Below are 71,426 nucleotides of genomic sequence, written 5' to 3'. Positions count from 1 at the left end.
TTAAAAAAAATTCTTTCCTGAGTGCCCCTGATATAGCACTCGGCAATTTTTTTTTAATTTTTTAAAAATATTTGTCGAGTGCCAACCGGGCTAGCACTCGGTAAAGAGGGGTTTTTTAAAAATTTAAAAAAAAATCTTTACCGAGTGCCAACTATCCTGGCACTCGGCAAAGAGCCTTTTTACCGAGTGTCTTCTCCTGACACTTGGCAAACTATATATTTTTTTCACTTTTGACCTTCAAACTTTTTCTGCGGTCTTCATACAATATCTGGTACTCCATGTTCCAATGTGGCACATTCCTCGGACTTTTTATATATTTCTTTAATTTATTTCATTTAATTGAATTTTCTTGTATAATTCAAATTATAACAGCTAGTCATTCGAATAATGAAAAAAATGAATGAAAAAATGATATTCATGTTATTTAGTGTAATGTGAGGCCGTATCCAGGAACAGACCACCAATTTTGAACATCTTGTTCACGAAACATGACCACGAACTTGCGGTCGAGTTGTTTTTAAATTCTATAAAAAGCAAACGAAGTCCGAAAATTATGAAACTTGTCAAGATGTCATGATATCATATGTGTAGGCTGTGATAAAAATTTGAGAATGTTTCGCGCAAGTTGTCACGTACGATGCTTACCACATCGTCGGTCTCCTCCACGAAATCACGAAACTTCTTCATAGATTCTTCGGTTTGTAAGCATCGTACGCGACAACGTACACCAAATCTTCTCAAATTTTTATCATAGCCTCCACATACGATAACACGATATCTCAACAAGTTTCATGATTTTTGGACTTTATTTGCTTTTTATAGAATTTAAAAACACTTCGCACGCAGTTCGTGGTCATGTTTCGTGAACAAGATGTCCGAAATTTCGGGTCCGTTCTTGGATACGGCCTCACACTACACTCAGTAACATGACTATCATTTTTTGAATCATTAAATTTCATTATTCATACCACGTGCAGTTCGAATTTATATTTTTCAAAAAAAATCAAGTAAACAAAATAAAGTAACTAAATATATAAAAAGCCATAAAAAATCCCCAAATTCTAACTAGGAGTTCCTGGTACTTTAAAAGGGCTGCACAAAAACTTTGAGGCCAAAAACAAAAAAAATAAGAAAACTTTGCCGAGTGCCGGGGCATGGCACTCGGCAAAGGGGGTCTTTGCCGAGTGCCAAGAATAAGGCACTCGGCAAAGAGGGTTTTGAATTTTTTAAAAAAATTTCCTCTTTGCCGAGTGCCTTCACAGGGGCACTCAGCAAAGTCATTTCAAAAAAAAAATTCTTTGCCGAGCGCCGTGTCAGGGGCACTCGGCAAAGTATTTTTCAAAAAAAATCTTTGCCGAGTGTCAGATCTGGGACACTCGGCAAAGATTTTTTTTAAAAAAAACACTACTGAATTCAGGTTCTTTGCCGAGTGCCTGAGGCACTCGACAAAGGACCAAATTGCACTGGCAAAGCCTTTGTCGAGTGCGGCACTCGGCAAAGAACACAGAGCAAAAAATTGATCGGCAAAGATCTCTTGTCGAGTGTCTTTATCGGGCACTCGGCAAAGGCTTTGCCGATGCCCGGGAGCACTCGGCAAAGAAAAGCGACCGTCACGGCGCCGGCCTCGTTGACGGTGGCTTTGCCGAGTGCCAACCCTAGCAGGCACTCGGTACAAGATTTTTTTATTTTTTTTAAATTTCTTTGCCGAGTGCCCCCTGGCCGGCGCTCGGCAAAGTTTGAAAAAAAAATTTAAAAAAAATTCTTTGCCGAGTGCCCTATTTCCGGCACTCGACAAAGTTTGAATTTTTTTTAAAAAAAATTCTTTGCCGAGTGCCTATTGCCGGCACTCGGCAAAGTTTGAATTTTTTTTAAAAAAATTCTTTGCCGAGTGCTCTCTGGCCAGCACTTGGCAAAGTTTGAATTTTTTTTAAATATTCTTTGCCGAGTGTCCCTCTGGCCGGCACTCGGCAAAGTTTGAATTTTTTTTAAAAAAATTCTTTGCCGAATGCCTCTGTCCGGACACTCGGCAAAGTTTGATTTTTTTTAAAATTCTTTGCCGAGTGCCATGGTCATGGCACTCGGCAAAGCTGGAAAAATGGTTTTTCCGAGCGCCCATTTTTCTAGCTTTTGCCGAGTGCGGTGACCATTGGCACTCGGCAACGGGGTCCTTTGCCGAGTGCAACACTCGGCAAAGTGACCCAAACATGACAATTTTTTATTTTATTTTTACATTCCATCGTGACAAATAAATTCATACAATCATATATCACATATATATCTCATCCATCATATATACATCATCCATCACATATATATCACACTCGATCTATAGACCTGAGGCACTAGTAGAGAAACGACCTTTCATCCCACCTCGAAATTTAGCTTTAGTCTCGGTATTTTTCGCGCCCGGGAGTAGACAAACCTTTAGTCCTGGTTTGTAGCTCCAACCAGGACTAAAGGTCACTGCCCAATGGCTACTGCTGTAGGCTTTTGCTGCAGGGGACCTTTAGTCCCGGTTGGAGCTACCAACCGAGACTAGATGTTCACTTTTACTCCCGGTTTGTACCTCCAACCGAGAGTAAAAGTCTACTCTCGGCTAGAGGCTCCGTCCAGGACTAGAAAGGGACATTTAGTCCCGGTTTCTGTATACAATCGGGACTACAGTTCCCCTTCTATATACCCTTGTTCCTTCCCAAGCCCGAGCCACTTCGAGCTCAGTGTTCTTGCTTCATCACCGGCCTCTCTTCTTCGGTGATCACAAGATTTCTTCCATTCCTCCATCGATTCTTCGGTTCTAAAGGTTACCAACTTTATACTCTCATGTTTCATCAGTAGCTTATTTCATTTTGTGGACTAGATATATGTGGTTTTTTTATGGTAGATTTTTTTATTTGTAAGCCATTTAAGCTCAAAATCACTTTAAAGTTTGCATATTTAGGATGAAGGAAGGTTAAAGTAGTTATTCAAAACTAGTATTGAGCTTTTCATTTCTAGCATGCATAGCCCACTTCATGCTTTAGAGATATAGAGAATTTTAGAGTTTTTTTAATTTTATTTGTTTATAAAATGAGAAATTTATATTATATTAAAAATAAGTATAGAGAGTAGATGGCAACTACTTCCGGGTCCTCGGCCTCTCATTCGGGTTACAAAGCGACTGAGGCCTGGACCTCCCTCTTATTGCATGCGGCAAGTAGTGAGGAGAAGATTGTGATGGAGTACCGGGTGAGGAAGGAGTGTTCCCAACAAGGGCCGTATCTTCTACAAGTGTTCGGATCGCAATGTGAGTTATTTTGTCGCATTTGATGATTATGATTAATTTATACTTATTTTCATGATGATTGTGATTAAAGTTCTAATTTTTTGTTTTAATTTCAGTGGGATAGCACTAGATGTTCAGGCTAGGTACTGGGAGGAAGAGTATGTTGAACACGTGCAAAACTCTCTTGCACAGGCAGTTACGGCGGCTGATGAGGCAGTGATCCTGCGGAAGAAGCCCATAGATGTTGAACAAACGTATGATCTGTCTGTTTTAGTTGGGATTGATCGTGAAATCCTTATGCTGCTGAAGTGCATTTTAGCTTTAGTTTTTTTAGTGATAGTTGAAATTGTCTACATTATAGCGAGACTTTCATAAATTAATACCTTGTGTGGTGGCATGCATGTCGTATAATTAACTAATTATGTTCTAGGTTTTAATATGGTATGTATGTCATGTAATGCAGATGAGATGGTATTGGATGTACAATGCTGATCGCCGCTCCCAAGAGTTCGTTGAGGGCGTGCATTATTTCTTACGTGTGGCCGAGGCAAACAAACGCGATGGTTTCATGTGCTGCCCATGTGTCATATGTAAGAATTTGAAGGAATATGCTAGCTCAAGGAGTCTTCATTCACACTTGTTGAAGTCGGGTTTCATGCCAAACTATATTTGTTGGACGGAGCACGGAGAAACCGGGGTTATAATGGAAGAAGGTGAAGAAGAACAATGGGACGATAATAACATTATTGCTGAATATGGGGCCTTCAATGATACTGCAATGGGGGAACCTGAAGAAGATATAGGGGCAGAAGATGAGCCCGCTGATGATCTTGGTCAAGCCATTCGTGACGCACAAAGAGAATGCAAAAGTGAAAAGGAGAAGATCAAGTTCGAGCGCATGCTAGAGGATCACAAGAAATTGCTATACCCAACTTGTGATGTGGGGCAGAAAAAGTTGGGTACCACACTGGAATTGCTACAATGGAAGGCAAAGAATGGTGTATATGACAAGGGATTTGGGGAGTTACTGAAAATCCAAAAGAAGATGCTTTCGAAGGATAACGAATTACCCGCCACTACGTACGAAGCAAAATAGGTAGTCTGCCCTTTGAGATTAGAAATCTAGAAGATACATGCATGTCCTAATGACTGCATCCTCTACCGTGGCGAGGAGTACGAGAAGTTAGATGCATGCCCGGTATGTCATGCATCGCGGTATAAGATCAGGCGAGATGACCCTGGTGATGTTGAGGGCGAACGTCCCACAAAGAAAATCCCTGCCAATATTATGTGGTATGCTCCTATAATACCACGCTTGAAACATCTGTTTAGAAACAAAGACCATGCAAAGTTGTTGCGATGGCACAAAGAAGACCGTAAGGTAGACAATATGTTGAGACACCCTGCTGATGGGTCCTAGTGGAGAGCAATCGATAGAGAATTCTTGGAGTTTACAAATGACGCAAGAAACTTAAGGTTTGCTTTAAGTACGGATGGTATGAATCCTTTCGAGGAGCAGAGCAGTAGTCATAGCACTTGGCCTGTTACTCTATGTATCTACAACCTTCCTCCCTGGTTATGCATGAAGCGTAAGTTTATTATGATACCAATGCTCATCCAAGGCCCAAGGCAACCTAGCAACGACATTGATGTGTACCTGAGGCCACTAGTTGAAGAACTTCTACTTTTGTGGAATAGACCAGGTGTACGTATGTGGGATGAGCACAAACAGGAGCACTTTGACCTACGAGCATTGTTGTTTGTAACAATCAATGATTGGCCTGCTCTAAGTAATCTTTTAGGACAATCAAACAAGGGATATAATGTGTGCACGCACTGTTTCGATGACATTAAAGGTATATTCTTGAAAAAATGTCGAAAGGTCGTGTACCTTGGCCATCGTCGATTTCTTCCTGTGAATCACCCCCTAAGAAAGAAAGGCAAGCATTTTAAAGGTAAGGCAGACCACCAGACTAAGCCAGGCAACCGAACTGGTGAGGATGTACTCAATATGGTGAAGGATGTGAAAGTAGTATTTGGAAAGGCATATGGCAGCGAACCTGTTCCGAACAACGCCGACGGTCACGCACCTATGTGGAAGAAGAAGTCCATATTTTGAGAGCTACCCTATTAGCAAGCCCTAGAGGTCCATAGCGCAATCGACGTGATGCACCTGACGAAGAATCTTTATGTGAACCTATTAGGCTTCATGTGTGTGTATGGGAAGCCTAAGGACACACTTGAAGCACGACAGGACCTACGGTGTTTGAAAGAACGAGACAACCTGCATCCAGAGAAGACAGATGATGGACGCCATTATTTAAGTCCTGCTAGCTACACTCTTAGCAAAGAAGAGAAGGAAAGCATGTTTGAATGCCTAGCAAGCATCAAGGTACCATCTGGATTCTTCTCGAATATAAAGGGTATAATAAATGTGCCAGAGAAGAAATTCCTAAACTTAAAGTCCCATGACTGCCACGCTCATGACACAATTACTTCCCGTTGCATTAAGAGGAATTCTACCTCCAAATGTACGTCTAGCCACCGTGAAGCTATGTGCATTCCTAAATGCAATTTCTCAGAAGGCAATCGATCCAATGGATCTAGCTAAACTACAGAATGATGTGGTTCAATGTCTTGTCAGCTTTGAGTTGGTGTTCCCTCCTTCCTTCTTTAATATCATGACACACCTCCTAGTTCACCTGGTCAAGGAGATTAGCATTCTCGGTCCTGTGTTCCTGCACAACATGTTCCCCTTTGAGAGGTTCATGGGAGTCCTAAAGAAATATGTTCACAACCGTGCTCGACCAGAAGGAAGCATCGCCAAGGGCTATGGAACAGAGGAGGTCATTGAGTTTTGTGTTGACTTTATTCCCGACCTTGACCCGATTGGTGTTCCTAAATCGCGACACGAGGGGAGACTAAGTGGAAAGGGGACACTAGGGAAGAAACCATATATTGGTATACAGGACAATTATTTTAATAAAGGACACTACACAGTTCTACAAAACTCCTCTTTGGTGGATCCGTATATCGAGACACATAAAGAGTTCCTCCGATCCGAGTTTCAAGGGAAGTCTGAAGCTTGGATTACGCGTCAGCACATGGAAACTTTCAGCGACTAGTTGCGAAAAGAATGTCAGGGTGATGAGAGTATTGATGAGCAACTTTATTTGTTGGCTAGGCAGCCATCGTGGCATATCCTCACATACAAAGGGTACGAGATAAATGGGAATATATTTTACACAGTAGCCCAAGATAAAAGGAGCACCAACCAAAACAGTGGTGTCCGCATAGATGCCACCGACCCTAATGGAAATAAGCAAACATATTATGGCCACATAGAGGAGATATGGGAACTAAACTATGCACCTACTTTAAAGGTACCTTTGTTCAAGTGCCAATGGGTAAAGGCGACTGGAGGCAGGGTAGCAGTCGACAACCAGTATGGAATGACAACCGTGCACCTCAACAATATTGGGTACAAAGACGAACCATTCGTCCTTGCCAAGGATGTGAATCAGGTGTTCTATGTCAAGGACATGGCTACAAAACCGAAGAGAGGAAAAAACAACAACGACCCAATCAATGAGCCAAAGCGCCACATAGTTCTTTCAGGGAGAAGAAACATCGTCGGAATTGAAGACAAGTCAGACATATCAGAAGATTATGAAAAGGATGACCGAATTCCACCCTTCATAGTGACTAAAGACCCAAGCATCCAGTTAAATGATGAGGACACTCCATGGTTCTGGCGCGATCATAATCAAGGGATATATGTTAAGAAAAAGTTCACTACTGTGCCCGCTTGATATATAGTGATGTATTAGACCTATTATGTAATAATTGTGACTTCAGATTTTATTGTCGTGTTTTCATATTTTCTATGGTTCAAATGAATTTTCTGCTAGACGGTGGATTTCCCGTGGAGAATGTGTGATGAAAAACCAAATGATGAATGTTAATAAGATCAACGAGCCTCATGTTAGTTTTGTCTCTGATCTTGATAAGAATTTAATTTGGGATGATATCCTTCAACATTTCACGTTGCAAGCGGATGATTATGATGATATCAACGATCGTGAATTAAAGGAGCTAGTTCGAAAGTGGGCTATGAAGAAGATGGCCACACAATTCTAGACTTGGAAGAAATCCCTATACATGAAATACGTCAAGAAGAACCTAACGCCCAATTTCAATACTAGTGGCTCGCTCATGAAGTTGAGGCCCTACTAGAATGATTTTGTACAGTACAAGACATCGGAAGAGGGTGAGGAATGGGTCAGAAGGAACCTAGAGAATGCCCGACAGAAGGTATACCACCATGGCATGGGATCTGGTGGCTACGCGACTGCCATTCCCAAGTGGGAAAAAATGGAAGCAGACATTCTTACTAAGGGTATCACACCAGAATCACTCAATTGGCCCAAACGCGTGAAGAATTGATTTTTCGCTCATGGGGGAAGACTGGACCTTAAGACCGAGAAGCTGGTTCATGGCCCAAAACTCAAAAGAGCAACACAAAGATTATCTTATGCTCTACAAGCTAAAGCTATTGGTGCGTTCAGGCCCAATAGAGAGAAGGATGAACTAACGTATGCCATTGGGACTGCTGAACACAGTGGCCAAACAAGAGGTTTAGGACGGAACATTTCTTGGAAGCATGGTTTTCCTAACGACAGAGATACCTACAGAAGCTGGCAGAGAAGGAAGGATGAGGAAGCAGCGTGGATCAGCAGGTTGGAGGAATATGTTCGTGAGTCATGGTAGGCATTGCTTTAAGCACAAGAGCGCAAAAAAACATGCAAGCTAGAATGCAAGACGAAATCATAAAGCAAGTGCAAATAGCAATGAATGCCTAAAGGTAGGCATCAGATGCAGGAATCAACATTAATATTAGCCCCCCTGATCAGTTGAAAAGTAGCTGCGCTTCCACGGAGTTGCCAAATCAAGATAACGCAATGCTACGTTTCTCTGTGGATGACATCACTGCACCGTTTACATCATGTGAGCTACATATTCATAAAGAGAATGCCACAATCATGGTGGCTCTCGGTGTTTTTTCTCCTCCAGATCCTACCAAGACACCAAGAATCCATGGGGCAATAATACCACCTGGATATGTTAGCGTCTCAGTGGATAGAGTTAACAAAGGTTTTAGTGATCTGGCTCTTGACATTCCAGGAGGTGATGGGGAGAAGACTCTAGGAGAAGCAGAGAAGACATTCATACTATGGCGCAAGCGCTACATCATTATTCCCGGGGTCTCTAGTCCACCGCCGCTTCCTCAATTGCCAGACAATAGGTGAACAAAAAAAAATTTCACTAATTTTCTATTGACATGCATGATTAAAAATAATAATTTCTTATACCTAATTATTCTTTTTTATACTCACACTGCAGGGTCTCTGCCAACCTAAGTCCAATTATCCAATCTCCAGATCATCATAGTGCTCTAGGAAATCAGGTGGCAACGCCGCCACCACCGCCACCTCCAAGGAGGTCTCCAACGCCTCCAAGAAGGTCTCCAACGGCTTCCCCGCCTCCCTTGATGACTAAGAAGAAGCCAGCTCCTCAGAGGTTCGCCCCCGCAAATGAAGCCGTTGGCCCACCAGCCGGCAAAGAAGAAAGCCACATCTAATCCAATTATTTCCCAAAAACTGTCTTACAAGAAAAGTGAAAAGGAATTAAATGTTGTAGTACAAAAAGATATGGACAGTTTCTTTGAAAAAGTGAAAAAGCAATAAAAAGCGAGGGAGAACCCGGAGAAACCGTACTTCTACCTACCTCCAGATCTTCTAAGAAAGAAGGTGGACCAGAAAAGGCGGGAATCTCAAAAGACCCTGCCAAAATCGGACTACAACCGCTCTCTCACCAAGTCATTTGAGGCGGCGCAGAAAAAGACTAGACCAGAGAAAGGTGTTGCACAACTCGGACAACAATCGCAACAATCAGTCCCCCCTCTTGTCATTCATAATGAATATGGTTCGAACTTAGACTTAGACGTCGATTTTGAGGAGCTGGCTCGGTTTTACGAGGAAACTGGTTTGGACCTTGCCCAAGTGCTCGCTGAAGGACCATCTGCTCAGAAAGTGGATCCTTGGAAGAAATTTGAACATGGAAAGAGTCTATGCAACCCTGAGGCCTTAGGTGATCTGGGTACGCAAATGTACCTGCTAAACAAGTGGTACATGGCGGCGTGTGAACGGGAAGAGGCCTTTGTTCCTGTCAGAGTTAGAAACCAACATTATTTCCGTGGCGATGACGTTATATATGTCGAGTTTGTAGAATTACACCAACTATGTCACCTGGACTCTCTCGACAAAAGTCTCATTAGCTGCTATTATCTGTAAGTGTGATTATTTTCTACTATTAAAGTGTATATATATAAAGCTACATGTATATATATAAATTATATATCCTCACACTATATTTTTATATATGCAGATATGAGATGACAAAACTCAGAAAGAGAAAGGATAATGATGTTGGTTTCATTGATCCAAATATCGTATTCAAACACCCTAACCCCCCGCCTCAATGGAAAGCTGAATTCGAGAAAAATCTCATGAGGTTCTTAGTGAACCAACAAAACAAGAACATACTCTTCCCCTACAACTTCAAGTGAGTGTTAAATAATTAATGTCGATAGCAGGATTTCTTAATGACCAGGTCCTCAACCCCGCCGGCGAGTTCTACAATGACGTCAACGAAACATGGAAGCCAAACCAGATGGAGTGAATTTGTTATCCCAAGGATATGATAGAATATACAATGCAAGCTTTATTTGTAATATATATATATATATATATATATATAAATATTATATGTACATAAAATAACGTACAATATATGTATATGCATGTAATATATACGTTAGTTTCATACTTTAGTTTGTACAAAATGTTCGAACATTATAAACGTGTAGAATACGTATATTACTAGCAGCGTAGAATGCGTATTCGAAAACCTATTCGAAAACCAAAACGAATCATCAATTGAAAATAGAAACAAAAAGAAAAAAAGGAAACATTTAGTCCCGGTTGGTAATACCAACCGGGACTAAAGCGTCGCCCCACGTGGCCAGGCCGGGAGACCTCTTTAGTCCCGGTTGGTCTTACCAACCGGGACTAAAGGTTAGTCCCGGACGAGAAGCCGGGACTAGTCCCGGATTTGTGCTCCCGGTTGGGAAACCGGGACTGAAGGGGTTTCCCAACCGGGAGTAAAGCCCGTTTCTGTACTAGTGGGGCTTTTACAATATTCTTTAACCTTTACACAGCAGAATGGGCAGCGCTCATATCTAAATCTTGGTAATTGGATGTTTTGAATGTGCATGCATGGTGTCGGACAAAAGAGCGATCGAGCACACTAGTATCATGGCCATGCATGGAGTGCTGCCGTGCCTACCAATCACCTGAACAACTGGTGGCCATGCATGAGTCTACGTCCAGAGGAGTGAAGCTTTGGAGAGTAGAGTGAGGGGTCCATGACGTCTCACTTCTGAGAGGTGGGCATGGAGAGGGAGACTCGCTGCGCCGGCGACTCCTTCCACTGCTGCGTGATCGTCTTGATCTGGGTGAAGAACTGCACGCCAGCCTTGCCTGATATCCCATGCCATCGTGTTAGTTACTCACAAATAGAACTTCTTTGCGATTATGTGAGTGCCATTGTGACTATTGGGGAAGGATCAAGTGGTGTTAAGCTGAGAAGGGTGTACCGTAGAAATTCAAATCTCCTGCAAATGAAGCTTTGCTTCCCGTGAAGGAGAAGAATGGCAGGGGAACTGGAATCGGCACGTTGATGCCCACCTGCAAATGAAACCATAAAAACGTTTTGAATAATAATACATGCTGCAAGAGTCACTTCATGTCTTCTGGTTCCTAGTTTTATCAAATTCAGAATGTAACCATTTCTTTCGTTTCTTTTCTTTTTTAAGTAGCATATGCAATGCAATCAGGTGATAATCTTTTGAAAATGACACATACTATACCTGGCCAGCTTCAATGTCTGTTTGAAATTTCCTGGCGGAGACACCAGATGTTGTAAATATGGAAGCCCCATTGCCATATACCTGCAGACAGGGACAAATAAATATAATTTATACTAGATTGCAAGGAATGCTTCAGATCTACAAGCATAGAGGAGAAAGATATTACTTGTTTCTGTTTATAATTTGGATGGCGTCATCTAGGCTCTCTGCCTGAAATTTTGAGAAAAGAAAAGGATCAGTAATGGCAGCACAGCAAAACCTATTGATGCTGAAAGTAAAGGAAAAAAGAAATTCAGGATACCTTCATTAAGAGAAGCACTGGACCAAATATTTCCTCCTGTTCCAATAAGTTAGCAAGGTTCAATCAATATACTGACACTGAGAAATATGAATAAATCTGATGAACTGTTCATTAATACATGCATATGTGCTTCCACCACCACAAAAGGATAATCCGCTTATGGGGATTTTGGAAAGCACTGGTTTGAAGGTGGAAACTAACACATGCAGTTTCAATACTGCATTATGCAAAGCAGATGATTTGTGACCCATTGTGGGGTGCTGAGGAACATTAGTTCTCCAGTCATAATCAGGGATTATGTTAAATGGCGCATCAGCATTATACAATTCAGAATGTGCATTTTCACAATGAAAAATGGCTCCCAATAATGGTTGTGTCAACTGTCGAACATATTCAAGGTTTGCACTTCAATTTGGAACCAATTAAACTACAGTGCACTCCATATTTTAATTCTTCAAAGATACGGCACTACTGGATTCAGGCGCTTTGCCGAGTGCCTACTTTGCCGAGTGCCTAACAGCAGGCACTCGGCAAATAAGGGCGTGGCGGAACACCGTTACGCGGGTCATCCTTTGCCGAGTGCCGCGCTTTTGCCGAGAGTCTGGCACTCGGCAAAGAAGTCATTTGCCGAGTGCATTTTGTTGCCGATGCCCGACACTCAGCAAAGAACTCTTTGCCGAGTGCAATTCTTTGCCGAGTGCAGCACTCGGCAAAGAAGGTCTTTGCCGAGTGCCCGATTTTTGACACTCGGCAAATAATTTTGCACTCGGCAAAGTCTCTGTTTCCAATAGTGAAAACCTTCTTTGCCGAGTGCCTAACAGCAGGCACTCGGCAAAGTATTTTTCAAAAAAAAAAATCTTTGCCGAGTGCTAGATCTGGGACACTCGACAAAGATTTTTTTTGAAAAAAAAACCTTCTTTGCCGAGTGCCTAACAGCAGGCGCTCAGCAAATAAGGACGTGGCCGAACACCGTTACGCGGGGCAGCCTATGCCGAGTGCCGCGCTTTTGCCGAGAGCTTGGCACTCGGCAAAGAAGTCCTTTGACGAGAGCCTTTTTTTGCCGAGTGCGGCACTCGACAAAGAATGTCTTTGTCGAGTGCCCGATTTTTGACACTCGGCAAAGATCCCGTTTCCAGTAGTGCCCACCCCACCAAAAAAAAAACCTAAGCAGTCCCAAATGTGAGAGGCTATAGGACAGGAAACAAAGATGTGATCCCCGGTCTCTTGAGTACCAAGGCAATTCTGGTAGGATGATTCCTCCAGCTTCCAAATGTTCTCGTTAGACGTTAGCCTGGGAGCTTAAGCCTGTTGTTGTCAAGAAGCCAGCCGAAGAGATGAGCATGTATATCCGGGAGAATGGCTTCATGCATGAGCATGTAGTAGTAGACGCGGTGTTAGAGAGACGGCCGGAGAGGGATGCTCACATCACCATCGAGGACGTTGCATGTGTAGCACGACTTTTTTTAGATGAAGGAATATTTGTAGCACGGCTTAAGCTTGAAGAAAGTTCACTTCAGTATCTGGTGTGTGTTGTGAACAAATCGACATGGTCACTCATGCAGATCTAAAGTGAGCGGTTCATCACGTCCAAAGCATCCATATTCAGCATGTCGTCTCAGGTACTGAATTTCAAGGATGCTAGCTAAGTTGATCACGGCAAGTAGCTGTACTGCCTAGTTGAGGGCCGCTTCTGAAAGTGAAGTCGCAGAGCAGTTTTCAGAATTCAGAAGCAGAAAAAAGGTATATTCTGCTGAGCATACATGCACGTTACTAACTGAGTAAATAAAGGAAATAAGGCGTGATTATACTTTACTGACTAGTGAGTGAACTCTGGATCTTACAGCTAGTACTGTTGTGCTTCCAGACGAAACTGGCTGAAAAACACTGTTCTGGCTGAATTGTTGTGAGAGAAAAATACTGTTCCGACTGAAAAACAAGCCGGGTAAGCCGAATGGGGCCGAACATCAATTCACCCTGCTGTAAAAACGCACTGCACTCTGAAATTGTTCAAAAGGAGGAAGCAATTAGCCGTTGTACATCTCATACAGGGGACTTTTAGTTATATATGAGCGGCTAATTTATTCTTCTTCCTAACCAAAACATTAGAGTCTAACAAAGGGACCTTAAATGACAATTCTTCAAAAGATGGATACCACATCCTGTGCAACAATCATGCACATACGCCAATCTGAACTGTTCTTTCCAGGAAGTAAAAACCTTGTCGCTTTCTGTATTACAGTCTTTTTTTACTAGATTGCAAGGAATGCTTCAGATCTACAAGCATAGAGGAGAAAGATATTACTTGTTTCTGTTTATAATTTGGATGGCGTCATCTAGGCTCTCTGCCTGAAATTTTGAGAAAAGAAAAGGATCAGTAATGGCAGCACAGCAAAACCTATTGATGCTGAAAGTAAAGGAAAAAAGAAATTCAGGATACCTTCATTAAGAGAAGCACTGAACCAAATATTTCCTCCTGTTTCAATAAGTTAGCAAGGTTCAATCAATATACTGACACTGAGAAATATGAATAAATCTGATGAACTGTTCATTAATACATGCATATGTGCTTCCACCACCACAAAAGGATAATCCGCTTATGGGGATTTTGGGAAGCACTGGCTTGAAGGTGGAAACTAACACATGCAGTTTCAATACTGCATTATGCAAAGCAGATGATTTGTGACCCATTGTGGGGTGCTGAGGAACATTAGTTCTCCAGTCATAATCAGGGATTATGTTAAATGGCGCATCAGCATTATACAATTCAGAATGTGCATTTTCACAATGAATAATGGCTCCCAATAATGGTTGTGTCAACTGTCGAACATATTCAAGGTTTGCACTTCAATTTGGAACCAATTAACCTACAGTGCGCTCCATATTTTAATTCTTCAAAGATACGGCACTACTGGATTCAGGCGCTTTGCCGAGTGCCTAATGCACTCGGCAAAGAGCCTCCGGTAAAAAATCCGTCGGCAAAGAATTCTTTGCCGAGTGCCCGACACTCGGCAAAGTTGGAACCGAAAAAAAACCTGAAAAAATGGGAAAAATGGAAAAAAAATGGGAATTTTTTTAATAGGTGGAGGCCCCTACCGGCCAGCGCCCGCCCATCTCCTGCATTTTTCGCGTAAATTTCGCAGCAACGCGGCCGACAAGATTCGAACCCGTGACCTCTCCCTGCGCACGAACGTCCTCTACCACTACACCACACTGTCACTTATGTCTGGATTCCGTTTTAGTTCCTAACATATTATACTAAACCGAGTGTAAATTGCTTGTTTGAGGCCCTAAACGAATTCAAATAAAAAAGTTGTAAACTACAAAGTTTCATAACTTTTCGAGATCTACACTTTTAGTTTAGGAAGTTTTTCCATCCGATGTCGTTTACAAAATTTGAATTTTAAAATTTTGAAATTCAAACGCAGTTTTGCATGACAAGATGATTTCAAATCAAAAAGTTGCCAACTACAATGTTTCATAACTCTTCGAGATCTACAGAGTTATTTTGGTTGTTTTTCCATCCGAGGTCGTTTGAAAAGTTCGAATTTTAAAATTTGAAATTCAAACACAGTTTTGCATGACAAGATGATTTCAAATCAAAATGTTGCCAACTACAATGTTTCATAACTTTTTGAGATCTACAGAGTTTATTTTGGTTGTTTTTCCATCCGAGGTCGTTTGAAAAGTTCGAATTTTAAATTTTTGAAATTCAAACACAGTTTTGCATGACAAGATGATTTCAAATCAAAAAGTTGCCAACTACAATGTTTCATAACTTTTCAAGATCTACAGAGTTTATTTTGGTTGTTTTTCTATCCGAGGTCGTTTGAAAAGTTCGAATTTGAAAATTTTAAAATTCAAACACAGTTTTGCATGACAAGATGATTTCAAATTAAAAAGTTGCCAATTACAAAGTTTCATAACTTTTCGAGATATACAAAATTTATTTTGGTTATTTAGTCATCTGTTCATCCGACATGGTCGTTCTAATATTATTCACAAATCTTATATATCTCTCTTATAGTTTCATAAACTACAAGAGATATATGTTAGATTTGTGAACAAATTTACTTTCACTTTGCCATATGAAGAAAAGACCAAAACAAACATTGTACATCTTGATGAGTTATACAACTTTGTAGTTGAAAACTTTTTCATTTGAATTAATTTACTGCTTCAAAATATGCTTTGAAATTTTCTTTGCCAAGTGTAAAAAAACACTCGGCAAAGAGCTTCTTTGCCGAGTGTAAAAAAAACACTCGGCAAATACGTCTTTGCCGAGTGCCCGAAAAACAACACTCGGCAAACCACTTGACACTCGACAAAGAGCCGGTCTCCGGTAGTGATAGCAGATCCTACAAATAGTTCTGCTTCTCCACGACCCTAAATCCTACAACTCAGATGCGAAGTTAAATTTCATAACCAATTTCTGAAAACTACCTTGTAACACTCCATGTCACTTTTAACATCAGCCAGAATAGTTGGACCAACAAAATTTCCATCTTCATATTGAGGAACCTGCATATTACAGAGATTTCAGGTTAACAAGATGTAGTACAACTGCAAGCAGGCTATAAACAACTGGATTATTGAAATTACCACAATCTTTCTTCCATCAAGCAATATACGAGCACCACTGTCAACACCACTTTGGACTAAGTTACAGATACGATCCTTTGCCTGATTTTAGTGAATGTTAGCAGAAAAGAAACAGTGAAAACCCAAAAGCCCTTGATTACGAAGCTAGAAACTTCATGGGTAGTGAAGTAAGACTGCAAGATAAGAGATCCCCACAACAAACAGAAAGTTCATTTTGATCAGCAACCTAGTAACTGCGATAATGGTATGAATCCCAAGCTGATAATAGTTTTACAGCCAAACACAAAAGCTAGTATACTTCGGTCATTCATAAATACTAACAAGACTGGATAACTCGCATATGATTATATGCCAAAAGAACATTCTATTATCCTGAATCTTGACTAAGTTGAGGCCAGAGATCAACTTGGATACTTGGTGCTTAAGTACTAAGCAAAGTTCACACTATGATAAAGTAATGTCTATGTATCTCGAGAAAAACAGGTAATTCTATGTAACTAACATTCACAGAGTTATTAACACTGTGTTTCCACGAGTTGCATAATACAAATAACATAAATTGTGAGGCAGTACAAAACATGCCTGTCACTACTGCAGACGCCCTCTTTGCCGAGTGCTGGGGGCACTCGGCAAAGCCAGCCAAGCACTCGGCAAAGGCTTTGCCGAGTGCCGCACTCGGCAAAGGTCTCTCGGCAAAGATTTTGTCGGCAAAAATTTCTTTGCCGAGTGCCAAAAATCGACACTCGGCAAAGTCTTTGCCGAGTGCCAAGCCCGCACTCGGCAAAAAAATAACTGCCGTCAACATTTGACGCCGGCTTTGCCGAGTGCCTAGGGACTGGCACTCGGCAAAATTTGAATTTTTGCCGAGAGCCAGGGCTGAGCACTCGGCAAAGAAACAATTTTTTTTAAAAAAAATCTTTTTAAAAATAGTCTTTGCTGAGTGGTACCATCTGGCACTCGGCAAAATTGACCTCTTTGCCGAGTGCCAGGCTGTGGCACTCGGCAAAACTGGGGAAGTGGCTGTTTTTGCAGCATTTTTTTCCAGCTTTGCCGAGTGCCACACCCCTGGCACTCGGCAAAGACTTCTTTGCCGAGTGTTGGCACTCGGCAAAGCTGGGAAATTTGCAATTTTTTTTGTTTGTTGCTTTCCTTCGAAAGCAAACACGCAAAACTCATATATAATACATGAGACAGCACACAGGCATTTAGCATCACACAAAACGCATACATAATCCATCACATACATCCATAATACATCACAAGCACATCCAACATCCATCACAAGCACATCCTCCTGCATAATCCATCACACGCACATCCAATGTGCAAATCCATGACAACATCTAAGAAGTCTTCATCCAACACAAGTCCTAGATCAAGAAAAGTCAATGAAACATGAAGGGGCACCACCTACTGCCACTGATCCCAATGGGAGCCTGAAGGGGCACCTCCGTGCGGTGGTGGAACTGTCCAGCCGAGGTGTGTGTGCTGAGGCGAAGGAGTCGGGTTCGAACCCGACGACTGTTGCACAAAGGAGAATTGAATTCATTAGTATCTACACAAGCTAAAGGACTTGATCAACCATATATATATACTCACCGGAGTGCCTAGAGCCAGAGGAGTAGGAGGCACAACTGGAGCGAGCAGCGACTGGGGCACCACCACACCCGGGAGAGTGGTGCCAAGGCTCGACATGAATGAGAACATGTCCTGCATCCTCTGCGCCTCGGCCGCCCTCTGGGCCCTCAGGACCTCCCACTCGGCCCTCTCGGCCTCCCTCTGGGCCCTCTCCCTCTCCCTCTCGACCCTCTCGGCCTCCCTCTCGGCCTCCATCCTCTCCACAGTGGCCTGCAATATTCAATCACCAACGTTTAAACAATGCAAATGCAAGGTACATGTGTAAAAGTAAGAGACAAGGGGGTTGGATAGATAGACGATAGTGACGGTGTATGTAACAAGCTCATTGAGAACTTACTGCACATAAGGGTTCACTTCGTCAAGGTTCAACAACACATACAACATGATAGTGCGCCACTCATCATTCCGCAAGGTCTTGGTGCTCGAAGCGCTTGCCCTGCCAAGTTGACCTTTGAAAAGGCTGAGATTTGATGACCTCTCGTCGGTGTTGTAACGAGGGATTGGATTGTGCACGCTGGGAAGGCTATCCTTATAGTATGATGTTGTGAAGTTTGACACCTCCTCAAGAATGAATGCCTCTGCCATGGATACCTCAATTCTGGCTTTATTTCTACACTTTTTCCGAAGAACCTTTAGACATCTCTCGATTGGATAGCACCAATGGGCTTGCACGGGCCCCCCCATTCATGCCTCGTGAGGCAGGTGCAAAATCAGATGCTGCATTGAGAGGAAGAAGCCGGGTGGGAAGATCTTCTCCATCTTATAGAGCAACACAGGTGCCACTTTCTCTAAGTCATCAATCACGGCCCGAGATAGCTCCTTGGCACAAAGCTGGCGGAAGAAATAGCTCAACTCTGCCAGGACGCGCCACACATGCTCGGGGACGAAACCTCTGGTCATCGCTGGAAGGAGCCGCTCAATCCATATGTGGAAGTCATGACTCTTCATCCCTAACACTCGACAAGTGGACACGTTCACTCCCCTCCTCAGATTCGCCACATACCCATCAGGGACCATTAACGACTGAACCCACTGACATACTTCCCTCCTTTGGTCCTTCTTCAAAACGAAATCGACCGAAGTCCTTTTCCATTTCTTGCCAGGCGCGGGAGTCTTCATCACTTGCTTTGGTCTATCGCACAGTGCTGCCAGGTCCACTCTTGCCTTAACATTGTCCTTTGACTTTTCTGTGTCCATGAGTGTTCCCCAAAGCGCCTCGGCGATATTCTTCTCTGTGTGCATTAAATCAATGTTGTGTGGAAGAAGAAGATCGTTGAAATAGGAAAGCCTAGTCAAGCCCGATTTATGAGTCCACATGTGGTACTAACCATATCCATCAAAACGACCTTTCTCTTTATCAACTTTGAGAGCCTCTATCTCAGCGCGGATCTTGGCAGCGGTCATCATCTGAGGTGCAGGATCGGTGACTTCAACACCTTTCGTGAAGTTCTTGATGTCTCATTTGAATGGATGGTCAAGGGGGAGGAACTGATGATGTTGGTCGAACGAAGAAAACTTGCCACCACTCTTCAGCCAAGTGAACCTCACACCTGCCTTGCATATTGGGCATGGGAACTTCCCGTGAACACACCACCCGCAGAATAGGCCATACGCCAGGAAGTCATGCAGGGAGTAGTGGTACCACACATGCATTGTGAAGTTTCTCTTTGTAGCTCAGTCGTATGTTAGTACCCCCTTTTCCCAAGCATCGATCAAATCATCGAACACAGGCTCCATGAACACACCCATATTGTTCCCCGGATGTCCAGGAATTATCAGCGACAAAAATACGTTCTTGGGTTGAAAGATGACACCGGGGGGGGGGGGGAGATTCAGGGGTATCACGAACACGGGCCAACAAGTGTATGGGGCCGCGGACAATCCATATGGGTTGAACCCATCTGTTGCCAATGCTACACGTACATTGCGAGCCTCCTCAGCTTTAACATGATGTATGCCATCGAAATGGGTCTAGGCGTCGCCATCTGATGGGTGTACCATCTTGTCCGGATTGTACCTTTTGCCATTTTTGTGCCATGTCATCTGTTTCGTGGACTCCTCTATCATGTACAGCCGTTGGATCCTCGGTATGAAAGGAAGGTACCGTAGGACCTTCATAGGGATACTCAGCTATTCCTTCTTGCCATCACTAGTGTCGACCTCCAGGTACCTAGAGGATTTGCACTTTGGACAGTGCGTTGCTCCCTCGTGATCTTTCCTAAAAAGGACACATCCATTCGGACAAGCATGGATCTGCTCATACGGCATCTTAAGTGCACGAAGAAGTTTCTGTGACTCGTACAAGTTCTTCGGCAGGATGTGATCCTCCGGAAGCAGGGATCCAAAAACTGCCAACATACCATCGAAGTTGTCCCGACTCATGCTAAACTGCGACTTCAACCCCATGATGCGTCCAATTGCATCCAGCTGCGATACCGTTGTCTTTTCGTGCAAGGGCTTCTGCGCTGAAGACAGCATATCATAGAACGTCTTTGCGCTTTCCTCTGGCTTCTCCTCCAATCCTTCACCGAACCGTGCCTGCTGAATGTTATCCATCCAGTCTGCTACCCCGCCATCTCCATCATAATCCTCGAGACGCTGTCTCACCACCTCCTCTCTAATACGATCGGCTTCACCATGGTGGATCCAGCGGGTATAGTTTGCCATGAATCCATACTTGATAAGATCTTCCCCCACGAGCCTCTTAATTTTTCTTTTCTTGTTGCCACATCTGCTGCACGGACACGGCATCCAGGCTGACCCTTTAGCAGCCTCGCCAAATGCATGCTCCAGGAAAGCATTGGTCTTGGTCATCCATTCTGGGGTCATACTTGCATGGCCCGTGTACATCCACTCACGGTTATCCATCCTCTGGCACATGCATATGTAAGCAAGTAATAAAAACTGTAGGTAAATCCACAAGGCGTTCCTACTATACATCTAATAGGTGAAGGATAGGTCCTAATCCCACCCGAGGATGCGTAGATGAGGTTGGCTTCCATGGTCCGCTCCTATCCAAGACAGAATTTAGGCAGCACCTCCCCGCTGTTCTCCCGATACACGTCCTGGCAGGGAGATTGTGTATCAGGAGAACAACAAGGAGGTGGTGCCGAAACTCTGTCTCGGACAGGAGCGGGCCACGGAAACCAACCAATCTACGCATCCGCGGGCTGTCCAAAAAACGTGGACAATCCGAAACAGGTACGGAATTTGGTATGCAAAGATCTGCATACCAACGACCGTATCTCTTTCGGACGGGAGACGCCTAACTGGGGTTACACGAGATACAAGTATGCAAGATGGGTTATACCTAGGGTGTCGGTGAGGTCAGGCTAGTGGGGTGGTGGCGAGTCGCTGCAGTGGCGAGGCGACGTGGTGCAGGCAGAACCGCAACGCCAACGAAGACGATCGGGGTCACCGAGTGCCTCCCAACGGTCCTCGTCCTGCAAAGAAAAGGCAAATGGTTAGACTCCATTGAAAATTTCGGCAGCACCTCCCCTGCACGGAGAGGTTCCCAAAACCTGCAGAAAACATTGGCACGAAGGCCAACAACCACATGTATACCAAACATAGGCACGAAGGCCATCAACCACATACATACAACAATAACTACTACTAACACTAAAACTATGAACAACAACTACAACTACTACTGTCACTACGACTTACTAACTAATACTAACACTACTAATTAACTACAACTACTAACACTACTACTTACTAACTAATACTAACATTAGGGCATACCTTGCCAGCGAGAATGCGAAGACCGAGGGCCGGCGACGACAACGGGGACGACCGCTACGGCGTGAGGGTCGATGAACCGAGGCGGCACCTTTCTTCTCCTCTTCTCCCCTTCTCCTTCTCTCCTCCCTTCTCTTTCTTCTTCTTCCTCCTCCCCTTCTTCTCCTTCCTCCTTTCCTTCCTCCTCTTCCTCCTACCTCCTCCTCCTTCCTACAGCGGGCGCGGAGCCGGAGGCGCGCGGGCGCGGCGGGCGCGGGGCCGAGGCGCGCGGGCACGCGGGCCGGGCAGCCGGCGGGGCGGGCGCGCGGGGAGCCGGCGGCTGCGGCGCGGCGGCTTCGGTGGCGGCGGGGCGGCTACGGCGAGCGTGTGTGCGCGTGTCTGGTGTGTGCGTGGTGTGTGTGCGTGTGTCCGGTTTTTTTTATATTTCAAACCTCTTTGCCGAGTGCCAGATCCGGGGCACTCGGCAAAGAAAGTATTTTGCCGAGTGCCCCCGATCTGGCACTCGGCGAAATAAAAAATTAAAAAAAAATCATGTCCTGGCTTTGCCGAGTGCCTAGGGCTAGCACTCGGCAAAATAATTTTTTTTTTGTTTTTTGCCATCAACTTTTTTTCTTAGATTTGTATTTGTACCATGAACAACATGTTCAAATTTGGCACAATTTCATTGCAGTTTGCTATATTTCTTCACTTTATTTCGTTTTCTTGCAATTTTCCGGAAAATGTAGGTTTGAACTGCAGGTGCATCGAATAATAGTTTTGATCCATTCCAAAAATGTTATTCTTGTTTGTTAGTGTCACTTTATGCTAAATCTAGGAACTGTCTCCAAATTTCGATCAACGTGCTCACGGGGCAATGTCGCGAACTTGCGTGCGAGTGGTTATTTAATTCTATAAAATTCAAACGAATCCCGAAAATCATGAAACTTGGCGAGATGTCGTGATATCACATGCATATGAGGTGGTAAAAATTTGAAAACGTTTGGAGGACGTCATCACGTATGGTGTTCACAAACCAGGGGCACTCGGCAAAGTATTTTTTTTTAAAAAAAAAATTTTAAAAATCTTTGCCGATTGTCGTGCCAGGGGCACTCGGCAAAGTATTTTTCAAAAACAAAATCTTGGCCGAGTGCCAAATCTGGGACACTCGGCAAAGAAATTTTAAAAATAAATAAATAAATGTTTGCCGAGTGCCAGATCTGGGACACTCGGCAAAGAAATTTTTAAAAAATAAAATAAAATCTTTGCCGAGTGCCTAACAGCAGGCACTCGGCAAAGAAGGGCGTGGCGGAACACCGTTACGCGGGTCATCCTTTGCCGAGTGCCACGCTTTTGCCGAGAGTCTGGCACTCGACAAAGAAGTCCTTTGCCGAGTGCATTTTGTTGCCGAGTGCCCGACACTCGGCAAAGAACTCTTTGTCGAGTGCAATTCTTTGCCGAGTGCAGCACTCGGCAAAGAAGGTCTTTGCCGAGTGCCCGATTTTTGATACTCGGCAAATAATTTTGCACTCGGCAAAGTCTCTATTTCCAGTAGTGAAAACCTTCTTTGCCGAGTGCCTAACAGCAGGCACTCGGCAAAGTATTTTCCAAAAAAAAACTTCTTTGCCGAATGCCTAACAACAGGCGCTCGGCAAAGAAGGACGTGGCCGAACACCGTTACGCGGGGCAGCCTATGCCGAGTGCCGCGCTTTTACCGAGAGCCTGGCACTCGACAAAGAAGTCCTTTGCCGAGAGCCTTTTTTTGCCGAGTGCAATTCTTTGCCGAGTGCGGCACTCGACAAAGATTGTCTTTGCCGAGTGCCCGATTTTTGACACTCGGCAAAGATCCCGTTTCCAGTAGTGCCCACCCCACCAAAAAAAAAAACCCTAAGCAGTCCCAAATGTGAGAGGCTATAGGACAGGAAACAAAGATGTGATCCCCGGTCTCTTGAGTACCAAGGCAATTCTGGTAGGATGATTCCTCCAGCTTCCAAATGTTCTCGTTAGACGTTAGCCTGGGAGCTTAAGCCTGTTGTTGTCAAGAAGCCAGCCGAAGAGATGAGCATGCATATCCGGGAGAATGGCTTCATGCATGAGCATGTAGTAGTAGACGCGGTGTTAGAGAGACGGCCGGAGAGGGATGCTCACATCACCATCGAGGACGTTGCATGTGTAGCACGACTTTTTTTAGATGAAGGAATATTTGTAGCACGGCTTAAGCTTGAAGAAAGTTCACTTCGGTATCTGGTGTGTGTTGTGAACAAATCGACATGGTCACTCATGCAGATCTAAAGTGAGCGGTTCATCACGTCCAAAGCATCCATATTCAGCATGTCGTCTCAGGTACTGAATTTCAAGGATGCTAGCTAAGTTGATCACGGCAAGTAGCTGTACTGCCTAGTTGAGGGCCGCTTCTGAAAGTGAAGTCGCAGAGCAGTTTTCAGAATTCAGAAGCAGAAAAAAGGTATATTCTGCTGAGCATACATGCACGTTACTAACTGAGTAAATAAAGGAAATAAGGCGTGATTATACTTTACTGACTAGTGAGTGAACTCTGGATCTTACAGCTAGTACTGTTGTGCTTCCAGACGAAACTGGCTGAAAAAACACTGTTCTGGCTGAATTGTTGTGAGAGAAAAATACTGTTCCGACTGAAAAACAAGCCGAATATGGGGTAAGCCGAATGGGGCCGAACATCAATTCACCCTGCTGTAAAAACGCACTGCACTCTGAAATTATTCAAAAGGAGGAAGCAATTAGCCGTTGTACATCTCATACAGGGGACTTTTAGTTATATATGAGCGGCTAATTTATTCTTCTTCCTAACCAAAACATTAGAGTCTAACAAAGGGACCTTAAATGATAATTCTTCAAAAGATGGATACCACATCCTGTGCAACAATCATGCACATACGCCAATCTGAACTGTTCTTTCCAGGAAGTAAAAACCTTATCGCTTTCTGTATTACAGCCTTTTTTTTTCCCATTTCTTAGTCTCGATCCACCACAAAGTATGTAAACTATGATATTAGTTTTTTAATGCTTGTCATCTTTAGTTTCTGTGTGTGCCTTTCCCCCTTTTTTTTCTTTGATTTTCTTCAATTAAATTTTGTTCCCACCGCATTTCCTATATATATTGCTCACAGTTTTGTAAATTTAATATACGATGATAGCTGTTATTAGTGTTAAAAGATAAGGGTTCGAACGTGGAGGGCCTTACCTGCATGTACAGTGGGCTCACTTTGCTTGGTTAATTTGTATCATAAGCTATAACCCAGTTTCAAGAACCCTCATTTTATCATATTTTGAAATTGGTAATATTTCTCACTGTCCAGTTGTCTTGCAACAGTTCCAGTGTCTTTGATGGTAGTCTGCAGGTAGTGACTACCTCTCAAAAGATTTCCGAGCAGCACAAAGGTGGTTGGACTTACTGGCAAGGTAATCTATTACATGGACCTTGTTCAGTATCAGTGCATTTTTATTTGCTTCTTTCTCTAATTTCGGAACTGTAGCTATTATTGGCTTCCTTCTTTGATTCCTATCCTATAGCTACCATTGAGTATAACTTTACTGTCTACACTTTATATAGAAGCTTAAGTAAATAAATAGTTGCAAAACTGTACTTATAGCAAACCGAGTTCATAATGCGTACAGTATATTTTAGAAAACACATCTATTTTTTTATGGTAAAGTAAATAAATTTGCCTGAACATTACTCTCGTTATATTTGTATATGCACCATGTAATATTTTCACCTTGGAAATAGGTACCCTCCATAGGCTAAATTGGGGCTTAGTTAATGACAAACCAACGAATCTTCATCTTTGTTGTACATGAACTAAACATATATTTCCTATGTATAACACTCATATTCTCTCTTTTTATTGCAGTCTGGTGATCACCTTAAACTAAGCTAATGGACACCAGCTCTACGAAGAAGATATCTGAAGGTCTGATGAACTTTTTCCTTATTTTTCTTACCTCAATTTTTTTCTTATTTATTGTACCGTTTGTAGACACAAAGCTACGAGTACCAAAAATCTAGGGTATAAAATATAATATACACGTTCTGGATGTATATCTACATCTCTTATTGCTCATATCTATATCTATACCTAATAATAAAGATGCAAAATTTGCGTCACATGTAAATTTTCGTCCAGCCTTGTGTCGGATCTATTCTCCGCCGGCACGGATCTGCCTGAGATCGGGCGTTGTTTTGGGCGAAGAGGATGAAAAAAAAAATAAAAGAGAAGGAAGGGTTTCAGGTGGAAAAGTGCAAGAGGGAAAGAAAAGGTGGAAGGATTTAAACTGAATTCGAGAAATTCAGGGATTCCTTGTGTAAAAGTTCAACCCACGCTGCTGGGCTGGAATCTGCCATGGCGCCTTTTGCGCCAGTAGATTGGGCTGAGCCGTGGCCTGGCCCTTTTTTTTGTTTTTTTTTTCTAGCGAAACAGCAAACTTGTAAACTGATAGAGGATGTTTCCTTAGTCTTTTTGCAGTGAATTTTTTATTCTAATCTTCTATTGATGTGTAGAATCTATGGTAAAAATTTCATGTATAATGGACACATATTGACTGAGTTAAAGTTTAAAAGAAAAATGGTCCAAATAGAATACAATGTAGGAGCACAAAGCACTCGAGGCCACACCACGACAGGTGACAAGTCTATCTCCCTGCAAATAGTGATGCAAGCGGGCTTAATACTCCTATAGGCGGCCCGTACGATGCCGCATTAGCCGTTTACAAAACTTGTGTATCTTCATGGCTCGGCCATATGTTGGTCTTGCCACCAACACGCTTCCTCCATACCTTCTAAAGTGTGCACTCCCACCGTGCCAGTATGTTGTTGCTTTCAGCGTAAAATGCGTGATGCAGGATAGGGTGCGGCGTGGTCGGAAGGCCAGCACCACGCCTAATCCACCGCTGACGAGCAATGTCCCAGATAGAGCCTCATCGTGGGCACTGGCCCTAACGGGATGCTTCACATATAGCAAGACCACTGAGCTTACATAGATTGGACCCCAAGTTGTCAAGCTTGGCTCTGCACCGCCGCTCCATGGCATGCATTGCACTCTGTGAACACCACGCGGTCGCCTCGCCGCCATGGCCTTTGAGCCATGGAATTCTGATATTCGTTCCTATCAATGCTTGTTTCTGACGCAGATGCAATGAGGCGCCTCTATGTAAGACGCTGTGCCCTGCATGGGCGAGCTAGAGGAGATAGTTGCGGTGTTTGAGGAGGTCGATGAGGTAGAGGAGACGAACCAGAACTGCCATGGGTGTTCACACACTAAACAAAATTCGATCTTCTGACATAAACAATTATTTTTTTATACTTAAATCTTAAGTCCAATGAAAATTAGTATATGTTTTTTATTAATCCGTTGTAACACACGGGCAATTTTGCTAGTTACACTCTATATATATAGAACATGTTTTCTTTATCTTCGAAATCTTTCATGTGCCCACTGACGCGCGCTGTTGACGAAATATGGTCGGCAGTCCACTGAGGGGGGTGCCCGTGGTGGTAGATTGTCGGTAGACGATGCGTGTAATCAGGAACCAGATGGTGACACAAGGCGCAGAGACAACGATTTAGACAGGTTCGGGCCGTCTGGTCGACGTAATACCCTATGTCCTGTGTCCTTGGTGTATTGTATTGAGATGTATACAGATTAACCTGTCCTCTAGGGGACCCTTGTCTCTCCTTATATACTCCGAAGAGACAAGGTTACAAGTAAAGTATCCAATTTGGTACTATTACAATATCTAGTACAACTTGTAATCTTGATGTGCACGCCTTGATCTTACGGGCCGGGCCACCTCGGATGGTGCGGCCCATGTACCATCTTGTGGTACCCGGGGGTATATCCCCCACAGCTAGTCCCCGAGCGCCATGTATTCTGATGCGACACGCCATTTTAACCTTCTCCGAACAGTGAGGCTTGAGTTCTTGATATCTCTGACCACCGTTGTCGCCAGAGAAGTAGGTTGTCCGAAGAATGTATGGTGCTCTTAAGAAGAAAGAAAAAGATTTCCGTCCCGGGAAGTGTGCCCACTTGTATTTCTGAAAAGAAATGTAAGTGCGTCTTGAAGCGTAGCATCTTTGATCATCAGAGGCATAGTGGTCGAAAAACAAGCACATTCACCGCAAGGTGAAGTGTGCCCAATTAGTCCCCGAGCCTGGTAGTAGGTGACGTAGGCACGTGGTGCCAGGGTCTAAAAAGAATTCCCAGTTAAGTTGAGAATCCAATCGTCGTACAGGCGATACGAGATGCACCGGCAGGTGCATCGTACCGATGTAGTCCCCGAGCTTGCTGGAAGGCGAGGTATGAGCCTTGTAGCAAGGTCTAAACGAGAAAGAATATCCCAACTGTATGCGAGTCGCCAGTCGCATGTAGTTGAGACGCAAAGTCCCCGAGCTGTGGTCGGAGAGTGATCGAGGCAGTCCCCGAGCACAGGTCGAGAAGCGAGCGATGAAGTCCCCGAGCTGTGGTCGGAGAGTGATCGAGGCAGTCCCTGAGCATAGGTCGAGGAGCGAGCGACGAAGTCCCCGAGCCGTGTCCGGAGAGTGATCGAGGCAGTCCCCGAGCATAGGTCGAGGAGCGAGCGACGAAGTCCCCGAGCCGTGGTCGGAGAGTGATCGAGGCAGTCCCCGAGCGTAGGTCGAGAGGCGAGCGACGAAGTCCCCGAGCATAGCTCAAAATTCTTATCTTTGATAGAAATCTGATCGGTGGCGATGAAGTCGTCCGGTCCTCGAGCTTTTCGACCTATCGTCATGACTGTGGTCGCGGTTGTCGTAGCGCCGTTCTTCGCGGCGATCATCATTGCGACGTGGTCTGGTGGTCGAGGTGGTCGGAGCTCGGCAGAGCCGCTCGGGACGTGGTCGACGTGGTCCGTGGTCGATGTGGTTGGAGATTGGCGGTGTCGGTCCGCGTACGAAGACGTGCCGTCGATCTGCTTCATTAACACGCGCAGCCTTCCTTCCCCATACGTGGATGCACGTGTACAGGCAAGTCTTGGTAGCTTGCATGGCGGTGTAGATGCAAGTACGTAAAGCCTGCACGTGATGTATGTATATGCAAGTTGATCTGTCGTGTCTTGGTTTGGCTTGCATGTCTTCTCGTATGTACGTGAGGCATGTACAGATTGATTGACTTGGCTTGCATGATGATCTAGCTTGCTGGCTTGTTCGAAGTATCAGATGCTATGCAAGAAATGGTGACATATACATGTATACGCACTCCATTGATGCATGGCCCTGTATACCACATATATGCTTCCTTGGTTGCATGGTTCTGTAACATAGCACGGTGGCTCCTTGTTTGCTTGCATGGCCATGACGTTTGCATACATATACCCGTACACGATGCATGCATATATCCCGAGCACGGAGTGGTCTGGCGATATATCCCGAGCACGGAGTGGTCTGGCGAGAAGTCCCAGAGCACGGAGTGGTCTAGCGAGTCCCCGAGCGCGGAGTGGTCTGGCGAGAAGTCCCAGAGCATTGAGTGGTCTGGCGAGAAGTCCCAGAGCACGGAGTGGTCTGGCGAGTCCCTGAGCGCGGAGTGGTTTGGCGAGAAGTCCCAGAGCACGGGCGTGGTCTAGCCAGAGTCCTCGAGCACCGTAGTGGTCTTGGCGAACCCCGATGCATGAGCTCGCTGACCGAACTGTGTTCCTGAAAAATAAACACGGAGAACAGTAGTACATGATGATGTACGAAATATATTGACCTCTCTGTCGGAGGTGAAGTAAACACTTGGTGTTCGGTTGGCGATGAATTATACTTGGTGTAATATTCGAAAAATAACATTAGCTGTTTTTAGCCCTTTTGTTATGTAGTGGCGTAGCGCGATGTATTAACCTGTCCTGAAGAATGCGCCAGCCCTGGGCTGACCAACATCTCGTAGCGCGAGGTACGGAACACTGCCGCGCGTAGAGTGCCAGTGTTACCAGGGAGCGACTGCCGACTACCCGTAGCGCAGAGGGCGGACTCTCATGCACGCGTGGGGTGGAGCCGGAGACAGTGCCGGCTCTGGGATTCTCAAGCAGGAAGGAAAACGTATCGGCGAACCATTGTAAAAACTTATACATGTTTTGGATTGTATGTATGGAGAAAATTTGACGCGGAGCGCACCCTAAGGGTGGTCGGCGGAGGTGTACGATGATCAAAGAGATTTTCAATTAAAAATAATACTTAGCTTTATTGATGACCGGTGGGGTAGTCGGCGTGCCGCGATGTCCAAGTAGACAGCTCGCTAGACAGCTCGGCGGCTCGCTTGGCAGCTCGAACGAAGTTCGGCGGTTCGCTTGGGAGCTTGGACGAAGCTCGGCAGTTAGCTTGATAGCTTGGACAGGTCACTCGACAGCTCGACAGCTTGACGTAGTTGGACGGGTGCACGAAGTCATAGTCGAAAGGGCGCAACCGGACTCAGCAGAACCGGGTCGGAGTCAGATCGGCTTGATTGACGGAGTTGTACGTATATAGCTTGGATGACTCGCTTGTAGTTTGACGGAGTTGTATTGAGCTCCGACGGTGGGTGCGTGCCTGGGTTGATCTTGTATGTGCATGTATGGCAATTGCACACCGGACGCTGGGTTCTTAGCGCTGCCAGGTGCTACCACGAGTACCGAGCGCTGCCACGCGTTGACCACGCAATCAAATCCTATCGGCAATAATCATGATGAAGACAAATACACGTATATGGAGAGATACACAATAAAATTGTTAGATCGAACAAATAACTTGACTTAGCTTTTGACGATGTGGAACCGGATTGGTTGATCTCGCGCTGAAGTAGGGCCACGAGAAAGTAGATGAGCTGATCAAATCCTATCGGCTCAATGCGGCTCGCTCAGCGGCTTGATGGCTCTCAACGTGGCTCGGTTCCGGCTCGTTGTCTTGGCGTGGTCTTTGGTTGACGTGGTCGGAGCTCAGCGGAGCCGCTCGTGACATGGTCTGGTGGTCTGGTGGTCGAGGTGGTCGGAGCTCGGTCGAGCCGCTCGGGACATGGTCGACGTGGTCTGTGGTCGATGAGGTCGAAGCTCGGCAGAGCCGCTCGGGACGTGGTCGACGTGGTCCGTGGCTCGATGTAGCTTGCTCAGCGGCTCGACGCGGCTCACTCAGTGGCTCGACGTGGCTGTCTAGACGGCTCGGCGCGGCTCGCCGACAGCTTGGCGTGGCTCGCTTGACGGCTCGAACGGCTCGCTGAACGGCTCGCATGATGGCTTGACAGCGCCATGTGTGTGTGTGCACATGCAAGTGCCACAGCAATCTGTAGTTGGCCTTCCTTCCATGTAGATGTATATACGTAAGCACATACAACTAGCTTTGCATGGCTCTAGTAATTGGCATGCAGCGAATCGATCTCAGTAAACGGACTGGAATCTTGGAACCGCACAGCGGCGATCTGAGCTTCACTTCGATTCACGTGCAACAGCAGCCAGCAAAATAATTCGTCGCTACCTTCGGTACAGGTACAGCACCGCGTTTAATTATCTGATCCGATCCGGTGGCTCCGTTGGAACCTGTCGCCGAGTAGCCGATGCATAGAACAGAAAGCTCCGAGTAGTAGACTGATCCTTGAACACGACGTTGAATCCGACATCGAGTCTCGTTAGGTTATCGGCGGACGCCATCGTAGCAGACCGAGTTGCCTGCGTAGCAGATTGATTCCATCGCCGACTGATATCGAGCCTGTCAGGCGAGTACGCCGCCGCAGGAAGTTAAGTTGCCATGAGCGGCGTCAATCTTTAGATCCCATCTGGTTCATCGTAGATCAGCATGCACGATCCTCTAAAGGGGACCCCTACCTAGCGCGCCACTATTGACGAAATATGGTCGGCAGTCCACCGAGGGGGGTGCCCGTGCTGGTAGATTGTCGGTAGACGATGCGTGTAATCAGGAACCAGATGGTGACACAAGGCGCAGAGACAACGATTTAGACAGGTTCGGGCCATCTGGTCGACGTAATACCCTACGTCCTGTGTCCTTGGTGTATTGTATTGAGATGTATATAGATTAACCTGTCCTCTAGGGGACCCTTGTCTCTCCTTATATACTCCGAAGAGACAAGGTTACAAGTAAAGTATCCAATTTGGTACTATTACAATATCTAGTACAACTTGTAATCTTGATGTGCACGCCTTGATCTTACAGGCCGGGCCACCTCGGATGGTCTGGCCCATGTACCATCTTGTGGTACCTAGGGGTATATCCCCCACACGCGCTGTACTAGTGACTCACGATTCACGAACACGCCATCCCCCGTACAAATATTCCTCACAGTCACAGCACCCACACCATCGCATTCGCTTCTCACCCATGGGCCACGGATCACGTGGCACCACCACCACAAACCGCTGCTACAGCAGCAGGCTTTAAACCCTAGCACGATAGTGCCCTCTCCGCCAATGGGCAGGCTGTCCAGCCACTCCAAACCACCAGATCCTGTGCTAACCCCAGTTTTCGCCGCCGTCGCCGCCGCCGACCTTTGCACTACATTCATGGCCATCGAGATCTTCTCCACCCTCGACCCGCAGCTGGGTGGTGATCTATATGCTCAAGCCCCGCTACTCAATAGCGTCGTCGAGCTACTGCTACCGCTGGTGGTGCTGGGGGCCATCTTCACTACTGTCACGGTCATCTACCACCATCTGCACCACATCCCGGCGGGCACGGGCGTCGGCAACCGCCGCCTCTGGCAACTGGCAGCCACTAGGAACCCTTAGCCTCTGGGTCAATGGCGATGTTATTGATGGCGCGCAAGCTCGCGTGCTCGGGCTGGCTGCTGCTTGTGTCCTCCCAGCGGCAGCGGTCACGACCTTCTTTCTAGGGATGGCGCTCATCATCGTCGCACACATCCACGCCGGTAGCGGCGAAGGTGGGCATATCCAGGGGGCTGCCATGTCGTTCCTCACCAAGACGACGTTTGCAGTGGCGGCGGCCCTCTTCTAGCTCATGGCCTTGGCCCTCTGCGTCGACACCTATTAGAAATTTAGGTAATTTCAGTATTCATTTAATCTAGAAAAAAATAACATGTTTGTGGCCTCATATATGTGCACGTGTGATCTAAGTGACATGGACATGTAGATTATACTAATAATCATGATTTTAATTGTTGAAGTTAGGTAATGAACTAGAACATACCCAGCAGCACTAGAGCCAGTTGCGCTAGTCGACATAGCAACTGTTGGTGTAGTCGTCCTGCTCGATGCAGTGAGGAGAGGCTACAGTGCCGAACTCCCACTGCCGTCACGAACGCCATGAAGAAGATGAAGTCGTAGGTTGTGGATCGATCGAGCAGTCGCGTGATCGCTCCCCAAAAACCTGATGGCCGCCCTTCACCCGAACAGATGAACTCGTACATGACTCGGTTTCGGAGGCCTACTCTCCCTATTCCCGTGCTCGCAGGAACTAGGACGGGGAAGCCTTGGATGAAGCAGAAGGAGTGGATGTGTTTGTGCGTTGGATCGAGAGAGACGAATGTTGAAACGAGCCTTTCTATTTATGTCGTAGCCAGGCAAGCCAAAGGGCGCATGAGCCAACCTTAGAAGGGAAGGAGACACCACGGAAGGGGAGGAGAGGAGACCGACGCCACAGGAGGAGAGCAAACGAATGTTACGGTAAATTCCCGGTAAACTACCATAACCTTCCTCATAACTTTCCTCATTAGGGATAGAAACTCCTGAAACTCTCATCACTCTTACCCATCATTGATTTGAGTGGCAAAACCTTTCATGCCCCGCACCGCATTGGGGCCGGTGGCGGCACGCGTGTGTGTGGCTCGCCTCATCCTTTCTCAACCTTCTTAATGTAGATAGATACAGTCCGCACATTTAAGTCGAGTCAACATTCAGTCAAAAATCCTGTATGGGACTAAATAACATTGCGCACATTATTTAACATGGGCCTTAGAATTTATTTGATTTAATTAGATAACATATGAGCCTATCCCACATTAAATCTAACAATCCCCACCAAATTTTTAGACACATGTTAAATAATCTTCAATCCATTGTTTTTTGATATACCAGAGTATCGACGGAGACTGTTAAGTTGAACATTTGTCTAGAACAGAGTTTATACTCAGTCACAACTGAACAATGGACTATGCCTTGAATTGACAGTTTTATGTAAAGTGAGTTTCACCAAAGTTCTTTTCTGGTACTAGGCTGCTACAAGCATCCCCTCTAGTTGAAGCATATAAGTGACACTTCGAGGCCTTTCATGAGTATCTAGAGACTACCCACATCTCATAGACTATGACTAGCAGTCGAACTCATATAGGTGTGCTCCTTCTAAAATGTCCTATAGGCCGACATCTCTGCTTAAATAAATAAGCCACTCGGATCACATTAAGGTATAAACCATCCTGCCTTACAGCATAGGAGAAATGTGCATTTCAGACGATCTGGACCTTATTATAGGGGTCTTTCCATCACAGTCAACCACTACCTTGTTTCGCCATCCTACTTCACGGAATCTCCGATCACATAGGACATGTTACCACTATGGAATGACTTTATGTGGGTCTCAAGCCCATCTCCCTCGATGCACCATCTATCACATTACGTGACATTCCCTTAGTAAACTGATATGCTAGATTTTTAGATGTATGGACATAGTCCAACGCTATTACTCCGGAGTTTCTTGATTTTTTGACAGATTTTAACCGCCTCTTCACATGCCCTATAGACTTCATGTTATCCCCATAACTGTTCACTTTGATTATCACAGTCTGATTATCATAGTTCATGGAAATAGCCGGTATAGGTTTTTCAACCATCGGTAAATCCATAAGGAGTTCACGAAGCCACTCAGCTTCAACAGTGGCGGTATCTAATGCTGTGAGTTCTATTTCTATTGTTGACCTCGTTAAGACGGTCTGCTTGCAAGACTTCCATGAAACAACGCCACCTCCAAGTGAGAACATATATCCATTTGTGGCATAAATCTCATCTGCATTAGATATCCAATTTGCATCACAATAACCCTCTAGTACCCTTGGATACCTGGTATATTGTAAACCATAACTCATAGTCCCTTTTAGATAGCGTAATACCCTATCAGGAGCACACCAATGATTATCTCCCGGATTTGAAATAAACCGGCTAAGTTTGCTCACAGCAAACGAGATATCAGGCCTCGTTGCACTAGCTAAATACAAAAGTGAGTAGCTTTATGTTAATGGGATTGCACGAGATATCAGGCCTCGTTGCAGTCACTGTATCCAAAGCGACACAACACTTTTTCCATATAATGGGATTGCAGGAGTGTTACCCCACCATTTCCTTCTTTGAGTAGCTTTATGTTAAGAATAACATCAGCTTCATCCAAGTTTTTCATTTCAAAGTTACTAGACAAGAAGTCTTTCACTTCCTTGATCACATTAATATTATTTCCAAAAATTAGTATATCATCCACATATAAGCACACGATTACACCTTCTCCTCCAACATACCGATAATATACACATTTATCAGCTTCGTTCATAACAAAGCCAGCTGATGTCAAAGTTCTGTCGAATTTCTCATGCCACTGCTTAGGTACTTGTTTTAGACCATACAAAAAATTCAATAACTTACACACCTTTCCCTCTTGACCCTTTGCTATAAATCCATCCGGCTGATCCATATAGATCTCTTCCTCAAGCTCTCCATTCAAGAAAGCTATCTTAACGTCCATCTGGTGAACGAGAAGACCTTGTGAGGCAGCCAAGAAAAGTAGCACTCGTATAGTCGTTAAACGGGCAACTGGTGAATAAGTATAAAAATAATCTTCACCTTCTTTCTATGTATAGCCCTTTGCTACAAGCCTTGCCTTGTACTTCTCAATTGTACCATCAGGCCTAAGCTTTTCTTGAACACCCATTTACATCCCACAGGTTTACACCCATAAGGACGATCAATCACCTCCCAAGTTCCATTAGACATAATAGAGTCCATCTCACTCTGAACAGCTTCCTTCCATAAGTCAACATCAAGAGATGAATATGCCTCTTCTATGGTTTTAGGAGTATCATCCACAAGGTATATAATATAGTCTTCACCAAAGGATTTTACAACCCTCCGTCTCTTACTCTTTCGAGTGACTATATTATTATCCTCCTCTAGATTTTCATCATGGGGTTCAACATCAGTATGTATTATCGGTTCATGTGTCTCAGGTAATAAAATAGATTCATGACTAGAAGTGCTAGGTGTATTCTTTATAGGAAACCCATTCTAAAAAATGTAGCATCTCTAGATTCTATGATAGTACCAACATTTACATCAGGCACTCTAGAATTTATTATTAAAAATCTATAACCCACGCTGTGAATAGCATAACCAAGAAAGACACAATCAATGGTTTTTGGTCCAAGCTTTCGCTTCTTGTTAATTGGCACATTCACCTTTGCTAAAGAAACCCATGTTCGCAGGTAAGAGAGATTTAATCTCTTCTTCTCCTGTTCCTCGAATGGTGTAATTTCTTTGTTTTTAGTGGCACTCTATTCAGGACATGACTTGCTGCCAATATCGCCTCACCCCACCATTCCTTAGATAGTCCCGCTGTCCCTAACATGGCGTTAACCAACTCAGTTAGAGTGTGGTTCTTTCTCTTGGCAATCCCATTGGATTGTGGTGAGTAAGGTGGTGTCCTCTCATGAATAATCCCATGCTCCGCACAAAACTCAGAAAAATCATTTGGGAAATATTCTCCCCCGCGATCAGTTCACAACCGTTTGATGTTCTTCTCAAGTTGGTTTTCTACTTCAGCTTTATAGATCTTAAAATAATGCAACGCATCATCTTTTGATTTTAGTAAATACACATGGCAAAATCTAGTGCAATCATCTATAAACATTATAATATACCTTTTGCCACATTTGGTCAACTCGTCATTCATTTCGCATAGATCAGAATGAATTAGTTCTAGTGGTGTCAAGTCTCTCGCCGCAGCAGCCTTATGAGGCTTGCGAGGTTGTTTCGATTCAACACATACATGGCATTTAGAATCTTTGACCAAATCAAATTTCGGAATTAAATTTAAACCAGCTGAGCGAGTCATAGAGCCAAAATTAATATGACATAAGTGCAAATGCCAAATATTTGTCTCATTAACCTGGCTCACATGGTTCACAAAATTAACACATACATCATTTAAAGACAAGCAGAACAAGCCTCTGCTCTCATAGCCTTTTCTAACAAAAGTTCCATACTTAGAAAGTACGCACTTATTCGACTCAAACACAAGTTTATAACCATCACGACATAATAGAGAACCACTAATCAAATTCTTCCTTATTGAGGGGACATGCTGCACATTCTTTAGCTGCATGGCCTTTCCCGAAGTAAGCTTCAGATCGACCGTACCAACACCACGTACAACTGCACGCGCCCCGTTCCCCATCAACAAGGAGGAAGTCCGCCCGACCTAATAAGAAGAAAATAAAGAGATATCAGCACACACATGAATATTAGCTCCTGCGTCAACCCACTAATCCGGTGAATGATAAACTGAAAGAACTATAGGTAAGAAATTATCATACCCTGATGTTCCTTCATCAGCCTCAATCATGTTTGCAGATTTCTTCTTGGGCTTCCACTTGCCATCCGGGCAATCCTTAGCATAATGCCCAAGCTTGCCACAAGTGAAACAATTCCCATTTTTCTTGTTCTTCTTCTTCTTCTTAAAAGGTGTAGTGTTCTTTTGTTTGAGTTCTTGCTGGAATTTCGTCTTGTGGGAGTGTTGAGAATTTTTCTGCACCACATGGGCACTAGAACCTCCCTCAATAGTTTTCTTGCCACAGACGTCCTTTGCTCTTGCCTTCTCTTCAACATCCAAAGAGCCAATAAGGTCGGCAATGCCAAACTCCTATCTCTTATGTTTTAGAGAAGTAGCAAAATATGTCCAAGCCTGTGGCAGCTTTGCAATAATACAGTCTGCCACAAACTTATCTAGCAATACACAACTAAAAATTTCAAGCTCTTTTACCTGTGTTTGTATCTCATGAGCTTGTTCTAGTACAGAATGGTTATCAACCATCCTGTAGTCATAAAACTGCTCCATGACATACAACTCACTACCAGCATCAGAAACTCTATATTTGGCCTCAAGTGCATCCCACATCTCTTTACCAGTCTATAGCGGCACATATGCATCAACTATGGAGTCTCCTAGCACGCTCAGAATTACAGCCTTGAACGTAGTATCAGCATGTTTGAATGCACGCTCCTCATCAAGAGTATGCGGCCCAACAACCCTAGGTTCAGCAATAAAATAGCAGTGCATAGCAGTCAACCATAGAATGCACCTCTGCCGCAACCTCTTGTAATGAGTGCCCTCAAAGACATTCGGTTTTAGCATACCCGCAAAGCCGACTACCAAAAAAATGCCTATCAGGTTTTTGGATTGTTAGAAATTTAGGCAATTTTAGTATTAATTTAATCAAGAAAAAGATTAATAACACGTTTGTGGCCTCATATATGTGCACGTGTGATCTATGTGACATGGACATGTAGATGATACAAATAATCATGATTTTAATCGCTGAAGATAGGGGATGAACTAGAACATACCCAGTGGCACCAAAGCCGGTTGCGCTAGACAACATAGCGCATGTTGGTGTAGTCATCCCACTCAATGCAGTGCAGAGAGGTTGCAGTGCCGAACTCCCACCGCCATCACAAACGCCGGGAAGAATATGAAGTCATAGGTCATGGATCGATCGAGTAGTCGCGTGATCTCTCTCCAAAAACCTGATGGCCGCAGTTCACCCGAGTAGATGAACTCATAGACAACTCGGTTTTGGAGGCCTGCTTTCCCTATTCCCGTGCTCGCAGGAACTGAGACGGGGAAGCCTTGGATGCAGCAGGAGTGGATGTGTTTGTGCATTGGAACGAGAGAGACGAATGTTGAAATGAGCATTTCTATTTATCTCGCAGCTAGGCAAGCCAAAGGGCACATGAGCCAGCCTTAGAAGGGAAGGAGATGGACAAAAAATAAGATATGACGATCTACCAAATGTAGGAGATCCAAAAATCACGGAGTCGCCCCCTAGCGATTCTGAGATCGCGCTCTTCCCTGATCCCGATCCAGCTCGCCCCACCGGTGACTATGTCCGTTCCGCCTGTGTTTCTTCCCGATCACCGACGTCCACGCCCCGTCCACCGTCCCCATGGCGGTGCCGGCCACCGCATATCGAAGGTTAGCCGTTCCTGGCACCGTCGACCACAATGTTTTTTCTCTAAACCCTTCCACGGATCTCTTGAAGCGGCTGAACCTGACTGAAGAAGAGGGTGCCGTGGTCGAGTTCTTTGATGAGGAGGAGGATACGGCACTACCGACGATGGAGTGGGCACTAGTGGGGAAGGTCATCTCCCCCATGGCTGTCCACATCAACATAGTCTGTGCTGCTATGAAACCTGCCTGGGGCAACCCGGTAGGATTGAAGATATGTGCCATTGGCGACAAAGGGGATAATCTCTTTGTAGCGGAGTTTGCGAGTAAGGTGGATTTGAAGAGGGTGCTTGCGGGCACTCCATGGATGGTAGGGAGGCATGCCGTCGTTCTGAAGATGTACGATGAACGACTAAATGCGTCAGAAATACTGTTCGATCATATGGAGATTTGGGTTTGACTTTTGAACCTTCCTCTAGGTTGGATGAATCAACAGCTTGGAGAACATGCTATAGGATTGATTGGTCATGTGGTTAAGATGGATGTTGATAAGGATGGTAAAGCCAGCGGTGCATTTTTACGTGCCCGCGTAGCCATCGAGATCGATAAACCCCTGAGGCGTGGGGTGTTACTACGCATGAGTCGTTCGGAGGAGCCTCGCTGATTTGCAATTCAGTATGAAAAGCTTCCTTTTTACTGCTTCGCCTGTGGGATCATGGGCCATTATGAAGTGGATTGCCCGACTCCGGTGGAAAGGGATGAACAAGGGAAACTGCCGTGTACGACGTCCAGCTTAGGGCGCCGGAAGATAAACACAGGAGGGTGCAATCCTTCGCGGGGGCTGCTGCTGAATCCTAGTGGTACGTCCTCGGCTGGGAAACCACCGAAATCTCGTTTTTGCAGGTCTGGCGATGACCATTCCTCTCTGGGCGATGATGGGTCACACTTTTTATTGTCGGACCAGATGGGAGACACTGTAGACCAAGAAGTCCAGTAATCTATGAAGCAATAGGCAGGTGAGCACTGGTCTAACACACTGCCAGAAGATGGGAGGAAGAAAGGTACTGGACCTAGCCGACAGCTGGTTATGGATGATGATGACCAGAACCGCGTGCAGCATCGCAAGAGGAAATCCAAGGGCTTTGGGGGTACGCAAACTCCAGACCTCAACATACCTCTTCCCGGCTGCACTGCTCTAGTTCCCAGTGGATTGGTGTCCTCTTGGGTGAGTCAAATGGATGGGGGCTCTGAAAATAGTGGAGGGAGTATGATTGAAACCTTGAAGAAGCAAAAGAGAGGCAATATCACACTAAATGCAAGATTAGCGGCGGTTACGAGGGACAGCCCCCGCCGGGCACAACGAAAATCCTATGAATGAACTGCCGGGGCTTGGGGCAGTCTGAGGCAGTTCGTGATCTTCGTAGCCTGATAGAGCTACATTGCCCCATCTTGGTGTTCTTATCAGAAACAAGGTTTCACTCAGATAGCATGGATGGACTCTGGCGCACGCTCGATTTTGCTAATGGGCTCGGCGTTGGGAGCCTTGGCAGGGGCAGGACTAGCTGTCCTCTGGAAAGAGGATTTGGATGTTCGTTTAGAAACGCCGGACAAAATGCATATTGATGTGACAATCTTGGACTCGGTTACAAAGGTGGAGAAATGGAGATTCAAGGGATTTTATGGAGAGTCAAAGCATATCAAGATTGACCAACTTTATATAATAAGATAATAACATTTATGATGCCAACTAAGTATTACTATGTTCTTCATTAATTATATTTTGATAGTATATCTATTTAATATCATAAATCTTTATAATTTTTTCTATAACTTTGGTCAAACTTGAGATGCTTTAACTCTTCGAGATTCTTGGAATGATTTATAATTTGTAATAGAGGGAGTATCACGCAACTTTCCACTGATCCATGGTTTGACACATTCGAATTCTTACCGTCCTAGTTTGCAAAACGAATCCATGTTTACCCATTAGACGGTGGAGCAACAAATCCTGTTACCAGAGGATGAAGTTACGTTTGTTCTGGGCATGGACTTCTGGTTCTGGATTTCCACCTTTTTCCGATCAAAGAAACCCGACCTAGATCACGGGCCGAGTCTAACGTTGTTTGGCACCTGATGGCCCCCGTTCGCTTCGCTGAAAAAACAAATCGAAACATTGTTCCAACTAATTTATCGTGAGAGAAAAACATTATTTCGACTAAAAAAACTGAAAAGCGAACAGGGCACTGCTCCCTCGCAAAAGCCAAAAGGAGATCACGGACTGACCCGACCGAGTCTAACGTTGGTGTTGGGACACAGGCGCTTAGCTGTTGTTTTCTTAGCCCTGAATCTCTGATAGGTGGACCCTGTAGTGCAGACCCACAGTGATGTCTGTGGTCAGGAGTGGTGGCGCTCTGTTCACTTCATCTCTTGTTTATAGGTGGCGAGGTGGCGGGGGAGACTTGCAAGTCAACGTGCATGCTCCGGCTCAAATGAGCAGAGCTTCCACATCTAGGTAGCCCCTCTTCGTCGCCATGCTCACCGATCTGCCGCAGATGGGCAAGGCGACCGCACACCATGATGGCCTCAGCTGAGCTCTGCTACTTCCAGCCTTCGACTCGTGCCGGCCGTGGCACTCACTGGCAGGTTTGTCTGGTGTCCCTATCTTCAGCGTTCGTTTCCCTGTGAGAAAGCTAGCTGTCTTTTTTGCTTTCCTTATTTTTTGGGGGCAAATCTAGTTGCCTCTCTGGTTTCTTCCGAGAAGAGCAACTCAGATTGTTCCAGCAAGACAACGATTCCTTTCAGAGAGGCATCAAGCACAAGCAGGTCCTCTGAAATGGAAAACATGATACTGCTACAGATCTGACGTTCTGAGTGCTCGCTAGAAAAGAAAAGCGGATGGATAATCTTCTGAAGACGTCAGTCGTCATCGTCCTCCTTCTCGCGATAAATAGGCCTTGCGAAAAATGAGACTTGGCCGGGGCGCCGAGCCACTAGGCCAGTTCAGCACGGCAGGCTTAGACACATCAACCTAGAGGCTGAGATGCATGTAAGTCGCCTCTTGCGATATACTCCAGTACCCCCAGGAGTACACATCAGTATTTTTTTTGTTCGGTCAGTATTTTTTGGCAGAAGGATATTCGGTCCATATTTTATGTTTTTTTGAGAATTTTTTTTAGAAACTGTCAAATTTTTATGTGTAAAAATGGTACCTGAATGGGCCGGTGGCTTTAGGCCTATCGGGACTATCCGTCTGTTTGTTGGTTGATTTCTGGACTGATAAGCCTAGCCGGTGCTGGTTTGTTGTGAGAGAAAAACACTGTTGGTTGTCTGATAAGTCCTGACTGAAACCAACAAACGAACAGGCTGTATGGAGGGAGTCCAGGCTCAGCTTAGATGCATGTCACAGGTAGCCCCTTGCCGTCGGTATTATTTCTTTCTAAGGACATTTGGTCCGTATATATTGATGTATAAAAATGGGACTTGACAGGACCGGTTCAGCACATCACGCTGCAATGCAACTGTGTCGGAGACCCAGGCTCAGCCTAGATGCATGTTACGTCGCTTCTTCCGTTATAGAATCTTTGAGTGAGTTTGTTCTTTTTCCAGAAGTACTATGTCGAACTGATGGTAAATTAGAGAGTTAATTTGGATCTACACCATTATAAATATTACTTCTCTAAGGTTTGCCACTACTATTCATCATATTGGATCATATCATTATAATTTTTCGTCTACTTGAGATCTCCCATGACGTCCTCGACACCGTTGGTCCCATGTATAGGCCATTAAACATACACAATTATTTCATATGACTAAAATGTTGCCGTCTTCTTTCGCCCTTCCTTCCTTTTTCACTCCATTCTCCATGGAGGTACATGACGACCACCCCGTCGCTCCTAGCTGACCTCCTTCGAGCTCCAATCACTCTTCGTCAACTCGTCGGCGTGCGGTCACCAACACCCACACCGCCAACACAACCCTATCCCAGCCCATCCTGTACCCTGGTCTGTTGTTGCCTCTAGCCCAATGGCGGAGCTACATGCAGGCCAAAGAGGGCCATGCCCTCTCCTCGGTCATTGAAAACGCCCTTAAGTAGCTATTAATCTGGTGATTAAAATCAATAACTATGCATATTAAGCAAGAAATTAGTGCTGATGGCCCCCTCTTGTTTTCCCATCAAGCTTTGCCACTGCTCTAGCCCATAGCAGAGCGGGTTGGAGCGTCGCCGCCATCATTACGCCCCATCTTTAATATATTGGTGTGACTCTCTCTCTCTCTCTCTCTCTCTCTCTATATATATATATATATATATATATATATATATATATATATATATATGTGTGTGTGTGTGTGTATTTCACGTCAAAAGTCTGACTCCAAATTTTAAAACATCGTGTCGCCTTAATTTTTTTGCAAAATTAACTGGAATTAATGGAGTTGAGTCTAGAATTACTTACTACTTTGTGCAGATCGGTATGCCTAGATATAAACGTGGGTCCCATGGGTATCATAAAACTTAAAACTAGACATTAAAGAATGATTTACCTCTCAAATAGCTAGTCCACATAAATCCAATAGACACTAGATTTTTCTGAGTTAATGTCCAGTAAATTTTTAATTTTGTTGGATTAAATAATTATGAACATCTTAAATATAAATAGATCATATCTAAGCGCATCCAAAGCAACTAGAGTTGTGCCAAAGTGACGAAGTGTAGCAGAGGCTTCGTTCCATAATCAGTTAGTAATCACTTATGAAAAAAAAGTACATTATCGCTAACTAAGTGGATTAGATATTGATAAGCTCACGAAAGTCGTTTTATTCCTCAATATAAAAAGTGGATAATAATAAAGAAAAGGAGGAGAAGAAGAAGAGAAAACACGTATTGCCTCTGACTAACTGACCGCCATATACTATGAGTAGGTTGTCCACCAGCTGTGTAGCTCACGAGCCCAGGTCGCAGCATCACCGCCCCAAGCAAGCAACCTCGCGCTCACCACTCTCCTGACCCCTCCCCACCACGCGCCCACGCCATTAAATCTGCATCTCCCACCTCACACCGCCGGCGTTCTTAAACCCTAAAACACCGTCGCTGTTCCCGATCCTCGAAGCGCCAGGCGCCCCTCGCTCCTCCCCTCCAGATCCTCGTCCTCCTCAGCCGAAAAGCCTACTATATGGGGAACGCAATTTCCGCCGCCGCCGTCCCGGCCCTATGCGCCGCGATGAGCGCCGTCGAGCTCACCAACTTGCTGGACCCGCTGCCGGGTGCGAGCACCACGGTAGCCGCTCAAGCCCCGCCACTCCACAGCGGGGTCCGGGACCTGCTGCTCCTGGCTTCGGCGGCGGGGGTTTCCGTCTCTGTGACCTTCATTTACCGCCACGTCCTTCACCAAGATGCCGGCAACCGGCGCCTGCCGGAGATCGTGTCCTTCATGTCATGCGTGTGCGCTGGTGTTCTCCAGTTCTTCCTGTTCGTGCGGGCTCCAGGTGGCGTGGACGTGGATCAAGGCGAGCAAGCCCGCGCGCTTGGTCTGGCTGCTCTCCGTGTCTTGCCCGCTGTGGCCACGGTGACCTTCTTTGTGGGCACCATGCTGATTGTCGCCGCGCACATCCGCGCAGGCGGCGAAGGTGGCGGCGGCGCCATCGCAGTCGCCGGAGAGGAGCCGATCCAGGCTCCTCTGCGGCTCCTCAGCAGGATGGCTTTGGCCGCTGCGGCAGGATTGGTCTGCCTGATGGCCATAGCCGTCTACGGCGCCTACTAGTAAGTTTTCCTTCCCCAACCATGCCCCCGTCGGTTTCCTCCTTCACCACCGTGCGCTGTGCGCCCACTCGGACAGTTGCTCTCCTGATCTCCTCGACCATGGAGAGCTGAGAGTCCCATTCCTCGATGTGTAGTGTGCACGTGTGTAAGCCGACGAGATGCGACGCCATGTTGCCATCTCCGATCGAGATTCGTACTCCTTCAGCAGCAGCAGACACTCCGTTCTCGCCTCTGTCTATCAGATGCTGGCGTGGCAATTGGCATGCAGCATCTTGATCGGAAACTTGGACTAGGAATTATTCCTTGTTCTGGAGGCCGGGAGCCCAGTCCATCGATCTTGTTAAGCGCAGTGCTGTGCCTGTGAGGTGTCTATATTGGAGCGCAACCGGGACACCTGCCGCTTGCTTGCTGGCATTGATCATTCACTGCCGAATGCTATTCCACTGCTCCAATCATATATCTTTTCGTTTCCCCTAGAATTTCCATTTGCTCGCGTGCGCTGATTCTGCTAGATAGATAGTGATTAACCCAATCACAAGTGCTCTTTAGTATTACATCTTACTTATAAGATCATCTTTACACAGTTAATTATTTCACCTTTGCAATTCTCAGGTAATGGCGTTGATGAAATAATCTGGAAGAAGTGCTGGGTGGCTACCGTCAAGATTGTGGGAATATCCTGGCATTGCCATCTTAAAGGAGATTTTCACTACACTTTGAAAAAAATGAATATTTGTAATAATTCAGATGATTGTTGTACTGAATATGGTTGTGCTGGTTATCTTATCTGTGATTGTCGAGTCAGGGGTGATACTTCGAACTTCTTTGTGGCTATTATTAATGATTGAAACTTGTCTGTGCTTCTGCCACCATTTATTACTATCAAATAAGGGGATGTGTGTGGTGGATAATATGTTGCAATACTCTTCTGTCCGGTGCATGTACCAGATCATTGCTGATTTTACTAATCTTAGATGCTTGTATTTGGGTTCTGGTATATGCAAGTATCAAAATTTTGCCTTCTGGAATAGACTTTCCCATTTACAGATCTAAACTAGGAGCTTCCAGCAGAATTTTAAGAGTGTCATGAGAAAGCTAGAAGGCTATATATGCAGGTTATGGCTCTCTATATTCAAAGGCTTCAGTTCCTTTTTCCTGTTGTTGTTTCAGTTGACTCTAGTTTGTTGGGTTCCTGTTATAACGTTTATTTTCTTTTTTGTTATATACTTGTAAGGCAATTTTCCTGGCTTCTGGTCAGGTTGGTCTCTCGTATTATTTCTTGTTTGATCTCAAAGTATTTGAATTATTGCTGATAATATGTTTACTTTTTCTGCTGTGTGCAGATAGCGATTGAGGCAATCTTGATCATATATCACAGCCCAGAAATACAACATGATCCTGTAAGTTTTGCCTTTTCAGACTCGAGCATTATTTCAGACTTCTCAAGGCATCTTGATCCTCGCCATGATTTATCACTCATGCATATTTTTATACTTCTTATAAGGAGTTAACTTTAGGCATGCCAAAGTGTGCCGGCAGCCTGCAGCTCTGAAGCAAACATGTTCTGGTCCCATCTGTGGTCGATTCTTGCTATAAACCTTGTGTAGCTCTATCGCAATGCTTTGTGGCTAGTTCTGGTTGATCATCTCTTTATTTGATTAATGGTACTAGTGACATAATGGCACTATCTACAAATAAAGTCGTTGCCTTGTTGGGTTCCTATTAGTTTTTGTTTCCTTTTTCATACTTTTGTATGACTTTGGTTAATGTTCAAACTGGGGTTAATACATCCTCTCTCTAAAATGTTCATGTTGCTGCTGAAAATTTCTCTGATTATTTATTTTTGTTTTGTTTTTATCGTGTGCAGGTATCAAGGCATAACCATACTTCTTCAACAGTTCAACTACATTTTGATCATATATACACGTTCCGGAAACAATACATAATGTTATATAAGTTTTGCCTCTAAACCTAACTATACAGAGTATGACCATGGATGACCAGTTGACCACTAGGCTTCTTTTGGGACATAATGCTATATCTTTGCGTGCTTTAAAACATTGTGGATGTATTTCAATAAGAGCAACTCCAGCTGACAACCCAAACACACTACCTATCCCCAATTTAGGTAGTCAGGGCAAAAAAAAACCAGCTCTAGCAGGCTACTGTCACGTACTGGGCCTAAGGCCGTGCATCGATACTGGGCTACACTAGCCTTCTGGCCCATAAATCAGCCTGCGTGCCGCTAGGGTGTATCTACTAGGCTTGGCCCATTTTGCTGTTGAATTAAGACTCGTTGTGTGGGTGGTTGGGCGGACAGCGAAAATAGAACCAAAACCTGATTTCTCTTCCTCCTGTGCTCGTCTTCCTCGGAGATGGAGACGCCGTGCTCACTCGCCGCGCGTGTTCGCCGGCACCCCCACTAGTTACGCAGCCGAGACCATAACATTTGGTACCAAGAGCCTGACCAATCGATTCGCGGAACCGATTCGTAAAATCTTGCGGAGTTCATCGCTCTACGGTTGGATCCGGTGAGGCGTGCAGAGATTGAGCTTGATTCTACCTCCACCACCCCATCCACCACCATTATCATCCACCACCTCCTACCAAGCCACCGCATCCACTCCATCCATCACCACCAAACCCTAATCCACTGGCGCGTGGACCTACCCTCACTGCTCGCATGACGACAGCGGAGGAGAAGCTTGATGGGTTGGCGACGCAGATGAACTCGATGATGAAGCTCATGGAGACCTTTAATCGCTGGCGCCCCGACATCGACAAGTTCTCCACCGAGCTCAGCCAAAACCTCAAGTCCCTGACGTCGCGCGTTGAGACATTGGAAGCGCCTCCACCATCCGCTCTGCCACAAGCCCCGCAGCGTGGACTTGCTATTGACTGGAACGGATGCTAGTAGGTGAGTGATCGGACACAGGGTTTGTAGAGTCCGGTCAACAACAGAGAAGGTCCAAAGAGGATAATTCTTGACCAGACGTGTCAGGTGGATGCTGACAGGATGCTGATCAGCGTCAGGTCACTCTAACGGTCAAGTCTGACAGCTGACGTGTTCGTGGCAGTTGGCCACTGACCGGCGCGTCCGGTCACCTTGACCTGCGCGTTCGGTCACCTCATGTTTTGCTAAGTTGGACAGTAACGGTCATGTTTTGAATGTGGGAGTATAAATACTTCTCCTACTTGTCCAACTTAGCTCTCTTGCCCAATTGTTTAGCTGAGAAACACCTTTGGAGTGTAAGGGAGATCAAGAGCCTAGTGGGGTGGTTGAGATTTAAGAATCCAAGATTAAGGACATCATTAGTGCATAGGGAGTAACAAGTGTGCATCCACCTTTCTCATTAGGCTTGTCTTGGTCAAGTGAGAGTTCGTGCTTGTTACTCTTGGTGCTCGCCATCACCTAGACGGCTCGGTGGTGATTGGAAGCTTGGTGATCATCCGACGAAGCCTGTGGATGACCCAAGTCATGGTGTGAGCGGTTGTGGGTGATTCACTAGTAGAGAAACGACCTTTGATCCACTTTGAAATTTAGCTTTAATCCTGGTATTTTTCGCGCTCGGGACTAGAGAAACCTTTAGTCCCAGTTGGTAGCTCCAACCGGGACTAAAGGTCCCTGCCCAATGGCTACGGCGGCAGGCTTTTGCTGCAGGGGACCTTTAGTCCCGGTTGGAGCTACCAACCGGGACTAAAGGTTAACTTTTACTCCCGGTTGGTCCCTCCAACTAGGAGTAAAAGTCTACTCCCGGCTGGAGGCTCCGTCCGGGACTAGAAAGTGACCTTTAGTCTCGGTTGCTGTCTCCAACCGGGACTAAAGGTCCCCTCCTATATACCCCTTCTTCCTCCCCGAGCCCGAGCCACTTCGAGCTCAGTGTTCTTGCTTCATATCGCTGGCCTCTCTTCTTCCTCATTGTCGGTAATCACAAGATTTCTTCGATTCCTCCATCGTTTCTTCGGTTCTAAAGGTTACCAACTTTATATTCTCATGTTTCATTATTAGCATATCTCATTTTGTGGACTAGATATATGTAGTTTTTTATGGTGGATTTTTTTTATATTTGTAAGCCATTTAAGCTCAAAATCACTTTAAAGTTTGCATATTTGGATGAAGGAAGGTTAAAGTAGTTATTCAAAACTAGTATTCAGCTTTCATTTCTAGCATGCATAGCACACTTCATGGTTTAGAGATATAGAGAATTTTAGAGTTTTTTTAATTTTATTTGCTTATAAAATAAGAAATTTATATTATATTAAAAATGAGTATAGAGAGTAGATGGCAACTGCTTCTGGGTCCTCGGCCTCTCATCGGGTTCCAAAGCGACTGAGGCCGGACCTCCCTCTCATTGCATGCGGCAAGTGTGAGGAGAAGATTGTGAAGGAGTACCGGGTGAGGAAGGAGTGTCCCAACAAGGGCCGTATCTTCTACAAGTGTCTGGATCTCAATGTGAGTTATTTTGTCGCATTTGATGATTATGGTTAATTTATACTTATTTTCATGATAATTGTGATTAGAGTTCTAATTTTTTGTTTTAATTTTAGTGGAATGGCACTGGATGTTCAGGCTGGTACTGGGAGGAAGAGTATATTGAACACGTGCAAAACTCTCTTGCACAGACGGCTACGGCGGCTGATGAGGCAGTGATCCTACGGAAGAAGGCCATAGATGTTGAACAATTGCATGATCTGTCTATTTTAGTTGGGATTGGTCGTGAAATCCTTATGTGCTGAAGTGCATTTTAGCTTTAGTTTTTTAGTGGTAGTTGGGATTGTCTACATTGTAGCGAGACTTTCATAAATTAAGAACTTGTGTGGTGGCATGCATGTCGTATAATTAACTAATTATGTTCTAGGTTTTAATATGGTATGTATGTCATGTAATGCAGATGAGCCGACATTGGATGTACAATGCTGATCGCCGTTCCCAAGAGTTCATTGAGGGTGTGCATTCTTTCTTACGTGTGGTCGAGGCAAACAAACGCGATGGTTTTATGTGCTGCCCATGTGCCATATATAAGAATTTGAAGGAATATGCTAGCTCAAGGAGTCTTCATTCACACTTGTTGAAGTCGGGTTTCATGCCAAACTATATTTGCTGGACGAAGCACAGAGAAACTAGGGTTGTAATGGAAGAAGGTGAAGAAGAACAATGGGACGATGATGACATTATTGCTGAATATGGTGCCTTCAATGATACTACAATGGGGGAAGCTGAAGAAGAGGTAGGGGCAGAAGATGAGCCCGCTGATGATCTTGGTCAGGCCATTCGTGACGCACAAAGAGAATGCGAAAGTGAAAAGGAGAAGATCAAGTTCGAGCGCATGCTAGAGGATCACAAGAAATTGCTATACCCAACTTGTGATACAGGGCAGAAAAAGTTGGGTACCACACTGGAATTGCTACAATGGAAGGCAAAGAATGGTGTATCTGACAAGGGATTTGGAGAGTTACTAAAAATCCAAAAGAAGATGCTTCCGAAGGATAACAAATTGCCCGCCATTACGTACAAAGCAAAACAGGTAGTCTGCCCTTTGGGATTAGAAATCAAGAAGATACATGCATGTCCTAATGACTGCATCCTCTACCGTGGTGAGGAGTACGAGAAGTTAGATGCATGCTCGGTATGTCATGCATCACGGTATAAGATCAGACGAGATGACCCTGGTGATGTTGAGGGTGAACGTCCCACGAAGAAAATCCCTGCCAAGATTATGTGGTATGCTCCTATAATACCACGCTTAAAACATCTGTTCAAAAACAAAGACCATACAAAGTTGTTGCGATGGCACAAAGAAGACCGTAAGGTAGACAATATGTTGAGACACCTTGCTGATGGGTCTCAGTGGAGAGCAATCGATAGAGAATTCCCGGAGTTTGCAAATGACGCAAGAAACTTAAGGTTTGCTTTAAGTATGGATGGTATGAATCCTTTTGGGGAGCAGAGTAGTAGTCATAGCACTTGGCCTGTTACTCTATGTATCTACAACCTTCCTCCCTAGTTATGCATGAAGCATAAGTTTATTATGATGCCAGTGCTCATCCAAGGCCCAAGGCAACCTAGCAACGACATTGATGTGTACCTGAGGCCACTAGTTGAAGAACTTCTACTTTTGTGGAACAGACCAGGTGTACGTGTGTGGGATGAGCACAAACAGGAGCACTTTGACCTACGAGCATTGTTGTTCATAACAATCAATGATTGGCCTGCTCTAAGTAATCTTTCAGGACAATCAAACAAGGGATATAATGCATGCACGCACTGTTTCGATGACATTAAAGGTATATTCTTGAAAAAATGTTGAAAGGTCGCGTACCTTGGCCATCGTCGATTTCTTCCTATGAATCATCCCCTAAGAAAGAAAGGCAAGCATTTTAAAGGTAAGGCAGACCACCAGACCAAGCCAGGCAACCGAACTGGTGAGGATGTACTCAATATGGTCAAGGATGTGAAAGTAGTATTTGGAAAGGCACATGGCAGCGAACCTATTCCGAACGACGCCGACGGTCACGCACCCATGTGGAAGAAGAAGTCCATATTTTGGTAGCTACCCTATTGGCAAGTCCTAGAGGTCCGTAGCGCGATCGACATGATGCTCCTGATGAAGAATCTTTGTGTGAACCTGCTAGGCTTCATGGGTGTGTATGGAAAGCCTAAGGACACACTTGAAGCACGACAGGACCTGTGGTGTTTGAAAGAACGAGACAACCTGCATCCAGAGAAGACAGATGATAGACGCCATTACTTAAGTCCTGTCAGCTACACTCTTAGCAAAGAAGAGAAGGAAAACATGCTTGAATGCCTAGCAAGCATCCTGGTACCATATGGATTCTCCTCGAATATAAAGGGTATAATAAATGTGCCAGAGAAGAAATTCCTAAACTTAAAGTCCCATGACTACCACGTGCTCATGACGTAATTGCTTCCAGTTGCATTAAGAGGAATTCTACCTCCAAATATACGTCTAGCCACCGTGAAGCTATGTGCATTCCTCAATGCAATTTCTTAGAAGGCAATCGATCCAATGGATCTAGCTAAACTATAGAATGATGTGGTTCAATGTCTTATCAGCTTTGAGTTGGTGTTCTCTCCTTCCTTCTTTAATATCATGATACACCTCCTAGTTCACCTGGTCAAGGAGATTAGCATTCTCGGTCCTGTGTTCTTGCACAACATGTTCCCCTTTGAGAGGTTCATGGGAGTCCTAAAGAAATATGTTCACAACCGTGCTCGGCTAGAAGGAAGCATCGCCAAGGGCTATGGAACAAGGAGGTCATTAAGTTTTGTGTTGACTTTATTCCTGACCTTGACCCGATTGGTGTTCCTGAATCGCGATACGAGGGGAGACTAAGTGGAAAGGGGACACTAGGGAAGAAAACATATATTGGTACATAGGATAATTATTTTAATAAAGCACACTACACAGTTCTGCAAAACTCCTCCTTGGTGGATCCGTATATCGAGACACATAAAGAGTTGCTCCGATCCGAGTTTCTAGGGAAGTCTAAAGCTTGGATTACAAGTCAGCACATGGAAACTTTCAGCGACTAGTTGCGAAAAGAATGTCAGGGTGATGAGAGTATTGATGAGCAACTATATTTGTTGGCTAGGTAGCCATCGTGGCATATCCTCATATACAAAGGGTACGAGATAAATGGGAATACATTTTACACAGTAGCCCAAGATAAAAGGAGCACCAACTAAAATAGTGGTGTCCACATAGATGCCACCAACCCTTATGGAAATAAGCAAACATATTATGGCCGCATAGAGGAGATATGGGAACTAAACTATGCACCTACTTTTAAGGTACCTTTGTTCAAGTGCCAATGGGTAAAGGCGACTGGAGGCGGGGTAGCAGTCGACAACTAGTATGGAATGACAACCGTGGACCTCAACAATATTGGGTACAAAGACGAACCGTTTGTCCTTGCCAAGGATGTGAATCAGGTGTTCTATGTCAAGGACATGTCTACAAAACCGAAGAGAGGGAAAAACAACAATGACCCAATCAATGAGCCAAAGCGTCACATAGTTCTTTCAGGGAAAAGAAACATTGTTGGAATTGAAGACAAGTCAGACATATCAGAAGATTATGAAAAGGATGACCGAATTCCACCCTTCATAGTGAACAAAGACCCAAGCATCCAGCTAAATGATGAGGACACTCCATGGTTACGACGCGATCATAACCAAGGGATATCGTTAAGAAGAAGTTCACTACCATGCCCGTTTGATATATATAGTGATGTTTAATAGTGTGTATTAGAGGTATTATGTAATAATTGTGAATTCAGAGATGTTTATTAGGTGTTTCCTTTTTTCTATGTTCAGATTAAATTTGTGTTTGATGGTGGGATTTCCATGTCGCTTTTGGACAATGAGTGATGAAAAAATGAAAAGATTTACGTTGAAATGATGTGAAAACAAATTTCCAATCGAAAACAAAAGTTTTAATGATTTAAATTAAACACTACATTTTTGCATTAATGAAATAGTAAATATTAATGACATTATGTTTCAATACTTATAAGAAAAAACAAAATACTTTAGGTCACACAATTTTCCAGTGTGCAATAAAGCAAAACTAAATCCATATTCTTTTAAAACAATTTTATGCCTTGTATTTAATTTACTGTGCAATTAACAAGACTTTAACATTTTATAGAAAGAAATATATAAAAAACAAATGGAGCTTGAAACTAGCGGAAAGCCAAACTGTAGCCCACCTTTACTTCCGGGTGGATCAACCACCCGGGACTAAAGGTGGGCTACTCCTGGGCCGTGGCTACACCCGGGACTAAAGGTCAGACCTTTAGTCCCGGTTCTAACCATCACCCAGGACTAAAGAACCTTGCCAAGGTGGGCTGCATTTTCGTGGCCCGCCAAAATCCCCTTTACTCTCGGGCCGTGGCTACACCGGGGACTAAAGGTCAGACCTTTAGTCCTGGTTCTAATCATCACCCGGGACTAAAGAACCTTTAGTCTCGGTTCTAACCATCACCCGGGACTATAGGTCTCCCTTTATAAACTCGGCCTTCTCCTTTCTCTAGGTCTCTTCCTCTCTGTCTCCGCCACGTCGTCGCCTCATCTTGCCACCAGATCGATCTGATCCAGCAGCGCCGCCGCCCCTAGGCGACCACCCTAGCTTTGCCTCGTCACGCGCGCAAGCTGTCACCGGCCCCACGCGCATGCGCGCTTCTTCTCCGGCCGGCCAGTGCACGCCTCGCTCATCCTCGTCCATCGTCGCCGTAGTCCTCACCGGAGCGCGCCTGAGCCTTCCCTGTGCTACCGCACCTTCGAGGACGAGGAGCCCCGGAGCCTTCCCCACGCTGCCTTATCGGAGCACGCCCGAGTCTTCCCCATGCTGAGCGTCCCTGGCCCGAGCGACGCCGCAGTAGAGGAGTCGCCCGAGCCGACGCACCATCGAGGACGAGGAGCCCTAGAGCCATCAATTGGGTCTGTGTTTTGCTTGTTTCGATTTCTTGCGGCTTGACATCAATTGGGTATGTGTTTGGAAGACAACGACTAGGGCTCATTTGATCTCTTGTATGTGCCTGTTGTATGTGCCTGTCAGTAGCATGAATTATGAATGAACCGTCAAACAAGGCAACCTAAACGACGCTCAGTGCTGGTCAAACCCCGTCGGATCGGATCGACAAGCAGCGGCTTACGTGATCTTAGAAGATGTGTGAGGTCATGAGAGCGTGTGTTTTTTCTCAATTTTGTCGAGCAGGTCACTTAGAATTAATTTTTCCATGAAACGCCCGCGAGCTTGCCGGTGTCGAGTAGGTCACTTAGAATTAATTTTTCCATGAAATGAAATACTTAGAAATCATGCCTTTTATTTTTTAGAATTAATTTTTCCATGAAATGAAATACTTAGAAAATAGTTAGAAAATTGTAGAAAATCCATACTAGTTGAACTTGCGGACCGTGTTCATCTCGGCTAGCATGTTCTCTGCCGAGCGGTAACGGACGTCAAGGAGGAGCTTTGATTCTATGAGGGAGAGCGGCAACGGTCGTGGAAGACCGTGTTCCCTTCCTCATAGAATCGGAGCTCTTCCGTGGCCAAGTACGGTGCCGTCCAGTGGAGAAATGCTCGCCGAGATGATCACGTAAGTAAGGTCATGAGTGCGTGTGTTTTTTTCTCAATTTTGTCGAGCAGGTCACTTAGAATTAATTTTTCTATGAAATGAAATACTTAGAAATCATGCCTTTTATTTTTTAGAATTAATTTTTCCATGAAATGAAATACTTAGAAAATAGTTAGAAAATTGTAGAAAATCCGTACTAGTTGAACTTGCAGACCGTATTCATCTCGGCTAGCATGTTCTTTGCGGAGCGGTAACGGACGTCAAGGAGGAGCTTTGATTATACGAGGGAGAGCGGCAACGGTCGTGGAAGACCATGTTCCCTTCCTCATAGAATCAGAGCTCTTCCGTGGCCAAGTACGGTGCCGTCCGGTGGAGAAATGCTCGCCGAGATGATCACGTAAGCAAGGTCAACTAGTACGGATGGTTATTTATTTAAACATGTTTTTGAGTTAGAATTTGATGGATATTTAATAACTTCAGACCTACAAATATCATCTATAAATGTTACTATCCTCGAGGTGGCACGTCCTGCAGGAGTCTATTTTATAGACATAGTTTTTATTTTTTATAGATATATCTAGTGGTGTAAAAGCTAGATGGCTACCCCGAGAGACAACATGGATGAAGAAATGATGGATATTATCAACACCGGCACTCAATTTGCCGATGGTGACCAGTAGGATGTAGATGACGGGAGTCAATACCTGGCTCTTGAAGATAACCAAGAAAATATTGTGCAAGAAAATACTGGCGAGGTATATATATATTTATATATAGATTTGAATATTATATATATATATTTGAATATCTATCATCTATTATGTGTACACATGATATTTATTTATTTTTTAAACGTAGCCCTCTGGATCGACGACCACAACGGCGAAAAGCAAAAATATCCGAGGCCCCAAAAAGCCATTGGAGGGGCGCTACATAATATCGGAATTTAATATCGAGACAGGCGAACCACTTGGTCCACATGCTAGGAAATTCATGCAACACTGTGGGTGCCTTGTAAGGGACAAACTTCTGATCAGTGCCCGTGAATGGAAACAAAAGATCAACGAGCCTCATGTTAGTTTTGTCTCTGATCTTGATAAGAATTTAATTTGGGAAGATATCCTTCAACATTTCACGTTGCAAGCAGATGATTATGATGATATCAACGATGATGAATTGAAGGAGCTAGTTCGAAAGTGGGCTATGAAGAAGATGGTCACACAATTCTAGACTTGAAAGAAATCCCTATACACGAAATACGTCAAGAAGAACCTAACGTCCAATTTCAATACTAGTGGCCTACTTGCGAAGTTGAGGCCCTACTGGAATGATTTTGTACAGTACAAGACATCGGAAGAGGGTGTGGAACAGGTGAGAAGAAACCAAGAGAATGCCCGACAGAAGGTATACCACCATGGCATGGGATCAGGTGGCTACGCGACTGCCATTCCCAAGTGGGAAAAATGGAAGCGGACATTCTTGCCAAGGGTATCACACCAGAATCACTCAATTGGCCCAAACACGCGAAGAATTGGTTTTTCGCTCATGGGGGAAGACTGGACCTAGAGACCGGGAAGTTGGTTCATGGCCCAAAACTCGAAAGAGCAACACAAAGATTTTCTTATGCTCTACAAGCTAAAGCTATTGGTGCGTTCAGGCCCAACAGAGAGAAGGATGAACTGACGTATGCCATCGGGACTGCTGAACACAGTGGCCGAACGAGAGGTTTAGGACGGAACATTTCTTAGGAGCATGGTTTCCCTAACGATAGAGATACCTACAGAAGCTGACAGAGAAGGAAGGATGAGGAAGCAGCGCGGTTCAGCAGGTTGGAGGAATATGCTCGTGAGTCACGGGAGGCGTTGGTTCAAGCACAGGAGCACGAAAAAGACATGCAAGCTAGAATGCAGGACGAAATCATAAAGCAAGTGCAAATAGCAATGAGTGCCTAAAGGTAGGCATCAGATCCAGGAATCAACATTAATATTAGCCCCCCTGATCAATTGAAAAGCTACTGCGCTAATGCTACGTTTCCGCATGGATGACATCATTGCACCGTTTACATCATGTGAGCTACATATTCCAAAAGGGAATGCCACAATCATGGTGGCTCTCGGTGTTTTTTCTCCTCCAGATCCTACTAAGACACCAAGAATCCATGGGGCAATAGGTGCGGACAAAAGTGAACGAAATAATTTTTTCACTAATTTTCTATTGACATACATGATTAATAATAATAATTTCTTATACCTAATTATTCTTTTTTGTCCTCACACAGCAGGGCCTCCGCCAACCTAAGTCCAATTATTCAATCTCTAGATCATCATAGTGCTCCGGGCAATGATTATGCAACGCCGCCACCGTCGCCACCTCCAAGGAGGTCTCCAACGGCTGCCCCGCATCCCTTCATGACCAAGAAGCAGCCAACTCCTAAGAGGTCTGCCCCACAAACAAAGCCATTGGCCCACTAGTCGGCAAAGAAGAAAGCCTCCTCTAATCCAGTTATTCCCCAAAAACTGTCTTACAAGAAAAGTGAAAAGGAATTAAATGCTGCAGTGCAAAAGATGTGAGCAGTTTCTTTGAAAAAGTAAGAAAGCGACGAGAAACGAGGGAGAACCCGGAGAAACCGTACTTCTACCTACCTCCAGATCTTCTAAGAAAGAAGGTGGACCAGAAAAAGCAGGAATCTCAAAAGACCCTGCCAAAATCGGACTACGACCGCTCTCTCTCCAAGTCATTTGAGGCGGCGCAGAAAAAGGCTAGAGTAGGGAAAGGTGTTGTAGAACTCGAACAATAATCGCAACAATCAGTCCCCCCTCTTGTCGTTCATAATGAATATGGTTCAAACTTAGACTTACTGGACGTCAATTTTGAGGACCTGGCTTGGTTTTATGAGGATACCGGTTTGGACCTTGCCCAAGTGCTCGCTGAAGGACCATCTGCTCCAAAAGTGGATCCTTAGAAGAAATTTGAACATGGAAAGAGTCTATACAACCTTGAGGCCTTTGGTGAACTGGGTACGCAAATGTACCTGCTAAACAAGTGGTACATGGTGGCGTGTGAACGAGGAGAGAACTTTGTTTCTGTCAGAGTTAGAAACCAACATTACTTCCATGGCGATGACGTTATATATGTCGAGTTTTTAGAATTACACCAACTATGCCACCTGGACTCTCTCGACAAAAGTCTCATTAGCTGCTATTGTCTGTAAGTGTGATTATTTTCTACTATTAAAGTATATATATATAAAGCTATATGTATATATATAAATTATATATCCTCACACTATATTTTTATATATGCAGATATGAGATGACAGAACTCAGAAAGAGATAGGATAATGATGTTGGTTTCGTTGATCCAAATGTCGTATTCAAACACCCTAACCCCCCGCCTCAATGGAAAGCTGAACTCGAGAAAAATCTCATGAGGTTCTTAGTGAACCAACAAAACAAGGACATACTCTTCCCCTACAACTTCAAGTGAGTGTTAAATAATTAATGTCGATCATATGGACATTTGTTCAATTATTTGCTTACTAGCTAAGCTATCTCCCATATATATATATGTTGACTCTAGTTAATGTCGATCATATTTGTGTATAAAAACATATGCAGCAATCACTGGATATTGATGGTCATCGATATGGCCAATAGTCGGTTGAGCATCTTAGACTCATTAAGAAAAGAGCAAACAGAGTACCAAGACATGATAGATATTATCCAAGGGTAATTTGGTCTCTCTAGCAACTATATATACCCCGATCTCTTAACTGCAACAATTATTAAAAGCCAAATTAATTTTTTATTTTATTGGGTGCAGTGTTTGGAAAAGTTTCATTGAGGAACACCACATGAAACATTGCAAAGCACCACTGGATGTAATCGCACACAAAGTAAGTACTAGCTACATTTATATATATATAATTCAATTAACACCATGCATGCTTTCAATTCACTGGATCTTTTTTCTCGTAAAAGTGGGTTCTGAGGCAAGAACAGGGGAACAACTACTGCGGATACTACGTTTGCAAGTTCATCATGGCATACGCAAAAAGAACTCCTGAAGAGACCCTCAAAGTACGTTATATAAATATATTCATATATTCACAATTTCTTTTATTGCTCATATATATAAGTAATCACATGACCAACACACACACACACACACACACACACACACACACACACACACACACACACACACACACACACACACACACACACACACACACACACACACACACACACACACATATATATATATATATATATATATTAATACTTTTCCTTTAACTTTTATTGAAGACTCTATGGTTGAAGGAAAAAGTCATACGACGTGACCAACTGAAAGCAATTCAAGAGACTATAGCAGGATTTCTTAATGACCAGGTCTTAAACCCCGTCGGCGAGTTCTACAATGACATGAATGAAACATGGAAGCCAAACCAGATGGAGTGAATTTGTTATCCCAAGGATATGATAGAATATACAATACAAGCTTTATTTGTAATATATATATATATATATATATATATATATATATTATATGTACATAAAATAACGTACAATATATGTATATGCATATAATATATACATTAGTTTCATACTTTAGTTTGTACAAAATGTTCGAACATTATAAGCGTGTAGAATACGTATATTATTAGCAGCATAGAATGCGTATTCGAAAACCTATTTGAAAACCAAAATAAATCATCAATTGAAAACAGAAACAAAAAATAAAGAAAAAAAGAAAACCTTTAGTCCCGGTTGGTAATACCAACCGAGACTAAAGGGTCGGCCCACGTGGCCAAGCCGGGAGGCCTCTTTAGCCCCGGTTGGTATTACCAACCGGGACTAAAGGTGAACCTTTAGTCCCGGACAAGAAACCAAGACTAAAGGAGGGGCCCTTTAGTCCCGCATTCTTGCTCCCGGTTGGGAAACCGGGATTGAAGGGGGTTTCCCAACCAGGAGTACAGCCCGTTTCTGTACTAGTGATTCACCGTGACGAACTATCAAAGAATCAGCCTATAGAGAGCACTTGATCCTTATGCAGATCAAGGGGGAGCTACACCCTTGCGTGGGTGCTTCAAAAAGGATTAGTGGGGAGTGGCGACTCTCCGATACCTCAGAAAAACATCACCATGTTCCTCTCCTTCTCTTTACCTTGAGCATTTACATTTAAGCAATTCAATTCATGTCTTTATATTCATAGAATTGACATGCTAGAGTAGGATTAGAACCTAGTGTGCAAAACTTTTGTGCGATAGAACAATAGAAACACTTTTAGGCACAAGAGGGTGAAATGGGCTAAGTGTAGGGCTTAATTATTGCAAGAAATTTAGAATTCGCCCAATTCACCCCCTCTTGGGCATCTTGATCCTTTCAATTGGTATTGGAGCCTCGTGCTCCTTAAATTAGGCTTAACCGCCTAGAGCAAGATGTCCCATGGGGATGGACCCCCTCCTGTCTTTGAGGGAGATGATTTTCCTTATTGGAAAATTCGCATGGAGACGTACCTAGAGGCTTTAGATGTTGGAGTGCTTAGAGCCGCCTCATAAGGCTTTTCAAAACCTAAGGATCCTACCAACCTTCAAGGTGATGAGGTTCACTACGAGAAGTGGAATGCAAAGGTTAGAAACACCCTTTTTAGAGGCCTTTGCAAGGATGTCTTTAACCGTGGGCGGAACCATAAAGACGTCCATTCACTATGGTCGGACATTTGTGCCATCCATGAGGGAACCAAGAGTGAGCATGAGGAACGCTATCACCTTGTGATGAAGAAGCTTAATTCATTTGAAATGCTTCATAGTGAAAGTGCTAATGAAATATATTCACGCTTGAATATTCTTGTAGAGGAGGTCAATGGGCTTGGACTCAGTCAAATGCAACCATCTGATGTTGTGAGAAAGATCTTGAGTCTCCTCCCCATTGACAAGTATGGGCATATTGTGATGGTGCTTCATCAAGGTGATCTTTCCACCAGTACACAAACTCAAATATTGGGAAAGATCAATGCACATGAGATGTACATGCATATCACTCCACAAGATGACTCTTCTTCCACCAAGAAGAAAGATTTGGCATTCAAGGCTAGCCAAGAGAAGAGGGGCAAAGCAAAAGTTCATCATGATAGCTCAAATGATGATGAGATTGATGATGCAAGCCCTGCACTCATAGTGGGAGGAACCACCAAGATGCTCAAGAAGCTAAACAAGAATGGTGTCAAGTTTGATGGCAAGAAGAAGAAATTCTTCACTAGTAGTAGAAGGAAGCCCATCTCCAAAATGGATTGATACAATTGTAGAGATCTTGGTCATCTAGTTCATCAACGCCCCAAACCCAAGAAAGACAAGTACAAGAAGAAGTACAAGGGCAAAAAAGATAACTCAAATGATGATGATGATGAGAAGAAGAAGAACAAGCCATACAAGAAGAAAGATGGCAAGAAGAAGGAATTTCACAAGAAGAAGAAAAATGGCAAGGCCTATATTGTTGGTGATTGGCTCACGGACACTGAATCATCAAGTGGCTCATCCGATGATGAAAATGAAAATGAGGAGAAGGTGGCTGCTCTTGTGATTGGTTCTTCACTATCTCCACCGACACCACCGTCATCATCCTCTATACATCTATGCCTCATGGCCAAGGATGAACGAAAGGTACAAAATGATGATGATAGTAATGACAATACTAGTGATTATGAAAATGGTAGTGATAGTGATGAAGAATTTGAATCACCTTCTTATGATGATCTTGTCAATTTGTTAAACCAATACACAAGAAAGACAAGAGCTAAAAATGAGAAACTAGAACTTAAGAGTGACTCACTCTTAGCAAAGTATGACATAGCCAAAAAAACTAATGATGAGCTTAAAGAAGAGAATAAAATTGTGTCATCCAAACTCAAGGAGCTCAAAACCTCTAAAAGGGAGCTTAGAGAAAAACATGATAAATTTGAGGGGATACACAATGAGCTCACCACTAGCTACAACTTGCTAAAAGAAGAGTACACCAATCTCAAGATTAATCATGACAATCTTGTTCTTTCTCATGAGTTATTGTCAAATGAGCCGCATGATGCTACTAACAATGTTGTTAAGATTGATATAGCCACATCATCTGATGACTTGATTGTTGAGAGCATTGACCAAGGTTCTAGTAGCAAAGGCAAGAAAGTGGTTGAATCCGACAACTATGATGATTATGTCAAGCTCAAGAATGAAAATAAAAAGCTCAAGAAGGATCTTGAAAAGCTAACAACCACCAACACAATTGTGATAGAGAATCCTGACAATGATCATGATATGGCTCTTGAGAATGAGATGCTTAGAGAAGAGAACAAGAGACTCAAGATGGAGAAGAATCATGATGAACTTAGAGAAGAAACAAGAAACTCAAGTTGGAGAAAGAACATCTCAAGACCGGTTTGAGCAAGTTCACAAGAGGCCAATATCTTCAGAGTAAGCTACTTATGAACACCATGATGAAGATGGATAGAAGTGGTATTGGGTTCTTGGTGAATCAAGAGAAGAAAGCTCAAGCTCAACATCAACAACAATACAAGTCAAAGCCTAGGCCAAAGAGATGCTTTGAGTGTGGACAAGGTCACTTTGCTCATGAGTGTGAAACTCCACCACCACAACCCTTGCCCAAGCATGCTAAACCCTTTTGTCTTCAATGCTCACTACATGCTTAGAAAGGATTCTAGTGGAAAGATGAAAGTCATATCCTTAGGTCCACCCAACAAGAATAGGCCTAAGCAAATTTGGGTTGCTAAGTCACTAGTTGAGAAAGTTAAGGGCCCTTATCAAGTTAGGGTCCCTAAACAACAAGCTTGATCTCTTTTTTGTGTAGGTGAACTACAAGACTGGTGGAAGTCATTGAGTTATTGATAGTGGCTGCACTCAACATATGACCGGTGATTCTCGTATGTTCTCCTCACTAGATGAAGAAGTAGATGGTCAAGAAAGGATTACATTTGGTGACAATTCAAAGGGCAAAGTACAAGGGTTGGGCAAAGTTGTAATATCAAATGATCACTCAATATCAAATGTGCTATATGTTGCTTCATTGAGCATCAACTTGCTATCCATTGGTCAATTGTGTGATCTTGGCTTTCAATGTTTGTTCACCGAGAAGGAAGTGGTTGTGTCAAAGAAAGATGATGATCAAGTCATATTCAAGGGCTTTAGATACAACAACCTATATCTAGTGGATTTTACCTCCGAAGATGCAAACTAGAAGACATGCTTATTCACCAAAACATCACTTGGGTGGCTTTGGCATAGAAGGCTCGTACATGTTGGGATGAGCTCACTCAAGAAGTTAATGAAAAATGAGTTGGTGAGAGATTTGAAGGATGTGAAATTTGAGAAAGACAAGCTTTGTAGTGCATGTTAAGCCAGCAAGCAAGTTGCAAACACTCATCCAACCAAAGCTTACATTTCAACAACAAGAGTGCTAGAGCTTCTCCACATGGATCTATTTGGACCAACAACTTACAAGAGTTTGGGAGGCAATCTCTATTGTCTTGTGATAGTTGACAACTACTCTAGATACACTTGGGTGTTCTTCCTTCATGACAAGACTGAAGTGGCCGCATGTTTCAAGAAGTTTGCCAAGAGAGCACAAAATGAATTTGAAGTGAAGCTCAAGAAGATAAGAAGTGACAATGGGAAAGAATTTGACAATACAAACATTGAAGCATATTGTGATGAAGTTGGGATCAAGCATGAGGTCTCACAACCTATACTCCTTAACAAAATGGTGTAGTAGAGAGAAAGAACCAGACACTAATCACCCTTGCGAGAACAATACTTGATGAGTACAACACACCACAAGATTTATGGGCAGAAGCTATCAACATCACATGCTATGCATCCAACCGCCTATTTCTACAAAAGTTTCTTGGCAAGACACCTTATGAGTTGCTCAATGGGAAGAAACTGGACGCCTTATTCTTCTGGGTGTTTGGTTGCAAATGCTACATCTACAAGAAGCAGCAACACCTAGGGAAGTTCCAAAGACGTTGTGATATTGGTTTTCTTGCTGGTTACTCATCAAAGTCCAAAGCATATCAAGTATTTAATCATGCCACTGGCTTGGTTGAAGAAACATATGATGTAGAATTTGATGAATCTAACGGCTCCCAAGGAGTACATGAGAATCTTGATGATATAGGTGATGAACCACTGAGGGAGGCCATGAAGAACATTCCGGTTGGAGACATCAAGCCCAAAGATGATGAAGATGATGTACAAGTGATTGATCCACCCTCTTCATCAAATGTGCTACAAGATGATGATAAAGATGGGAGAGTAGAAAATAAAGATACTCATGTCTCTCATGACCAAATGGTGGCACAAGCTCAAGACATTGATGCTCCACAACCTCCTCCTCAAGTGGTTGATAGAAGAAATTCTCCTATACTTCAAGCACATCTACAAGATCTCATCATAGGGAGTCCTTCAAAGGGTGTAATGATTCGCTCTTAAAAACTTGCTTCCTTTATTGAACATCACTCGTTTGTTTCTTGCATTGAGCCTAAGAATATAGAAGAAGCTCTTCAAGATCTGGATTGGATAAATGCCATGCATGAATAATTGAACAACTTCACCCGCAATGAAGTTTGGACACTTGAAGAGCGACCACAGGATGCAAGAGTCATTAGAACAAAGTGGGTGTTCCGCAATAAGTAAGATGATTAAGGCATCATTGTGAGGAATAAGGCAAGGCTAGTTGCAAAGGGGTTCTCTCAAATTGAAGGGTTGGATTTTGGAGAGACCTTTGCATCGGTTGCAAGACTTGAAGCCATTCATATCCTTCTTGCATATGCATCTCATCATGAAATGAAATTATATCAAATGGATGTTAAAAGTGCATTTCTAAATGGCTTCATAAATGAACTAGTCTATGTTGATCAACCTCCCTGGTTCGAAGACCCTAGATATCCTAATCATGTTTATAGGTTGTCCAAGGAGCTATATGGGCTAAAGCGAGCCCCAAGAGCTTGGTATGATCGTCTTCGGGATTTCCTCATTGAGAAGGGCTTCACCATTGGGAAGGTGGACACCACACTATTCACCAAGAAGCTTGATGGAGAGATCTTCTGTAACACCCTCGGTGTTACATTGCACTATCTTGCTAAACATCGCATGAGCATCATGGTTTTGTGCATATGTGTATAACATGAATGATAAAGCAATATTCGGTCCTTGAAACATTTATACGAAACATGAGACAAAGGTTACATTTCATATAATGTTGTTTAGTATTCTAATCGAATTGTTGTTGAAATAAAAATGCTATAGGATGTTTGACTAACGGCGATGTAATAGGTGCGGTCGCGGACAAGGATAGTTGGTTAGTACATCGAGTAGGCCAGATTTGGGGTTTGACGCGAAACCGTTCGGAACGACATCCATTCATGTAGGCTTGAAAGAAGGTCGATGAAGCTAACTTTGGCTAGTTTTGTAGAATGATCGGCTTAGGAAATAGCACAATGTCACTGCTTCGATTGATAGCTTGATGTACCCTCTTGCACATCGAATAAGTAGTTTGGCGTTTGGAGCTTTGCAGCAAGTTTTCTACTTGCTTTAAAATGTGTGCACGACACTTGAGTTGGCGTGGGCGCGGTCACCGCTTGGCCTGGCACGCTGCTAGCTCATCAGCGCACTGCCATGCCGGTAGTGTTCCACCGCCATGCCGGTGCACACGCACGGCTATGACGCTGTGCACCAGGGCTGTCTGCCTTCACTGTCGGCCACGCCCGCCGCTGCTGCTCGACCGCCACTGCCCGGCCTGCCATCGCTGCTGACTCGCCCTGCGCGCCGACGTGCAGACCACGTCTTCATGCCACCGTGACGGCGATGCGCGCTAACCCTACGCTACTACCTTGGTTGCTTGCTGCCTCACTAGCGCGTGGGTCACCTCGCTGGCTAATGCGCTGCGCCCAGGCCGCCGACCAAGCTCCGCCGAGCCTTGTCCTGCCCCGCTTTGGCCGTAGGCGCACCGGGTCCCACGTTCACGTCACCAGCGGCCACGCACGGTACTGATCGTTGACTTCCCTTGGCTGCTCACTCAAAGGACGTCCGCCTGCTCCACCATCCTCTCCACGTCGCATCGCACTACGTCATTTGTCTGGCGCTGCCCGGCGCGGTGGCACCATACCGCGCTCGTCGCCTTACCGCAGTGGCCGTGCAGATAGCCATCTAGGGCACGTCCTACCTATCCCGCTATTCCTATAGTGGTGTGTTGGCTCATTGCGTTGACGCCGCAGATGGACCAAGCCAAGCCATGACAGAACCCCCCCTGCCTTCGATGTCTCCATGGCCATCGAGATGTTTCTTTCAAATTTGCCGTCTTGATTCAAATTGACCACGTGTTCGACTCCGCTAGGTAGCCTGCAGCCCTACCGACCCCGCATCGCCGCCTGTAGTTCAGTCCTGTGCTCCAATTTTGAATCGCCGCTCGTCAGGTCCATAAGACCATGGTGTCCTGCGCCGTCGGCTAACCTAGCAACCAAGGCATCTCGGTCCAATTCCTCGCGATACTAGGCTCTCCTCTAGTTGCGTGTCACCGTGCTTGCCACATCCTAAGCCCTACCGCCGTAGAGTAGCCCCTGGCATAGCCGTGCCATTGCCGTGCGCCGCCGCACCACATCGCGCACACATGGCCGGCTCGGTTTGAGCCATCTCTGGTCGAGTCGCCGCATCGTAAGGTTCCGTGGTGAGTCTCTGGTGCTCATCTGGTACTTGTTTGGCCCTGGTCTTGCTGATGTTCACCAGAACGGCGTCGTCGTGTTTGTAGGGTGCCCGCCGTCATGGTCCGAGCCCGTTGTTGTGTCCCAGTGCGCGTTTCCTTCGCCAACCACTTCGCGTTCGCGTCTAGGTATGAGTTGGCTCGTTGGTTTGGGAGGGGGAGGCCTGAGGTGGCCGACGTGGGTCGCCGATGCCAGCCCCGCCGTGTCAGTGCGCGCGGGTGGTCGTAGGGGTGTTGCCAATGGGAGGACAAGAGTTTTGGAGGGTGCTGCTGAAAAATTGTAGACTAGCGAAATAGTACTGTAGAGCTTGTAGCAAATATCGAATAGAGCGGGGACATTTTTGCAAGATGCCGTCACGCGCGGGCCTTCCCCCGTCGCGGGCCGTTGGCCGGCTAGGCCGCGTGGTGGTCTGCTAACACGCGTGGGCGGGAAGGCATGCTGGGCCGAGCCAGCGCGAGTGGGCCGAAGGAGTCAGATTTGGTTTTCACCATTTCCAGTAAATAAGAAAGTTTATTTGTTTTAGTTATGAAGTGAACTTCGATAAATCATAGTAAATTGCATAGTTGTCCAAAAATGGCGAAACCAAGTTTGTTAGATTCACAAAAATGCCATCTATCTGTTAGTGTAGTTAGTTCATAGTTAGCTATTGCCATCATAGGCTCATAAATTCTAATTGGGAAGCTTAGTATTATATAGATTAATATTTATAGGAATTCTTGTGGCAAATCGGTAATAGTTTTAGCTTTGAAAATTTTACAGTAGGTTCCCGAGGATATTAGGTGCTCGCTGTAAATTTTGTAGCATTAAAAGGTGTCGTTAAATAAAGTAGCTATTACTCTTGTTATTGGTATATCGCGTAAATCGGCGTTAGGAGTGAAAATACCGATAGTTGCTGGAATGACGTTGAATGCCTGACTTGATACTTGTCGTCGATAGCAATAGATAATTGAGCACCGCGGTCGATAGCACTAGCTTAGTAGTTTAATCGATGTACTTCTATTTTAAGAGCTGGTTGTTATATTATTAAACATCGCATCATCATTTCATGTAGATCACGAACTGGTAGATTTCGTGCCCGTCGGCAAGCCAGAGTACGACGAGGTGATCGAGGAGTACGAGAAGGAGATCTTCGCACAGGAGGAAGCCCAGGAGCCTATTGGTGCTGACTCTGCTGACCCAGCGCCTGCCCAAGGCAAGCCCCAGTGCATAACCCCTATTTTTAAATGATCACTGAATATATATATGATATGCATTTATGTTACAGGCATTTTATGAAAACTACTTGCATAAATATATCTACCCATGAGTCCTACTAGTACAGGTCAAGTAGCTGCTATGCTCGGGATATCGGTAGCGTGAGTAACCTGCCGTTACTCGCAAATAGGTGATTAAACTATGATATCATGATGAAATAATGGAAAGGTAAATGGTGACCGGGCAGGGATATGGATTTGGTACTGGTGGGTGTGAGGGGTTGTGTCCTGCGGCCAACAGGACATAGCCCGGTTGCACTTTTTCCCTGTCTATGTCGATTAAGGATCGGTCGTTGCATATGACTCTAGGCAAGTCATAGATTATTGTCCTGAGCGCATACTTGGGTATGGGCGCAGAGAAGGCTTGCTGCTCTCTTGTCGTGGATCTGGCTCTTTCCGGACCGACTGATGGGAAGAGGAGGTGGTAGAGGTCCTTGCACCATACTAAGTCCGGGACTCAGGGGTGGGGGCTTGGAGTCCAAGTTTGGACGGGGACCTGGACACCCGGGATAGGAGAGTGGTGGGTTAGTCCTGCTTGTGCCTGGGATACAAGCAGGGTGTGTGTTTTCGGGGCACCCAGCTGGGCACATTGATTCGCAAATCGTCGGGCGATCCGGTACGGCTTGTCTGCGGTTTAGCACCATAGTAAGAACTGGAAGTGGAAAAGGAGAAGGAATAGTATCGATTGCTCGACCCTTGCTTGAAAATAGAACAGGTGCTTATATAGCTTGACTAGATGAAACCTTAATATGGCTGATAATAATAATGCATCAATAAGGACTCACTATTAGTATTGCTTTCTGCTAAAGAAAACCAGCAAACCATAAAGCCTATCATATCCCTTGGAGTCGGGAAAGTATTCCCACTAGTCGGATAAGTCTTACAAGTACATTGTATACTCAGGGTTTATTTACCCCTATTACAGGTGATGCTTGAAGAGTACCTTGTGTGGAGGATCCTTCTGGTGGGCTCAGACGGAATCCTCGCCCCTACCGCTAGATGTTATTTTTAAATTCCGCTGTTTATCATTCCGAACTCTGGTATTTGGTATTGTAATAATGTACTTTTTAAGAAACTCTAATGTATGAAATGTACTTGTGTTGTAACTCGTTCTCATTATTGGATCCTTGGGAATAATGTGGATCTTGCGGGTTCTCCCTCGGGGTCTGCCCGACGGACACCACTTGATGTAGCTTGCTTTCGGGGTGCTTAGTGTCTAGTGGAAGACAAGCACCTCCATAAGTATGCTATTTCGGGTGGTTCTGCCACATCTTCATCTATCAAGTATATGTTGATGACATCATATTTGGCTCATCAAATGAAGACTATTGCAAATAATTTGGTGAATTGATGTCGAAGGAGTTTGAGATGTCTATGATTGGAGAGCTTACATTCTTTCTTGGTTTTCAAGTCAAGCAAATGAGAGAAGGAATTTTCATCTCTCAAGAAAAGTATATCAAGGATCTTCTCAAGAGGTTTAAGATGGATGAATGTAAGCAAATCAAGGCACCAATGCCATCTAATGGACATCTCGACCTAGATGAGGGAGGTAAATCAATTGATCAAACTCTCTACTGTTCTATGATTGGTAGCTTGTTATATTTGACCGCATCTAGGCCCAACATCATGTTTAGTGTGTGTATGCATGCTAGATTTCAAGCTAGTCCTAAGGAAGCTCACTTAGTTGCTGTTAAGAGAATTCTTAGGTACCTTAAGCACACACCAAGCATTGGTCTTTGGTATCCCAAAGGAGCTAGATTCCAACTAGTTGGCTATTCTAGTTCGGATTATGCCAGTTGCAAAATTGATAGAAAAAGCACATCCGGAGGGTGCCACTTGCTTGGTAGATCACTAGTGTCTTGGACCTCTAAGAAGTAAAATAGTGTTTCCTTGTCCACCGCCGAGGCAGAGTACATTGTCGTGGGTGTTTGTTGTGCACAAATTCTTTACATGAAGCAAACTCTTCTAGACTATGGTGTAGTTCTAGAAAAGGTACCTCTTTTGTGTGACAATGAGAGCGCGGTAAAACTTGCTAATAACCTGGTTCAACACTCTCGCACCAAGCACATAGATATCCGTCATCACTTTCTTAGAGATCATGTTGCTAAAAATGATATATCACTAGAAGGTGTAAGGACCAAGGATCAACTAGCGGATATCTTCACAAAACCGCTAGATGTGGCTATGTTTTGTCGGTTGAGGAATGAGCTCAATGTGCTTGACCTAAGTAACTTCACAAAAAAATGAGCTTGTGTTGTCTTTTGCATTGCATTGTAATATAAAATATATTTAATTTTTAGTAATGCACTTAGGACTTGTCTAACATGGTTAAGATAACCGCCGAAAAGCGTGTGAAAAAGCTTAACCTTGGATCAAACTTGACAAGCAACTGGATTTACCTTCTTGTATTGCATTGCATATGCATGTGTGTTGCTTTGTCGGTTCTTTTTGGTTATCTTTTGTGCATCCGATGTGTTTGTCCACAAATTGGGAGAGCATTTGAAGCTCCTAATGGTTGAATTCCCTATTGTGTGGCCACATGGTGCTCCTCGCCCCATTTTGTCACTTATTTTCTTAAAAAGATATGTAGCCCAAGGCAAAATACTTTGAAAATTGAGGGCTTGAGACTTGGTTCTCATACTAGTTCCAATTAGGTGTTTATTTGGCTCTTATTTGGATTGGAACTTGGTTGGGAGAAAGTGCCACGACGAAAGGAGAAGAACAGCAGCTAAAGGAGGACCGGATGTTGGGACTGGACTCACAAGTAGAGCGTCCGATCGTGCAGTACAGGGAACTGACAATGTACAGTATTTCACCCACGTCTGGTGCAAAGTTGAAGCCGTGTTAGATCAACTCAAGGAGGAATACAGGGAATGACTGTACTCAGCTGTGCGTCCGGTCATGAGAAATCAGACGCGTCCGATGACGTCGAGAACGTTTCTGAAGCTCTCTATTCTTGATCAAACTCAGGGGAAGCAGCGTCAGGTCAATTCCATCAGTGCGTCTGGTCAGAATAGTGTTCACGTGGTTTGCTTCTAAATCTGACTGACGCTCGGGGCCCACTCATCTCTCAATCTCTTCTGTCAAGTTAGGCCTGCATTCTCTCCTTTACCTTCACTCGAACCGCCCACGTCCGTTACTTTCCATCTGTACACCAACTCCCATGAACCCTAATCTGCCGCCTTGCCTCCCCACCGACGTGCCACGCCCTCGCGTTGCCTCTCCACCGCTGCACGTGCACGCGCCCTCTACACTCGCGCCCTCCTCGTGACCGTGCCTGGCCGCGCTCCACCGCCATCGTGGCGTCGTTCCTCCACCGGTCTACCACACTTCTCTATGGCCCAGGCGACCTCGCACACTCGGCCTCGACTTCTAGAGTCGCTGCTCCAGCGATTCCTTGGTCTGCTATAGTTTTGCCTTGGGTGAGCACTCTGCCTGTCCCCTACATGCCTGATAGAATGCCTCTACAAGTCTAGCACTATTTTTTATTCTTTTCTCGGCTACTCTCACTTGTAGATTCCTTGCCATGATTGTGTGGTGCCCCGTCATGCTCAGTTCTCACCTATTAACAGGGTTGTGTAAGGTAGCAAGCCATTATTCATTCCTTTCTTACCTAATTTGCTTGCTTCTATTAAGGACCATCGCTCCTCTAGATACATATGTTGCTCTTATTTATATCCATCTCTCCATCTATTGCAGCGAGTCATGGCAACGAGGTTACTTGGTCAGTTGACAGTGGCAGATAAACTCGGGGCCAAGCCCGCGAGTATGGACTAAGGCCAAGCCTCGCGAGTATCAGTGAGTAGTGATGGCTTAGTCAGGGGGAGTTTCTAATTGTGAGTGGATCGCTCTTGTCAGTAGCAGTGAGTTA

General features: G+C 44.6%; 2 protein-coding genes across 10 annotated transcripts; one reads left to right on the top strand and one right to left on the bottom strand.

Moving 5' to 3' along the window:
* Positions 1 to 10,707: 10,707 nt before the first annotated feature.
* On the bottom strand, positions 10,708 to 24,736 carry LOC136525740 (methylmalonate-semialdehyde dehydrogenase [acylating], mitochondrial-like). The gene is made up of 8 exons (XM_066518626.1): positions 24,731 to 24,736; positions 16,153 to 16,233; positions 15,994 to 16,071; positions 11,554 to 11,589; positions 11,419 to 11,462; positions 11,253 to 11,331; positions 10,980 to 11,070; positions 10,708 to 10,863 (listed from the first exon to the last, which is right to left on the bottom strand). Exons 1-8 carry the CDS (start codon positions 24,734 to 24,736, stop codon positions 10,757 to 10,759), a joined length of 522 nt encoding a protein of 173 aa, XP_066374723.1. The 3' UTR covers positions 10,708 to 10,756.
* A 16,308-nt stretch (positions 24,737 to 41,044) lies between these two features.
* Positions 41,045 to 46,307, top strand: LOC136528669 (uncharacterized). Of its 9 annotated transcripts, none has more exons than XR_010777126.1 (4): positions 41,045 to 41,320; positions 42,040 to 42,083; positions 42,165 to 42,262; positions 45,051 to 46,307. XR_010777126.1 is itself a non-coding variant. In XM_066521632.1 (2 exons), coding segments are annotated over exons 1-2 (588 nt in total). In that variant the 5' UTR covers positions 43,172 to 43,851; the 3' UTR covers positions 45,052 to 46,297. The 9 variants fall into 9 exon arrangements, 2 of the variants coding, with proteins under 2 accessions (XP_066377730.1, XP_066377729.1); XR_010777120.1 differs by having other exon boundaries at positions 41,045 to 41,723; XR_010777124.1 differs by having other exon boundaries at positions 41,560 to 42,083; positions 45,051 to 46,303.
* The last annotated feature ends 25,119 nt before the right edge of the window (positions 46,308 to 71,426 follow it).

The sequence above is a fragment of the Miscanthus floridulus genome, chromosome 19 (genome assembly GCF_019320115.1).
Source record: "Miscanthus floridulus cultivar M001 chromosome 19, ASM1932011v1, whole genome shotgun sequence".
NCBI classification, from domain to species: domain Eukaryota; kingdom Viridiplantae; phylum Streptophyta; class Magnoliopsida; order Poales; family Poaceae; genus Miscanthus; species Miscanthus floridulus.
This window is presented reverse-complemented; position numbering and strand designations above follow the sequence as displayed.

What these genes read in the sequence shown, in the direction of transcription:
- LOC136525740 (XM_066518626.1), bottom strand. An exon ending in CAGTGCTTCTCTTAATGAAG is followed by an intron (nt 11,463 to 11,553) that starts GTATCCTGAATT and finishes TCAAAATTTCAG; the next exon opens with GCAGAGAGCCTAGATGACGC. An exon ending in CAGACATTGAAGCTGGCCAG is followed by an intron (nt 11,071 to 11,252) that starts GTATAGTATGTG and finishes TTTCATTTGCAG; the next exon opens with GTGGGCATCAACGTGCCGAT.
- LOC136528669 (XM_066521632.1), top strand. Translation starts at nt 43,852, where the DNA reads ATGGGGAACGCAATTTCCGCCGCCGCCGTCCCGGCCCTATGCGCCGCG.